General features: G+C 42.2%; 1 protein-coding gene across 1 annotated transcript; it reads left to right on the top strand.

Moving 5' to 3' along the window:
* The first annotated feature begins 24,593 nt into the window (after positions 1-24,593).
* On the top strand, positions 24,594-68,536 carry insyn1 (inhibitory synaptic factor 1). Its single transcript, XM_061068942.1, has 2 exons — positions 24,594-24,737; positions 67,712-68,536. Exons 1-2 carry the CDS (start codon positions 24,594-24,596, stop codon positions 68,534-68,536), a joined length of 969 nt encoding a protein of 322 aa, XP_060924925.1.
* The last annotated feature ends 3,553 nt before the right edge of the window (positions 68,537-72,089 follow it).

Below are 72,089 nucleotides of genomic sequence, written 5' to 3'. Positions count from 1 at the left end.
GAATGCCGCAGGGAAACTGGGGAAGGATCGTACCTGTGATGCACAATATAGGTGGATAGAACCTTGCACAATACAGCTATAATGGAACGAAGGAAGGGCCAAGGTGCCCAGGCCTCAGTTGTCAGGGAGGAGGATTTAGCATCATCTTAAGCAGTAATGATAATCCTTGCCTTCCTATCCCCGATCAAATAAGAATCTGCAATGACAGGCCCCAATCAACTTGGACCTTGGTAGCTGGAGGGGCTAATAGCATTTCATGTCCAATTAAGTTAGTTGATACCGGTGCATCTCCCTGACACAGCCTCTTGTCTGTGATAGGCAGACTCTGACGGAGAGGGAGGAGGATATTTCTGACTGGGCTGACAGACTGGGTCAAATTCAGCTCTCCACTGGGTTAAGTAATTGTGACACTTCGTCTGCCTTCCTGTGTAACTGAGCTGAGCCACAAAATACAGCGCACACAATCACAAAAAAATGAAATTGATATTTCGATTTTTTGATACAAAACAGTCATGGCGTTGATTTCATCACCACAAGTCCATTTTAAAGCCTAAATGCCAAGGTACATTCTCCACCAGGCTGAGACACGTCAGCGGAGGGGATGCCTCTTAAAATGCTTTGATAAAATGGGAGAGTTGACCGGTGAGGCGTGTGATGCAAATTAAATTCCTCTTACAGAGAATCTGATGGAAGTCAGAGAGGAACCGACCAAGCTGAACACAGACCTCACAAGCTCATCATCCCAGCCTCCGTCTCTCCGGCGTGTAGGAAGATCTACCCCCTGTAGCAGAGCAAACACAGATGTGGCAGCCTCATTTAAATACCTTGCTCAGGGGTCTGCAATCTTGTCCATGTTTCCCCAGCTGGCTAGCAAATTCTCCCGTAGAGGGCAAATTTCAGTCTTTAGATAAATTGCCTGTTGTTTCCATCCTCTGATTTGCATGGTTTCATTGTACATAAATATGCCAGCACGAGTGTGAAGACGTTCTTGATTTGTTTTTAGAGGGCATGTTAAGGTAGCAGTTTACATCAGGCTCAGCTCAGGCGTCGCTTTGCTCAGAAGAGAACCCTTGTGATCCCCAAACAACGGTGCAGTTTCCTTGTTCTGTGTAAAACAAACCTAGAGTAAAAACAGTAGGGAATAAAATAAAAATCTGTGTGCCTCTGCCAGATGGAGCCCTGTTTGGTAGATAATACCCATCGCCAAGCCCCTGAGGTACATTAGCAATGCTTATTTAAACAGCTGGGCTGAATATTCCCCCGTTTAAATCGAATGGAATAGTCACATTAGCGGGCCACACACGCTACTCCCTCCACCAATTGTTTGCTACCGCTGTAAAGATCCCTCTACATTGAGGGGAAGTTGATTAACAGCAAGTGAAGGTGACTGAGTGGTAAGGTGGCGGCAGAACAAAACAACACTGCTGGAAGCTGGAGTCAGCAGGTCAAAATATACGGAAGGCGTCCACATAACAGTTAACTTCAACTCTGATTGTACTATATGCCCCTCAAATCATCGTTGACATCTACCTTATTGTTTCACTACATTTCAGAGGGAAAGGCTGTTATTTCTCACCCTATAAAGATGGAGGCCATGATACCTCCCAGAAAGAAAAGCCAAATCAATTTGGTCACCTCCTTGTGGAAGCCTGCAGTATGGGTAATACACCCTGACATCTCCATGTTAGTTGAGGGGACATGCGCTGAAATAAAAGGCAAGTACATGTCAAATACATTTTACCTCAAAGGTGGTTTGTGGCATTTTAGGTAGTTCTTGTGGATGTATTTGCCGGCCATCCAAAACACAACAACCTACTGGACAGACTATGTCTCCGGACAGAGCTAAAACACAAAATGCCTGCATCTGTATTTGGGATATTTAGCCTTAATTATTGTACAAGAGGAGGACGTGGAGACATGTCTTTCATCTTAAATATTTGAAAGCAATATTTAATTGTAATAAGTAGTTGCAAAACACTCCAAAAATAGACAAGAAAGTTTGCAATGCCACTGCTGTTTGTCGCAACAATGCAATCTGTCATTAAGTGTTTATTTCAGTGATCCTACAAAAAAGATTCAACATATGTCTACTACAATAGAATGGAAAGCAAAACATTTGACACAACATTTTTCGGCAAAAACTATTTAAGGTTTTGCTTTGAAACATGAGTTCATGAGGCCTGACTGCACTCCCTCTCAAAGCAGCAAAATTAAATTTGTAGAAATCACTAGTTCATCCTATAGAATCTGTCGGAGGCCAACGCCTGTGTGGATGGAGTAACAAACCCAATGTGGAAAAGCACACCTCGACAGGTTAACAGATTCTATGTGCTGTACATAGATATACTATACCTCCATACAGTCTTATACAGGGCTTAGAGTATATGTGTCTCGGTGAAGCATTGATGGTTGAAAGCAGCACATCTCCATGACTGTGGCTGTCAGTCTGTCAGGTGAGCTGGGCTTTTTTCAGGTCTGATTACATTGACATTTCTCTCTGCTGCAAATTGAGTTTTCCTGGAACAATGTTATAGCTTCCTGCAGAGAACACTTTCATATATTCCCTATGCATTACTTGAAATGGATGTAATGCTGCGAGACAGGAACATTTGCTATAATTCTAATTGTATATCTGTATTGTATAATTGTACATGCATGTATTCGTTCTTGCAATGACATTTCCAGCACGAGATCTACATGCTCATGATTGCTTTGTGTGCGCACTGCAAGTTTATCACAATGTGCTGATGTATGTATGCACGTGTTTGAAAAGTTTGATGGTGGCCCTGTGGAGAGGCACATTGCTGTGGGTGAGAGAAAAACAATTAGGGAGAATAGAGAGATAAAGGTTAGATAGAACAATCCAGACAGTTTGGGTGTAGGGTGCATATTTCCATTTTTGCTTCCATTTGAGAACAGAGTGTTAACAAAGATGCCTGGTTTTGCTTTTCCTCTGAGCTCTTAGAGCTACTTGAGAAGGAACAAAAGACCAGGGGACTACATCAGTCTTTTATTCTGCAAGCTATTTTATCATTAGATAAACCAGCACATGGACAAAAGCTAGATGGACAGACGGCTAGGCAGAGAGATGGCCAAAATCAGACTGGTTCCAATGGAATCTATTTGATCAGAGGATTCACTCACGGAGATGAAATTATTCTGCAGGAGCGTTCAGTTGACCAACTGCAAGCTGTCTTGACAGAGCTGACCTTTGAGGGGAAGGAGAGTTCTCGTTGCTTATTAGCTGTGTTGCACCACTCACTTTTATTTAACCTCCCCAGGCACAGTAATGACTGTTGCACAAAAGAGCAATGTTTTGCAGGCAGTAATGAGACAAGAGTCAATGGTAAAAATGTATCTTTTGAACAAAATGTGTGAACTACTTTTTTGGTTTGGAAACTGAACAAAGAAAACGAGCTTGGATTTCTTCGTGCAGTAACTTATTTAAAGTTTATTTTATGGGGTGCAATGGTGTACAAAATGCCAGGGTGTGGTAAGAGAACAGTAACGCTTTGGACAGACCATCCTGCCCCAATGAATTATTGGGCCCCACTCCGTCCAAGTGAACAGCAGGTCACATTAGGCAAAGTAGTCTTTGGTTGAGAAAGTATGGTCATTTGCACGTTAAAAATGTTGCATTCACCACTGGTAGTCAAGGTTATGCTGTAGGTTTTCTTCCAGATCGAGGTCGCATAAACGTGTGTAGTGAATCAGGGAGCGATACGCTGTGACCAGTGAGACCTTATCAGGAAGTGAATCTGTCATGATTTCTGTTTCTGTCCTTCAAGACTAAAGGCCTTTGTATAAGTCATTTGTACAGGTACATTTACCTATGTTTAGATCTGACATGGACACATTTAATCAATCAGAATGTGTGTCATTGACAACGTCACATCTTGAAGAAGTAGTCGTAGAAGAAGAAGAACTTCCTCCTCAGTCCAGTCTGATTCTCTAAATTTATTTAATATGTTTGTCCTTAGCTTTTGCTCAGTTATTTTTGTCTTTAAAAGGATCTGATGTAGGGGACTTGAAGTTTTGATCAAGGAACAGTGTGAGAAAATGAATGAACCAAATGTGCACAGCTGGGAATGTTGACGAAAAAACTGGAACATCGTCAAGTTAAATACTACGGGGAAAAAATCACTTATGCCGGTACCAGCTGTTGTAGCAGTTCTTCAAACTGTCCGACCGACTGAAATATGTAGTTGCTGTGATACATCTTCTGAACCAGTGATACTCTCCTCTTCATTATAATTACCCAAATATCTCAACATCTATTTTATTTTTATTGATTTAGAGAAGCACAAGAACCTAGTTGCTTGATGCTGATTCCATCTGATTTTAATATCCTTACTATTTAAGTTTTTTAATTCATTTTGCTTTATGTGAATTATCGGGCGAATTCTCCTCCAAGTTAGTTTCTTTTTAAGCCGTTTGCAATTTTCATTTCCAAAAGTCAGTTTTGGGGGGGATTTAAAACCTCACTGTTAATATTGCAAAAGTGATGCATTTTAATATAGTAATAGCCTCAGTCATACTTTTAAGTCAGTTATTATCAGTTATTATCACTAAACTTCAGCTACATTCCTGGTTAAACTAGATTTGTGTAAAGTATTAGGTAGTTTAACATTGACCTTGTGGAAAATGATGATGAGAATACTTAGCAAAGTTATACCCTGGTAAAACTAAAGGGTAAACGCAATCATGGGATTTAAAAATGTCAACAAATTCTAGAATAATCTTCGAATAATGTCTCTCTAAATTAAAACTTCTAAAATAAATGTTTCAAATAATTTCAAAATTCTCTTGTGCACTAGCTAGGCAAACAATTTTCCACAGTAAAAGTACAACCCTTTGACCCCCTCCTGGACAATCCCACTCAAACACTAAAAACAGAAATATAAAACATTGATATTTAGTCGTCCTGGGTATATTCAATGATTGACAAGGAAGGTGTCAGTGAAAAATGAGTTCTCCACACTCAAATATAAACCTTGGCCGTTACATCAATAGCGTTCCACACTGATTGTGCACATTCGTCATTCCTTGTGACAGAGCTTGGATAACCTATAACCAGCTTTCAGACACATTTAACTCAGAACCAGAACTGCCTGCGCTTTAGTCAGGATAATTTTTACACGTCAATATATGGACTGATTGACTGAGGCAATAAACAACGTCAGTCCTGCAAGGTTAACCACTTTACATTGATGCAAAGTTTCCGAATTTTAGCCGCATCCCTCAGGGCTCTGTCAGTTCATGTCAGGAGGTTTGACAGCAAGAAGCTGTCTCCAGACGGACAGGAATGATATAGTCACTTCTCCTTCTCCTAGGCCCCCAGTGCTCTAATCGGCTTTGAGAAGAGAGACAGATAGAGGACATCATTGTCTGTTGCTTGGTGTTTCAGCCCTCAAGGCCTCAACTCCTGTGTACCAAGGCCAAGCATCTCTCTGGCCTCACGCATCCAGCTTGTGTGTTATGTGCCCCGGGGAGCTAGTCACTGCTGGAGCTCACCAAAGTTTGTGAAGTCATCCCAGACTCACTCCTTTCATGTCTACATGTGTCAGTGTCTCTGCAAGATCCCAGCATTGCCATCTGTAGAGGGGAACCTTCTCAACGCTGTGGTCTTTGATCACCACGAAGGTTAGCGTTTATTTTTCCTCCCATTTCACCTGTTCCGCGAGAAATTAAAGCGTTGTATTAATGCACAGTTGTTCTGTAAAAGGTCTGTTCCATTTATTGAATCTTCTGCACTGCCCACATGACTCAGACTAAGTATCTCATAAAGCTCTAACTTAAATGGTCCTCGAAAGCGTATGCAAAAGTATTGCATTAAAAATCTGTATCAGCAATTCCCCTGGCTTTTAGAATTTGCGCTGGCTTTTAGAAATGCTCAATCCCACTGTAATGAGGAGGCAAATATTTCAAGTGCCATTTTACAACTAGAAACATAAGTCTGCATCCATTATGAATTTGTGACTTGACTGAATTTTGCTCACCATTATGACTAGTGTGTCTCATATTTAGCACCGCGGGCACTAAATTGGACCCATGCGAGGTGTTGATTTTCAGCACATCACTTAAATACGATCCATCTTGTTTTTTCAATAATGCATACTTTGCCAGTTCAGCAATGCATCATCCGACAATGTAGGAGAGGTTCATTTTACTGTGAAGGACCCATAGCACTGTCTCATTATGAATAAGATGTAGTTTCATTAGTTTCACTTTGGCACCTGGGAGACTCGCAAGATTCATCTCACCTCATGTTTTGGCCCAAAGTAATAGGAGGGATGCATTTGATCAATAATGTATCATCAAGATAAATGCAGCACTCTCATTGTTTATTTCACAGCATACCAATCCTTGCACTTTTAAAGGCACTTCAGTGTTCACTTTACAAATTATGACTACATACCTGTATATGTAAGAGTCAGGAAATATTACCAACAATATAAAATTATTATAACTTCAGATCAAGGATCCTTCAAAATGTTTAGGGAGACATTTTTGCTATCGTACCAGGAGGTGGACCTTGATATTAATTAAGTCTCTGTACCTTCAGTCCAGACATTGGTCTTGGACCAGTTAGCTTGGGGTTACTTTTGCTGGTACTGTAACCAATGACATTTTCTGTTGAACATTTAGCAATGTATTTAAGGTGTTTTTTAGAAGAACATTATTTTTGGTTTCCATTTCTAGTTTGACCTATCATATTTGAGCAGGCTTTGGTTTCGCGCAGGCAATGTTGTGCATGAACGCGTTCATATTTTTTGTGAACACTTACCTGAGCGAATACGTTTCCATATGATGAACGTGAATGTGAGCAGCGTTCACTCGCTCACATTCAATTTTTTCTTAGTCATCATCCTATGGGCCATAATGTGAAATACCAGAAGTGAGTGGAAATGTGTGTGTGTGTGTGTGAGTGTGCGTGTGCGCCCCCAATCAATCGCTTAGAGCAAAGAAGAGAGTTAACATGAAGCAGCAACATGAAGAAAACTTTGTTCCTGTGTCCTCCTCCACACTGACCTGCAATCACTTTAGCTAATAAACACCAACACTCATCACAAGTTATTAGGACCCCAGCACTACATGAAGTTTATTTAGCATAAGTTTGTCATCTAAATCATAACCATCTCAATAAAAAAACTGATTATTGGAACCGTGAACTTAGCTCAAAGTTGAGAAAATGAATTATGATTTTCATTATCATTTTCATCTGTATGAACTGAGCTTTGAACAAGTTATTTTTTAAGTGTGAACTAGCACAACACTGCCTGCAGGTAAACAGTCTGTGTTGAGAACAAAAGAGACAGAACACACTGACCTAAATGCATCAGCTACCAGCTTTTGATGTATCTGCATATATATGCAGATGGCTTGGCCAGAGATTAGCCAAAATGTTGGCCCGGATATCCGCCATCTACACTGGAAGCCCCAGATTATTGGCCTTTGCACGCAGAGGCTAATAGTCAATGGGGATGATTGTACATGACTTAATTTCACTGAAAATGCTATTGCAGTTATTTGCTGTTACAATAAATCCTGTATAAGAGGACTTCACACAGACACACAATCCTGTGCAAGTGTGTGTGTGTGCAGATCTGCATGTACACTGTCTATAGATTAGTTTACGTTGGGTACCTCCGTGTGTGTGTGTGTGTGTGTGTGTGTGTGTGTGTGTGTATTTGGTTATGCAGCTACTCTACATTGTGACTCAATTCCAAGGCTGCATCTGAGCACAGGGCTGTCTTTTACTGTCACTTCTCATCACTCGCCGGTCAGTGACACAGTCGAGCAGGGAACAGCATATGAGCAGTGAGGAGATGGAGGAAGTCCTCGTGGTGAGTGACAGATTGCCATTGAGTAGCGTGCCCTGTTAGGACCCTTCTTTTTTTCATGGGTAGCCTGGCCCTCAAGAGGTATATAAAGGATGGAGCTGTCCACAGTGCACATCCACGCTTCCACACTCATGCAGATGCAAATTGACATACTTGCAAGTAGAGGTGCTGGAATACATACATGTAAATGGGGTTTGCCTTCATGCAGAGACTTACACAGAAACACATGTGCTGACTGGATGTATTCACTCTGTAATAAGTTGTATGAAGAGACGCACACACACTCACACATTTCCCTGCTATTGATATTCCTCACAGCTGTGGCTTCCATGCACTTCCAAGTCGTCACAGGCTGCCTTCAGCGACGATGTATAATGGAACTCTGGATCTCTTCATTTCTCACTTTCTCTTTTTCCTCTCAGGGAAGAATGTGAATGCATGCAGTAGTTTATGCATAATGCACACATGTATGCACATTCAGTGATAGCTACATGCACAGAAACACCATACAGGTACAAACACACCCATCGCATTTAGCGACTCACCACCACAATAAACCATCGGTAAACTGAGCAGACCTTTAGCCATAGAGGTTTGTGATTATTGCAAAGCACAGAGTATATGAAATGTATTGGCTGCTATAATAAATGGTCTCTCTTCAGGATTATTAGACACCCGAAAAACAGTTTTGAGCAAGCTGTAAGACACCGAGGATGGCGGAGAGGAAAGGCAGCAGTGCCCGTCAGAGACTCAGCCGTTAGTTAAGAAGACTGACAGCAAAGTGCAAGCGAGAACACTTCAGCCTTTCAAGTTCACAGAGTGATCCGATTTCAGATAAAGCCAACCCTCTTAAAAAATTAATGATGATAAAATAGGTAAGCATTTATGTGCGGGAGGATTTCAGTGAAGCGAGGTGATGGACAATCCTGACAAAGGAATATTGAAAGACACAAAAAAGGGCAGCTCACATCTGGCTCCTGTTTTTTTTTACTAATCTCTAAAACTGGAAGACATGAGAGTCAAAAGTTCAGCGCAACCCAATGTTACTTAACCACGATGAAAAGGAAATGATTACATCCAGGGCGATGATGTCACCACCCTCTGGGTAACTCTGCAATGCTTCAGTATGAGAATGCATGCAAGATGTAAATGTTTCTCCCTCTACTCGATAAAAGTACTACATCATTTGAAATCAAAAGAGGCAGCTGCCATGATGTGGGAGCTCTGCACAGACGTCTGCCTTTAAATTTGACTTATGAGTAAATGAGCAGACTGGCAGTGCTTTAAAGTCACTTCACCTTTTCTGAGCTAGTTTAGCTACCTTGAGAGTTTTCTGGAGAAAATAAACTTCCTCTGAAAACAAATCATGGCTACAAGATAAATTTTAAGCAGAATGGCAATAAGAGTTTCATGTGTGTTTATTTACATTTTTTTTGTGGTTTCGAGAATAATATGAATGTCGTGGCTTGCGGACACTTGAATCACACCACATGAGAAGTATGGAGACATGTTATGTTATTTTCTGTTGTTTATTAAAGTCTGAAGAAAAGGCGATAATATCTTTAGTTGTACTGAATGGGCCTGCTACACTGTTTACACATGCAGACAAACTCCAGAAGTGTTTTGTGGACTTCAACACTTCACCCCCCTCCCCAAGTGGTAAGTAGATAATGAGTGAATTATCATTTTTGGGTTAACTATCCCTTAAGTGACTTGATAACAGCGACAGGTTTGGCACTGGTTCAACATCAGCCTCTAATCAAAGCTTCCTTTTTTGGGAGATTAAATCCAAAGTGTTTTCTTGCCTATGATTTCAGAAGCCAGTTAAACTCAATACTTTAGTGTGTAGAGTAAAGAGAAGTGCACGTATGCATCGGCAGAGTCTCCACAGCCGCCCCCATGTCCTTTGCTCCTTATCATTGTCCATGTTAGTCACGCTCTCATTAGCACCGTGGATAGAGGCATTAATGTCTGCTCCATGCATTTAGATATTTTACATGTCTAATCCCATAAGACAACACACAGTGGGTACTAATCTTTTTGTCGTTCTTCGCTCTGGTTACCTGCTGAGATACTGCGTGAGAACTTTGTATGCGTGCGACATAGAGAGAGAGAGAGAGAGACAGGTTGCATGAGAGAGACTGGGTCGTGCATGGCATGAGAGCTCTTTCTCTCCCAGAGCTGCCAGCTGTGAGTTGGCCCAACGTGTGTTCAAGAAAAGTGCAGTTAAGTAAATGTAACGTGTTGCTGAGTTTGTTAAATTTTTCAAATGTGAGTAATGGACGTTGCCTCATTGTACCTTCACAAACTTAACACATACTTTTGTGGGGAAAGGATCCAGACTCACACTAGATCTGACCGTTATGTGCAAACTTATTTGACCCTTTTCATTTCAGTCATAAACCTCATCTCCTTTAAAAGACAACTCCTTACATTTAACAACAACAGAGTATCACATTTTTTTTTTCCATATGTTTTAGGAGGGAAGCACTCTGGAGTCGTAACCATTCATCTTAACCAATTCTCTATCAACAGCTGTTTCAGGGATAAAGGGATACTAAAATGTTTCACACAGATGTGTCAGCATTGTGTCCAGAACAGACTAAAACACATAAAGTTGCACCACCAAAGCATTGGTGGGTTGGACGGTGTGTTCTATTCAGAAGAGCGCAGAACCCTCAGCCAAAACCAAACAGTCCCATTAAATTCAGTCAAGCCACTCCAAATTGTAAACTCTAGATACCAGTACTCTTTATTATTTTTCATTAAGATCCATAAATTACTGAGGAAATGGTGAAAACACCATAAAACGCTCTTGGCAATGTTAAAGAAACACTGATCTCAATCTGCACCAATATGTAATGGATGCTTTCCGGACACACACCAAATCTGTCCACCAAGTTTCATAGTAATCTGTCCAGTAGGTTTCTTTCCTATTGTTCTCCTATTCTTACTTCTATTCTTCCTATTCTTACTTACAAACAAACAAACGTCACAGAGGTAAGAAATACAATTCCATGAATAAATATGTATATTCTATACATGTACTGTTTACACTGTATGCGCACAAATATGTCTGTGTCTGTGGTGTCCAGGTGTCCATTCTTTGAGCCTGTGTGTGTGTGTGTTTGTTCTATATTAAAGAAGCCCAACATGTCACCATGTGGCTCAGGATGACAAATCTCCTTTCACTATCTACAGCCATGCAGCTCTCCATTGGGTGGCCAGGGCCATGTTTCTCAGCCTCTCTTGACACACACGCAAGCGGCCTGCCTGCTAAACTACCCTTGCTCCCCAAATGGAGTTCTCATTTTCAAGGGGAACGGCTGCATGGCATAACGCACTTTGTCTTGGGAATTACTTTTTCTCTGCCCGCGTGGCTCTCCGGGATGGACATGGCTGGCTGGCTCAAGGGGAGACAGATGGAGGCCGCTGGCGGGCCTGACACATGTTGAGAGGCTGTGATGAGTCAGTGACGAGGGAGTGTGGGGGGGGGGGGGGGGGGGCGGTGCAGGGGGGCACAGCACTCCGTCTATGTGATGTGTTGATGAGAGCGGGGAGAATTGGAGGGCGGGGACCTGAAATCTGCTGTACCAGGCGTGCTGCTCTAACCTGTACAGTGAATGTGATTTGGATAGGAATAAGCTCTGTCTTAGTATTACTGGTTTGCTCAATAACATGAACACTTTTAATACTGTTTTTTTATAAAAGCATAAATATGGTGATTCTCTTTTTAGATGTAAGTAAACAAGACAAACAAACTACAGCCATGCTTTTCTGCTCTGTGAAGCTACTCGGAGTGTATTGAGCTAAATGTTTACCAGGTTTATTTTCTTGGTTAAGCATGACAGCAAAGACTATTTGCTTACAAAGTACAGCAGAGGCTGGTGGGAATGTCATTAGTTTGGTGAGATAACAAAGCACTGCAGGGATTGAAAGGTTGAGCTGATGACAGTGAGTTTAGAATTGATCCTGTGGATCATGAATGTTTGCACCAAATTCTAAATCCATCTAAGGAGGCATTAACTGTCTACCTTCTGGCTTTTAGGGATTTTCTCCATTCAGAAGGAAAGACTACTGCAACACAGTGACATTAAAAAAAACAGAGTCTACAAACCAATCAACGTCAAGCATAAGGCCAGGCAGCCCATGTAATTGGTGAAGACAGGAAGCAAGGATGTCATACCAAAGTCTTTGGTCAGTTCCCTAAACCGCAATGTGGAACCAAAATTAACCACATCAAGCGTAAACAATGTAACCTTGGTCCAAGGTATGAACTTTCAGGTGTGAAAACACCCTCGTACTCCAGTTGTTGGATAAAGACATGTATGCTTTACATGTGTTGTAGATACTGTATGAATGTACAGTATTTCTGTGTTCATCATCTGCCACTGGTTTGTCTCTGTCACTTAACCTGAGTCAATGTAACCCACTACAATTATGTCAGATTAAATATATTTTAAGGTTTTCTTATAATTCCGATGTGGACCAGAGCACAGCATCACCACAGAATCTGAGAGCAGTGTTACTCACAGGTTTATCTCACTGCAGTGAATGAGTGTGTGACAGTGCAACGTTAGAGTCCGGCAGGTTCAAACGTAGGAGTGGAGAGTCAATTAGTTAATTACACTAAACCTACCATTCTGTTATTGGACCAACAATCTAAAGTGCACAAAGAATACAATGCTGGACCACTAAGTTCTGCTTCAGTCGCCAGTCACACACACACACACTCTCTTGTCCTCCGACTGTAGCCATATTTTAGCAATATTCCTTTATAGAGCTGCATTATTTGTGTTAAAGTATGTTGTGTCAAATCTCTCTGACTCACTGTTATTTGTAAATCAGAGTAATTAGCTTGTTTACCTGATGCTGCTGGCTTCCGCCTCAAACACCAGGAATCCCATGTTTTTCCGAAGGAAGTTTGTGATTACACTGTTACCCAGTGTGTAATGTTCACAGTGGGTGCTAGTGATGTTGATCTCTTAATCAATGTGGAAAAATGTACCTGTTCTAAAATTATCATTCTCATGAAATTTGAATATGGAGAGTTCTGCAAAAATTTCGTATTACAGAAAGAGGTATTTGAGTGATAAAGCTGTAGCTACCGAGCAACCTGGGCCAACCAAAACCCTAAGAGCTAAAATAATGAAAAGCTGTTAAATGGTCAAATTGTGTAATTCAGTTCTACATAGTTCAGTCTTTTCTCATGTTTTCAGCAAACCTTCGTTTACACAGTATTTCACTCTCTACATCCAGGAATCCAAAAAAATATACATTTACATAGATGGTGAATGGGTTATGTTTACAACACAACCTATACATTTGAATATCATACAAACCCCCTTAAACCCGATCTCTCAATGCACAACCGCTTGGAAGAGCCTTTGGATGACATGTTGGAGATCATACTGCACTGCTCCACTGCTGATTAATGGAATTTGTAGCTGCCTGCACCCTTACACCACATCCTGATTCCTACTGTACAAATGGTAAATAGAGGCTGCAAGCCTTGCTGGGGTGTCTCCTGCCAGATTCCACACCATGGCACTGAGAGGGGAAACTTGGGCTGCCTTAGGCAATGAAACAAGAATGGCAGTAGGCATCAGGGCCGAGCTGAATAATTCAGCCCCTGGATCACAGTACATTTTCATATTCATATTTTCCCTGGCACATTTATCCGAGCAATCCTCCTATCCCCTGTCTGAATGTGTCTTCCTCCTCAGACCCCATAAATATCTGAATTAACTAATGACTCCTCTTGAGGAATTAAAAAAGCATCATTAGCCAGCACCTGAAGGTTGGGTCTGATGTACTGTGAAGACTTTGTCGATGCTGATTAGGAAAACAGTCTTGAGGGTTGATCTGAATCACAGCAAAGTCATATGTAATGAGGATACCAGGCGTTTATTTAATGTACATCGTTTCATTTTCCCCAACAGCTGACAGGAGGATTAAAGATGAGCTATCGCTTGTTGATTAACGGCAATCAAATTCATGTTGGCATAAAATGTAAACCTAAACAAAACATGGTACAAAGTAATTAGTCTCTAGACGATTCCAAAGACTAAGATGGAGTGATAGAGCCATACTGGACAAACAAACTTAAAGGCTGTTCTCATAAAAGTCTTAATTTACAAGAAAAGAGTTTTTGTCTCAAGACACTAAAAATGGAATTCCAAAACTCTATTATATAAATAAAGCAAGTAAATTCCTTGTGGTTGTCTCTTTGGAACAGGCTCTTACAAAATCTTTGCAAAGTCCTTAACTCAATATAGAGACTTAAAGAGACTCAATATTCATCATTTATGCAGGCAACCGAGTCATATTAATATAAACCCTGTAAAATAACACATAGCCTAAAATTATGACTTCAATCTTTCTAAATTTTCTGAGATGTTGAGAATAAAGTTGAAATATTGCCAGAATAAAGCTTTATTCTTGAAACCTCAAAATGTATTTCTTCATTATGGCCATAGTACTCATAAACAGACCGTAGATGCAAATCATTTTTACATGTTAATGTCTAGTGAGTTGCAGCTTTTACACTGACCCTTAGCAAAGTCCATTAGCTGCTGCTCGCAACTGACTCATTTACATCATGCACTCTGTACAGTCGCTCTGTACAAGTCAAAACTGCCAGACTTCATCTTAAGACTAATCAATACAAAAATCATGACATGCAGGAGACAAACTGTCCAAGTCATTTCATCTCAGCTTGCTTGATGTTGTCAACCCTGAGACAGTTTGTTTGTCAGCAGTGCAGTGCTGTTCTGAAGTCAACACACTAAATTCCAAGAAGAAATACAAATCAAACTGATTTTGACACAAGTAAGATGGCAGCAGCTCTGAAAACCCTTGCTTTTTAAATTGCTTTTAAACAAAATATCCCTCTTTAGAGTGTTGCTTTAATTAAGCTCTGGCTTGTCCAGGTGACAAATACATTAGTGATGATTTCCCTCTGCTTTTTAGTGAGGTAGTCCTGCAGGAAGGAGAACAAATTATCTACTCAAGTCTTGAAGACAGTTGAAACAAATCGAATTTGTCAAACAGGCAAACAGATGCAAAATAAAGTATGGTGAGAAAAAGGGGGGATAAGGAGGGGCAATGGGGGAGATGACCCACATTGATGCGACTCGCTATGAATTTGCAATGATGCTGCCGGGGTTGTTAGCACACGGCCGGGAAGCCAGGGGTGATGGGAGATGCACAATTGGCTATCTCAGCTAACCCCTCTGCAATTCTATTCCACTTGTTTATAGCTCTTGGCAAACAGCACACCAAAGATACTTCAGCTTCAGAGAGAAGGGCAGGGTTAAAGGGGGACGGCTACTTAGCATTTCACAAGGAGACGGAGAGGGCACCCTGAGCAACATGGACATACGAGGGAAGTGCGGACAGAACAGATGCAGATAAAACCGGGCGCTGACTGTTAAAGCCCTGTTATATGGTAATACGACTAAAAAACACTATGGGATTATCAAATGCTGTTGTGGATTAGCTTTCTTTTCTAATCTTTCTGTGAATTTGAACCTTTATGTCCGATCCCTCGCACCATTTGAGAGGATTTGTAAAAAATCTCTCCGAGTCGGCGTGAATACTGATGAGTGACAGCCCGTCATCACGTTTCCAACGCTGCGCCAGTTTGAGAGACGTCAACTGTCACGGCTCATGTACAAGGAAGAAGTCGGTTACTTTGCTTTTTGCTCAGCGGCGTGCGGGATGAAAGTTGCACTTGAAAATGAACAACTCAAACCAACACACACATGAAGAGCGTTTATCCTTGTGAGTGTGTGTGTGTGAGAGAGAAAGAGACGCTGATGATGATGTAACCCAAGCTGCTCAGCACTCTTACATGATTGGTTTTAGTGTTTTAAAATGACAGGACCCATTCAGCTCCCCCCCCACCCCCCTGATATTGTCACTGACCTACATGTGTGTTTACAGGTTTTCTTACAATATGAATGAACAAAAAATGACATTGCAATTTCTGTAAATACTGTAACCATCAAATCTGCAATGGAGGAAAATGAAACTAAGCATGTTGCTCACCGCGAAGCTTCAACAAAGCTTCCACAGTCTAATGTTTCATTCAGTTGATGAATTATTTACACAAATATAGGTTGCATAACCTTATGTTGAGGATATTTTGTTTGACCCAGAGCTTTGAATTCCACTGCTATCGGCTCATCCCTTTATCTGCCTGATCAAAGCCTGGGTTATGCTTTGACATGATGTACATTTGATGATGTACATTTTTCTTCCAACTTCCTTCACGCTGCAAGATCAAGCCATTTTGCACCGCCGCTATGAATCCAACATTTCCTCGTAGCTCATGCAGAATTGTGATCAGGGCAAAGGCGCTATCAAAACAAATCCTCTAGCCCCCCTGTGGTTGACTGTTTCTATTGTGGTAAGGGGAGGTGTCTGTTTCCTAAATTGTTGTTTTAAAATGACTGAGAAGAAGCCAGCGCAAATTGCACGTGCGCAATCTGCATCACAGAAACAGTGATTAATAAATGAACAGGTAATACATCAACCGGTGGCTGTTATTGATGGAGTAACGTTTATGCATTCAGGGGTCTCACTCCACATGGAGTTCTATCCTTAAGGCAGTGAAAAGTCATACATAATGGAAGCTGCATCATGTCTGGGCTCATTTCTATGGAAACCGCATCCTCACAGCAGGAGATAACCACACTGACCCACAATAAACCGGGTCAAACCACGACGGGCCACATCCTCGACTGTGCTGTGTCAACATCACGTTTGCTTTGACGTGTGTTTTCAAGCTGTTAGCGCTGACTTAGTCATTCAGGTTATTAGCACACTCCTGACTCATTGTTTAATTAACATCTACTCTAGATTTTCTACACTGTCAGAGAAGTTTTAAATGTTCTGGGCAGGAGATGCTGCAAACACACTTCTCACAACCTTGCAATGGAGCAGTAGCCGACAGACATTAACCTGTGGACCTGAGCAGACCTGAAAATGTATTTATTAAAAATAAGTCCTGAGAGATCAGATCCCAAGTGGTCTGGGTTAAGTTTGTGTGTTCACAATGTGTCCTGCATGTGTCTCCTGTGACAACTTGTGATTGTATTTCACTTTAGGCTTTGTATACAAATAAACACATACTTCATTTGTTTGTGTGTGTGTGTGTTGGCACAAGCGAGCAAGGGGAGTCATGAGGGACCGAATGGATAATGGAATGATATGAAGATATGAAGGATTTTTACCAGTTTAAGAAAAATCATTCGTCATTATGTGTTGACCAGTTTTGATATTGATCAGTGTTGATATTGATCAGTGTTGATATTGCTGTGGTGATCACCTCTGAATGTTAGGATCTCAGGAAACATTTGGGTTCGTTCACACCTGCACTTAGAGCTGAACACTTCCGATCAGTTCAGTCCGGACAGAAGTTAATAGCAGGTCTGAATGGGGTCTGTGATTCACTTGTTGCATTAACTATTGGCTCACACACACACACACACACATCCTCTCTCTGCTCTTTCATCACGTCACTCTCTAAAATACAGAGGTTTTGCATTGATCCCAAATAAGCAGAGAGAGGACTGACTTGAGTGATTTCAGCCGGAACCATGTTCTAAATATGATACAGGGCCACTCTTCAAAATGAGTCCACCAGCCCTCTCTCTCACTCACCGGGGCCCTGGCACAGTGCACGGTGCATATTTCCACCACTGGTGAGGAAAGTAAATGAGAAATCAATCAAACACTTGAGCGTCATTTCATTGTGTAAGAGCACTGATCCATCACAGAGTGTTATGGTCTGAGACAGCCTCTGCTCTTCTGCATGCTGCACGACTGCCGGGGAAAAAAATAATAAACACACACACAGGGCACAGACTGAAATATCAAAAGGTCAGTCGACAGGCAGGAGGAGAGACCGGTGTTGCTGTAAGACAGACTGTGGTCTCTGAGGTCTCTGTCCCTTGCTGTTTGTCTGTGTGTGAAATCAAGGGCACAACTGGAAATGGTAAACACGGCACAGTGTATGGCTGTGCATGTTTGTCGATGCCAGATGTGCCCTCAAATTCCTCGGGTTCACAAATCGTCATTCAGTCTCAGTCGTCATGAAACCAATAATTCAGCTACAGAAATATGAAGCTAGGTTTTATATGAGGAAAACAAAATGAACACCTCTTTGTGAGTGTTTATTTTATCAGTGGAAATAATTTGACTATACTTACTTTTAAATAAATGATGCACGACACGGACTGACTGCCAAGTATCTCCTATTATTTATTCATCTGTATGTGTTGAGTGTGCATTAAAAAGTGCAATTAATCCCCCTTTGATGCTGCACCATGTTACCATGTGATTTCTTCACACAGTAGCCTTCCCTTGTAACACTAAATATTTCAGTGTCTCAGTCAAACAGCAGCACCGTGTAACTTTTTCTCTGTCTGTCCATCCACCATTTTAAATCTGAGGCAGAGCAGAGCAAAATGCAATATGTCACAACTACACCGCAGTGCCACACAATGGCCAGGAGAGGAAGAGCATAATTGGATGCAGATTATCTAAAGGCTTAAAACCACAAATTAAGGCTCATCTGTCTGTTTAATTGAGAAATATCTCAAAATATTACAAAGAAATTAGTTTGTCATTTGAAGAAAGTAAACATCAGTGGACTTTCAAATGTTATATTTTATTGGCTGCGTGCATAACTTTGGGTGCAACTCTACACTACATTGAAAGGCGCATTTTTATTGTTTGGTCAGCTGATGAACATGATTTTGTTTTAAGCATGAAAGAACACAAGTAGAAGACAGAATATTTCGGTGTATGTGTGTGTGATAAGAGCTGGTGAGAGAAATATTCAAATGGTAAAAGAGCTTTTTTATGGCTCAACAGCATTTTTTATGTTTTGTGCACAGTGGCTGTAACCACAATTTTTCCCTTCATCGTAGTTACTCTTCTCTATCTTTCTATCTGTCTCAGTTTTTGATTTTTGGAGAATATGAGAAAATATTAATTTATATACACATACAACAGAACGGTATTAATCTTATTGTCCAACTATTGTCGAGACTCAATTTTAAACCTCATTTCCCAAAATGCCAGACTTTTATTTTAAGCTAACTGTTTTAAAGCATTTATATCTTAAATGTTGTTTTGGGACCCCCTTGAAAATGAGATGCATCTCAATGGGTTCATTTTTAAGAAATTATATTACAAAAATAAGTTGACCAAGACATTGTAGATTGATTTCAATAAATTCTAAAAGTTTTGCAACTCCGGTCATGTAAGAAAGAACTTCACCTTTATAAAAGTCTAAAAAAAACAATATAGATGATCTCCCTTTTGGATATAAGAGATTATGTATTTTATATCTATTATATCATATACTTTGATATATTGTTTCTATCTACAGCTCATGCTTTTTTATTATTCTTTAAATTGGCACATGGGTGAGCCAGCTCATAAATAAGCCAACATGCTCTGCAGCTCAGCACTGATGTAATCATACATACTGTATGGATGCTGTATTGACACGGGGAGAACACAGAGCCTCCGTATTGATCGCTGTTGCTCTCCTCTCCTCACTTTATTATAAAAAATAAATCCTGAGTACATCCTGTATGAACCCAGAAACTGTGGGGACCGTAGCCAAAAAAGAACAATAATAAAAAAGGACTCCTGATCTTCGCTGTATCAGATAAGCGGGAGTATGATAGCTTATTGGGAGGTAAACAATGCAAGCCGAATGGAATCTCTCCCAGGGTTTATTCTTATGGTACCAAATTACCGATATATTTTCCTCTGGATCGAAATGCTCTGCCTGCTGTTTATGCGTGTGTACTTGTTGTGTCTTTTGTGTGTGTGAGTGTGGGTCAATGCATCTATGGGCTTGTTTGTGAGCCTGTGCCCAACTAGGGGAAAAAAAAAAACATTACGTTCTATAAAATGTCTCCATAAATGGCATGGCACAATAAATCCAAGGCAGAAATATTAAGTGGAACCAATATTTAGCTGGACCCACTCCAGACGCCTAGTAAAACTCACGAGTCGAGATGACCTTAGCGTTAAAAAAATATATTTTACAGGGGGAAATAATCCAATTCCCTACCAATGAAGGCATCACTGACATGGAGCTATCTATGCGGAGCACCTGGGCCCTTTTTCTCGGAGAGGTCATTTAGTACACCTTCTCTCTTTTAGGGACAGCTCTATTAAATGTGCCATGAATATCCAAGCGAAAAAAGGGGATTTTTGCAATGTCGAGAAAAAATAGGAAACGATAGAGGGTGTTGGGGAAGGGGGGAGTGCTGCAAACTGTTGCTGTGTTCTAAGATGGGAGAGAGAGAGACTGCACAGAGACTGAAGGAACGGGAAGCTACGAAGGGAACATGCTCAAGGACACCTGTTTCAGCGAGCATGTCTGTGAGAGGCAACTTGTCTGTTCTGTGCTGCAGCAGCCGTGTGGAAATGCAGGGAACAGGCACAGGATCCCATTGCAGTTGTCAACCTCCACAAAAAGCCACCGTGTGCTTCAGGATGTGACACATCAAGAAATTGATGCAGCACTAAGATAACCCAGTGTGACTGTGTACTTAGAAAAGGATAACATGGAATATGAGGCGTCTCTTTTTTTATTTTTTTCTCTTTTTAAGAAGCCAAACTCCTTCATTTATTAATCAAAGAAAACATGCAAAAGAGAATTTATTATACGGCAGAATATTCCCCCCAATTAGCTTTACAGCATCAGCATAACATCTGTGATCCTGGTTGCAGAAACCACAGAGGACCAACCACAACCAATTCAAATTTCCTAACTTGAATCCACTCTGCATTTTTCTTTACAATTATGCTAAGGAATGCATGGAGGCTTTGGCTGCTCACTACACTTATCAGCCAAGAACCCTCTGGAAACTGGAGTACATCGCTCAAGAAGTTGTCATTATGATTATGAATTTGCTTTTACTGTTAGATTATCTCCTTCAGAAAAACTTATTGCATATGAGGGGAATCGCCTCTGATGGTGGGCTTCTGCAGGGCTGTTTCTTGTAGTGAAAAAGAAAAAAAAAAAAAAACCTGATAGTCCAGGCAAAGTAACCCATTTTGGAGCCAAAAATAGAAGTAATTGTAAAATAATTTTTTTCAGCATAGATTATTTCTATGAGGTGTCCAGAACAACATACTAAAAGTCCTAAGAAATCGTAGTTGAGGAAATATGTTTAATTCTCATCAATGTGTGCCAATAAGGCCCGGCAACAATACTACCCCAAAAAGACTATTTTTTTCCTTTACTCATATCAAAATGAAACTTTACACAATGAAAGTAGCCATGAAACGTAACATTTTTTGTATTACAAGTTTCTTTGAAAATGAATTTATGTATGTATTTGTAATACATATGAATGGTGTTTGCCTATGCAAATTAGGACATATTCAATAAGTGTGGAGCTCATGTGCTTGTCAAATTTATTTCAAAAGAAACTTGTAATACAAAAAATGTTACGTTTCATGGTTACTTTCATTGTGTAAAGTTTTATTTTGATTGGAGTAAAGGAAAAAAATAGTCTTTTTGGGGTGTATTGCTGCCAAGCCTTATTGGCACACATTGATGAGAATTAAACATATTTCCTCAACTAGGATTTCTTAGGACTTTTAGTATGTTGTTCTGTACACCTCATAGAAATGATCTATGCTGAAAAAAAATTATTTTACAATTAGTCGGTCGTAAAACGCTACTTTGCCTGGACTATGATGAAGAGGACGGAGGAGAGGAAAAAAGTCATGCCGGCCCTCCCTCCCTAGTTCTGTCCCTCAGTCAGATGAGGTCATCAAGCACCAACCTTGCTTTGTATATTAATGATGTAACAAGCCGAGGGGAATTTTGGACACCTTGCCTGGCGGGCGGAGGAAGACTTCATCCTGATTTAAGAGAGTGATAAACACCCCCGATAGAACTGTGACAAAGGCGAGATATGGGCAAGTGTGAGGGGGAGATAGTGAGGGAGTGTAGAGAGGAGAGGAGGCAGAGAGAGGAGGGACTGTGTGTGCGATCTCCACTGTGCCTTTAAAGCGCCAGGCCCCTCCTCCGCAGAGCCGAGGAGCAGAGCAGTGGAGTGGTGCTGGCAGGAACCTGAGCCCCACGATAAACTCTGGCATCAGCTTCCCTTCATCCGGCAGTCAGCGAGGACACAGCGAGGGGCGCAGGGGCAGGGAGACAGGGACGGAGGAAGGGAGAGACACAGAGAGAGAGAGTGACAGAGCAAGAGGGGTGGAGAGAGAGAGAGAGAGGCAGAGAGAGAGGCTGTCATTGGAATCCCACAGCTCCATCCTCCCTCTCTTGCCTCCTGAAGCAGGCGACGGCTGACCGGGATGACGGCTGGCTCCTCCTCGGCAGCTCACTGAGACCTGAGTGATGGTAGCGGCCGCGGCGGCGTCCCAGTCCCAGGCAGGAGCTCTCCTCCTCCTCCTCCTCACCGCCCGGGCTCTTAGTCATCCTCAGCCTCCTCGCTGCTGCTGCCTCCTCCTCAGAGTGCCGTCAGGGCCATTCATCGCTCCCATCTCATGCCTCCTCCTGCCTTCTTCTTCTCCTCTTCCTCCTCCTCCTCCTCCTTCTCCTAATTCTGCTCCTCCTCTGATGAGCCACAGCCTCAGAGTGAAGTCACCCTGCTGATAGAAGCTTCTCCCTCTTGTCAAGAGAGTAAGTAGGGGAGGGGACAGGCAGAAGTGTGTGTGTGTGTGTGTGTGTGTGTGTGTGTGTGTGGGTGACAGTGAGAGGAAGGAAGAGAGTGTGTGTGTGTTTGTTTGTGTGTGTGTGTGTCAAAGAGAGAAACTGTGAGAGACAGATAGAGACAGGAGAGAAAGAGAGGACAGCAAGGTGGCGAGAAGCAGAGATGTCAGTGTGTGTGTATGTGTGTGTGTGTGTCTTTTTGTGTGTGTGTGAGGGACTGCCAAGCAGGTTGTGTGTAGCATGGATGATCCCGCTGTGCGTGGACAGTGAGCTCTGGGCATAGCAACAGCCAAGTGATGCACAGGAAAGGTGAGTAGGTGTGTGTGTAAGTGTGTGTAAGTGTGAGTCTGTATATGTGTGGATGTGTCAACGCAGTTCATTCCTGCCCATCTCTCCGAGTCTCCCTCACTCTTTTTCGTGTGCAGCTGTGAAGTAGAGGAAGAAAGAGGGGAGGAATGAGCAAAAAAGAGAGAGGAGGATGAGACATGACAGAATAAGTGATTGCTTTCCTTCCCATCTGTCCAGGTGCCATGTGTGATTGGCCAGCGCGCCCCGTGGCAGTGGCATCGCCCCGGATTTGGCGAGAAGATCTCCCCCCCGCCTGTTCTCTGGGGCTCCTCTGGGAAGCTTTCATGGGATTTATTTGGTCCTGCTGGATGGCACGGAGCTCGCTGCCTCTCTGAGAAGAGTCCAGGGAGAAAAACACACACACTACACGGATAAGAAGTAAAATAATTATCCAATCACAGCACAAGGAGGCAGAGCGGGTTCCCTTAGCAACAACTGAAGGAGAGAAGAGAATCCTTTTTTTCCCCCCTCTTTCTGCTCCCTTGGCTTTTGGGGCACACCCCTGTGGACTGCTCGGGGGTCAGGACTCGGCACGTGCTGTTGCATAAGACGAGCTGCCACCCGAAATTCCAGAGGAAGGTGCTCGTTCGCCCTTCCACCCCCCCCCCCTCTTTTTGTAACTGTGTCTCTTCGACACCATGATTGTTTTGTTATCCCCTCCGCAAATTCTCATCACAAGTCACGTTCCGCTGGCTTAGAAATCAATTCATTCTGATCCCACGCCACCTGGAATAAGCCCTGCTTTGGGGAGATATTGGACGCTCGGTGCAAAAAAGAAAAAAGAAGAAAAAAAAGTCCACACCTACCTTTCTCGCTTTCATGGGCGAAGGAAACGAAGGACAAACCGATTCAGTCGTAATTTGCAAAGAAAAAATTGATGTTTTGCAAAGTTTGTTTTGAAGTGAGTTTCTACCGAGAATCGTTTTTTAAATTTTTCCCGAGGAGGAAAAGTCAAGCTGCACAGAGGGATACATCTCCCCCCCCCCCCCCCCCCCAAAAAAAAATGATCTGTCCTTTCTCTCTTTAAAGACAGTAGCCCTCACTGAGGGACTATATTAAGACGGCAAATCGTGTCCCTGCTGGCCACCAATAATGTAGAACAGGATAATTTGGAAAATTGAGCCACTGCTGGGAGTTCTATTTTTTTTTTCTATCTACGCCGGATAGCTTGTTAGCCTGCCATTATGTCACTGCGTTTCACGAGTCAAAAAGATTGTGCAGGACAAGTGGCAGAGGGAAGAAGTCTCCTCTCTGTATAGACGTTTTGAAATAGCTCCTCCTCGAGAAACAATTTCAAACGTACACAATGACACACGAGACGAGAGTTGGCTCAATGTGATTATGTAAGAGTTTTCATACCAGCTTTAGCCCCTGTGTATTTTTGCCTCTTCCTTTTCCATGGATTTACAGCGTTGGACTTTTCCCATGCTTTTTTTCTCCTCTTTCCCGGAAGCGTCGACCAGAGGGCATGGATGTCAGAGCGTGACCCTGCGCCGAGTGTGCGGGCGAGCCAAGGTGCTTCGGCTGCCCAGGTGCTTTTAAGATGTTGAGGTCTCCCTGCGCGTCCGGGGCCCCTGTTCGGATCAGTAGCACTGAGGCTCCCCGTAGCCAAAGACATGGACCCCGACTCGGCTCCCCCACGCCCTCAGCCTGTTGGCCACTGGCCCCACGTCGCCCTGTAAAGGATGTCCCTCAGCAGAGCTCCGGCCCGGGACACCTCTGAGACCCCCAGCCCGAGAGAACGCATCCGCAGCCACATGAAGATGGTGATCGACCAGCTGGACGGCATTCTCAAAGAGCTCAAGGATGTGGCCAAGGAACTCCGGGAGGTGAGGTTCAAAAACTCTGCTCACACAGATCAGGCTTACGGTGGTGGGGGGGGGGGGATTTAGCGAGGAGCAGGGGGAGAAGAAGGGAGACAATGTGTGGGGGTGCCAGGTGGGTGTGCTTCTCCAGTAGGCTGCATTTAACTAGGTGTGAAATTCCTTTTTTTTCGTAGCATGGAGATTCTGATTAAGATTTGGAAGTGATGAGATCTCAATATTTCAGTTTTTTGTGGTACAAGGAGGATATTGTTTCTTACAACCGCAGTGAGGCCGTCAACCTTTTTTTGTGAGAAAACATTTGCTGATCGGGGCAATTACAAATGTCCTTCACGTGCTCGGTGGTGTCTTGTGGGAGGTACAGTAGATTTGAAGAGCAGCTCGAAAGCAGCAAAGCCGGGTTGAAAGGAAACAGAGGCATGCTTAGATAAGATACAAGACTTAGTGCTGCGGTAGTTATATAAGCATTTTGTTAAGGATCAGCTGGATTCCTACTGGATTTTTTGTAACTGCCATGGTTACACTGATGTGTGTGTATGTGTGAGTGAGTGAGTGTGTGTATGTGTGAGTGAGTGTGTGTGTGTGTGTGTGTGTGTGTGTGTGCATGTGTGTGTGTGTGTGTGTGCATGTGTGTGTACAGTTTGAACAATGATCAGCAAAGACAGATATTGCATGTGTGAATGGGTTCTTACATGCATCTGCAAGTATATGGACAAATTAATTATGAGTGTGATGGCTGACATTCAGAGCACATCTGTTCACATGTGTGTGTGTGTGTGTGTGTGTGTGTGTGTGTGTGTGTGTGTGTTAACACAAAATGGCCTTCATCATCTCTCACTGAGATCCTCCCTCTGCAGCGTCTTCAGAGCCGTGAGCTCCTCTGGCAAAGCTCCTCCAAAGAAAGAGCCGATAGGGCGACAGAGACAAATGAAACCTGAGCAAACAGGTGTGTCCCGACCCATCCCACTTCTTCCAAGCGCATCACGTTATTAGCCTCCCACCTGCCTCCGATCAGGGATGCAGAGGGAGGGTGCAAATAGGCGAATGTTTCCGAATGTGTTGAGGAAGTGAAAAACACCGATGCTGGTGCATGTGATGACTGGAAGCAAGGAGGGAGGGTTTGGAATGGCCACGGCGAAGCTGCCACTCCATCACTGCACAGGGACCCCCCCCCCATCTCGTCTCCCTGGATCCCAGCTCAGTCCCAGTCAACCCTGCTCTACTTTATGTACTTGCACAGTTGGAGGTGCAAGGCCACAGCTAACGGCGCACCTTCCCTCTGGTGAGCAGGAAAAGTCGGCCTGCGTGCGGGAGTGATTGATGATTATGGGACAACTGCAAGTGGAATAATGTTGGCCGGGGCTATTTATAAACAAAAAGCACGGGCGGTGCCTCTGCCAGCTGCACAGTGGCTCAAATCTCGTTTTTTTTTTTATTGGGAAAGCACAATCCCACATATTGAAATGGCTAAGGAATCACATTAGCTGCACTGGCAGCAATAATGCTGGTATCAATATCCTGCAATTAGGTGACCTGTGAGACTGCAGACTGTATCAAGGGGGGATGAAGAAACAGAATCAGTGTTGCGCCATCAGATGCACGGGAGCCTAATGTTCCATAAAATCTCTCATTCTTGGCCACATGAAAGGAGCGTCGTAATAGATAACAACTGTCACATAAATAAATGATGAATTGCCATGTGCATGTGGTGAAATAAATATCTCAGTTGTGGAGCAGTAATGACTGATTATCACCCACATGGTCTTGGGGGAGCTGGAGACGCTGCAGTGCTCCGAGTTGTTAAAGCTGAAACCACGGAGTCCGTAGCTGGACAGAAATTAAGACGTTGCCGGTGTGTTGCTATTCTTACTTCACACAGTGCTGCTCTCACAGCTCAAGATCACACACACCTACAGTGTCCTTGTTCAGCACTTGCACAGAGCCGGTTGAGTCAAAAGCTGGATCCAAAGAGAGAATCAAACCCCACATGGCATCAAACGTGCGCACACCGCAGTGTTCATTTGGACTAATTGATTCCCTCCGCATGAGTTGAAATGTGATGTTTCAGGAGGTTTTCTAATCAACTTTGAGCTGTGTGATCTTCGCTGTGTTATGCAGCAGCCATTAAAAAAAAAAGCATGTTCTCCAGATTTTCTTTTTTTCAGGCCATTAGTGCAAGGGCTGATGTCTTTATATTTTCAATGAAGATTCACAAAGTAGTTTTTCTTTTCACCATTTCTTAAGAAGTAAATATTAAAACAAGACCAAATGGGACTTTGTGTTTCTTCAGCACAATGTTATACTTGATAATTGATATCAACAAGCACTTCTACACAAATGATAAACATAGGGATTAAAATGTGGGTATTAAAATGGAACATATCCTTTCAAAAAGACCTTTACCTCTACTGATTCCACCCTTATCCTAATAAAGGTATATTCTCTCAGAAAAGAAAAAAAGAAAAGGGTCATCCATGTCTCTTACTTTCTTGCCTGCCAGAATTCATCATCCTCACTGCTAAATATTCCTTCCCTAGAGGAGCGCCTCAACTCTCTGTTAAATAATGGCGAAAACAAATAGGTTCACCCTTTTCACCAGAGAGTTTGAAGCACTGCAAGCAACACTGAGTGCAGTTAATCCAACACTGCGGTGAACCTACCATTAAACTTTAACCACATGGAAATGGAGATCGTTTCCCGGTTGGTCGGCACATGGTTTCTAAACTGTTAAAGACATTGAGTCACATTGCAACAATGTTACATTTAAAAATGTCCTGCTTTTAAGTGTACTTCTATGGAGATTTTAGCAAATGCAAATTAAACAGTCCGTAATTTTGGGGCCAACTGACTGAAGAAGCAGTAATTAATGTTGAATTATAAAGTAAACTTGCACTTAAGGATGTTACGCCTGTGCTATTTTCAATCAACACACTGCAGTTTTAATCCTTCAACTCCTCAGTTTTGTAATGTCCGTTTTGGACTTTACCTGAGCTATAATCATACTGGACAATATATGTTAATACTATTTAGTTTAAGATGAGTTGATGTCTATCATCAGCCGTTTCTGCATTTGCTCTCAGTACAGACTTGGCAACTTGTGTCAAGTGGGCACCTACGTCCAAGCTGCCACATAAAACGTCTTAATCTTTCATAAAACAGGATTTGTGGAGATCATTAAAGTGAACCATGTACTGTAACCGTGTTGTCAGCCCATGTTGTAGCGCAGTCGTAAAGCAGTAACTGTCTTTTACATGTCAAAGAAAAATGTCACAGAGAACACATGTAGATCATTCCCTTTCAAAATCCCATTACAGTCAAACGCAGCCTGTCTTACTTGCGAATCCCATTACGGGCGTCACGGCAGGTAAAATGAAAAGGATCTCAAGGAAGGACATCGGAAGGTAATATTCTGATAAACTACTTCCATTTGTAATAATAACACTGGCAGGAGTGGCAACTCTAGAGGAAATAATTCATTTTGGTATCATGTCAACCTTGGACTTTGGAGGATAAGCAGAGGGAGACAAAAATGACACCGCAATACGAATAACAAGACATTTTCTGATGCAGAGTTTTTCCTTTTACTTAAACTGAATTACACTGGGAAAAAAGGGCAACTAAGGAAATGAAAGTGTGGGAGTGCACCCATGTTGAATATTAGAGACATACAGACTGGTAAATTGAAAGAATTTAATGAAGTGCCGAAGATAAAAAATGAGACGGGGGGGAGAAGAGGCAGAAACATGGGCTTGGGGGGGGGGGGAAGGGGCTTGGCAGTGAGCCGCACATCCTTATATGGAACCAAACAGGAATGATGGACCGTTATTATGTGAATGTAGTTATTATGCAGAATCATACAATGAGCCGAGAATGCCGTGTGTCTGCACTCGCCTCAGGACAAATGAACACAGGGAGGCAATCAGGACTTGTAGACTTAAACCTCCAAATGAGAGGAGTGAATATAAGCTGGACAAAGAGCAATTATCAATAACGGAGTGCAGCTCTTCCAGGACCTCGGCCTCCATCAGTCAGCTTGTCACAGTTGTCTGCACATCCTCGTGCATATGCTGGAGACTTGCTTACTGTTTTCGACTCAGCCCCAGGCCAGCAGATGAGAGGCAGCAGGAAAACACTGGTGTCAGGTGAAAAGCGCGTCCTCCACATGTCAGCTTTTTAGGAATGAAGTACTGAGTAATAGCTTTATTAATGACACAGGCCACCGTGCAGTTTTAGTGTTATATAATAGGTTTTTGAAAGTGCGTCATGAATGCTTTTGATCTACGGAAAATCTCAGTCATCGGGTTTTCACCTGTGAGTAGGAGCAGCACAACTACTGCATCATCTCTCACCCTCGAGCTCGGCTTGTTTATTGGAAACGAGTCCGATGTGGCCCAACTGGGTGGTCTGTTCAGGATCTATTCATCTCCCAGTAATGCGGCCACATTATTCCATTGGCCTGGCTCTCATATCAAGGCATTTGTGCTCAAATGGAGTCTGTCCAAGAAAAACTGTGATGTTAATGATCTGATCAGGAATGCCATCACGCGCTGTTCGTTCATATCTGAGGTTCTCTTCAGTACTGCATTGTTAAAGCCTGGTGCTGGTGTGTAAGGGGATGTGTCCAAAACTCTCGCCCCATATCAGCCAGTAATCCAGCCAGTGGTGTCTCATGATCGAGGCTGAAATCAGTTGTGACAAATCCACATAGAACGAGGAGGGGGGGCTCTCGACTGAAGCTACCCAGCTCAGCACTGAACCAAATCTGTTCCAAACCCAGAGGCAGCCCATGGGAGACCGAAACCAAAATCAAAAGGCTATTTTTCTCCTGCAGGGGCCACATCCTCTCCTCACTCCGTCCCCCCCCCCCCCCCCCCCCCTCCTGCTGCTGCTGCTGCTGAGCAGGACAGGGAGCGGAGAAGTGCCAAGCAAAGATGGGTGCTATCGCTATCACTTTCTCTCAGGAAGCAGGGAAATATAAACACTGATAAACACATGCAATAGTAGATCCTATTAATATGGGAAATTATAAGTACGTGAGTATTTAAGTGCATTACAATAATATTTGGAAATTTGCTGATACCAGTAAGGAAATTGGGTCAGTGCAGACGCACGTCACAATATTTAAGTAATTTTAAACTTTATTATATATCCAAATTCATTATATGGATAAAATTTTCATCACACATTAAAAGTTTGGATAAAGATGTGGATACCATTGACAAGAAGTGCACATGTGCAAAAAGTTGGAATAATGCATCCGTAAATTAAAATCCATTTCAATCTTACTATTTGTGGTACTTTCTGTTTGTCTAGATGAGCAGCTGCAATTTCAATTTCAGAAACAAAGCTGATCCTGGTGGATAAATTCCCACAAAGCAGTTTAGCAGCAGGTGTGGTGTGTTCACTGCCCAGTTGACCACAGCCCAGTCATCTCAACTGGAGCATTCAATTTCTTCAGATTAAGGCATTGGCTTTAGCCCAGCCTCCAACCACGTGGAAATGCAAACCTGCTGTCCTTGCAGGGCAGCAAAGCCTCAGTGAGCAAAGCTGAAGGCAAGTACCCTTCAAACCTGACGTACCTGGGCCAAAGGGTTTCTTCTTTATAAAAGTAATTTGGAGGAAACGACAAGTACCCGCCTACTTTGTCTGTCAATTTGCTCCTCCTTGCCTGACCTCTTTTGTGTGTGGAAATTAAATTCCTAAATTAAACTTGGTCACGTGCCCTTAGCAGAGCTCTCTTTGCTCAGGAAAACAACCAGAACAAGGCACCTGAAGCTGTATCTACTCCTCACTGAATACCAAACACCCGGCCATCTCCACACCTGTGCTGCTGCCTTGAGCTGAGCTCCACGCAAATGTGTTCTCGGAACGAATCAGGGTCTCACTTTTTCTCGGGACTGATGAGACACTGCTGCGAGATTTGAAGCCCAATGTCACGCCTTCTTCAGCTTGAACTGATTTTAAAGGGACCCAGCTACAGCCACGCTCATGTTTGAGATACAAAATCCATCATAGTGACCCCACTGACTAGATAACACAACAGATACCCTGATACAAATGGCACTGCTTTGATGAAGGGCAGGGATATCAAACACTCTGTGCATTGCTTGGACTACCTTGCAACTGCAGTTAGAATGTACCGTATAATTCCTCAATGCCCATGTGAAAGAGAATGCAGAATTGAGGACAGACTGAAAGGAGAGCAGAATCGAGGACGGAGGGAGTCGCGGTACACAACGGGTTAAGTGTTAGCTGCATCTAACCTTGAGAGCTGTGCAGAGAATAAAACTGCACCATGGAAAGCATTCCCCTGAGTCTCTTTTACCTAGCTCTGCTGTGGAGCTCCAGCTTCTTTAAGATGCAGGCCCAGCATATTGACTAGCCCATCATGCCTGTAAGACCCACTGGATTAGCCGGCCCTTTGAGCTGCGCCTCCCTCTGCGAACCCTGCACTCAGCATAGACTGTAATGAGGGCTTTAGGTTAGACCTCTGCTGAGGTAAACACTCCAAAAATTGCGCTCGTCATGCTCATTGATTTTTATCAACTAAAACTCCTACTGTGGGCTAGTTACAGATAAAGCAGGGGTTGTTTTTTTTTCTTCCACAATGCATGTTTGTACTTTGTGATTCAGCCACTAACCCTTTTGCGTGTCCCTCGGCAATGATAGAGCTGAATAGGATGAAAAGGGGTCTTAAAGGCAGAGCAAAGAAAAACAGAGACTGTATGCTAGAGAGACACAGACAGGGACTTAGAGAAAGAAAGAGATGAAAGGTGGATGGAAATAATGGTTTCTTCTGGTGCATAGAGTTGCGACAGCCTGAGTGGAACAGCTTATAGATCAATTGTTGCAATTGCGCTGGTTCGTGGGCGTGTTCAGGATTGTTTTGGCCTGTCTGTGTGCTGTGAATAAAACCAGTAGGCCGTAATGAATGGTGTGAAAAAATGGCATCCATGGAAGTGCACCAAGCTGCCTCCAAGAATAGCTACATTATCATATTGTGTCAAAGCATACTGTTAGCAGAGGGACAGCTTGCTCTCCATTAGGCCGTCAGACCGACTGTCTCCTTCACCACGTGGGGACACTACTTCTTTTGCCAAGTGTGCAGATGCATGTATGGCATACCGAAAAATACCTGCGGATGAAGTCATCAGAATCTGAAGAGATGCTATATTTTTGTAGCGTGTGAAAGTTGTCAGAGCAGCATGGGCCAACCCACTTAGCAGCGTAGCAGCGTAATCCGGCTACATCTCAGGAACTGTGTTATACTGACGGATCATCACAAGCCTTTTTTTTTTTTGTCCCTCCTTTTATTTTTAGCAGGAGTCTGTGATGCATCATAAATCAACCCAGTTTCAAATGTGATTGTTCAGACTTAACCAGCAGACGCCGCTCAACTGCAATAAGTGTAGCCGAAACACTGCACATGTCACATGTCCATCCTTATATGGAACGAGAAGAAGGTGAGATAGCACGAGGGGATCGGCAAGTGGTTTCTTGAGTATCTGTGATATTTGAACCGTGGAAAAATGATGATGCATCTGGTTGTTTGTTCTGTACGAGTGTGACGAGTACATTTATAACAGTGTGACTCACTTCTCTGGGTCTGATAACGGCATAGCATCCGTGATGGTGAATATCGCAGGGGAACGTAGAAAAGAGACGAGACAAAAGAAGCCTAATTAAAAATGTGTTGAATGTCAAAACAAGTATAGATTATGCATAAATACACAGTGCCTTTGTGATGATGTGATTTCAGAGTTGTATTGTCAGCTCAGTTTCATGCTCTCACTTGATTTTATCATGTTAATGAATAATAGACTGAGGTTTGGCTCAGTAGCTCGTATTAGGACCAGAAAGGATATCAAAATCAGTTTGTGGTATTTTGTGTAGTGGAAATGCGTATTCTAAGTTCTTTATTGTTAAATGCACTGTGTGTCATTGGCCACTTTAATGGCTATGACAACATGGAAACCACGATTTAAACTATTGACCCTATTCAGAGATAAGACAACTTTTCGATTATGATGTGGCTGATATAATATTTCATTCATAACGGAGCAAAGCCTGATTATGACTACAACTCCTTTATAGTTTTTAATTTTTCAAGGCACGAGTCATTAAGCTAATGCTGTGTAGGTGGAAAAATGGTGCGAAAACTCCAACAGGACGTTACAATGCCATTTGAATGTATACAAGTCTACATACTGTGGTATACTCAACATGTCTTAATTCCATTATAACTTATTCATAGTATGATCTTAATCAGGAAACGCTGTTTACATGGGATATGCAGACTTATTGGCTAAATTGTTGGAGTGCAATGAACTGTAATAAAGAAGATGCCAAAATATTTCATAAACTATCATGGGAGGAAGGGGCATGTAGACGCTTTGAGTAACATACAGCCTGACAACTTCAATTAATTGCCGCTTGCAGTTTGACACATTTTAAGTCTGTATCATTCATTGAGATCCTAGTGTTAAATTCATGCGAGAGGAAGTGTCACTGAAGTATATCTATGTTGTTGATGTGTTTTAGAAAAAAACACTGAATGACGCCTCCTGTTCCAAAGCGCGATTGTATTATCTCAAAACGATTCTATAAGGGAAGATGGATCTTAACATTTGCATAGATTCTGGTCATTTATCACCAAGTTTATTCTCTTGGCATCATTTGTTTGTGTGGTGGCAAAACAACACGCACAGAGGACAGATTAAGGACACGGCACTCTATGGAAAACTCATTTTCTTAGGGTCTATAACATTTGGTTGCTTTATTGATTTATCTTCAGAGTGCAGAGTGTAAAACTGCAAATTAAAAATCTCCAAATGGTAAAACCTTTTCTAAAGATCTCAGCTGTGTGTTTAAGCAATGTACAATCAGACACGTCAATGAAGTGTCTTTGGAGATTTGGGGTTGTATTTATTGATAGAGCTAGGATTTGGATAATTACATCTTCATATTTTTGACAACCTTTCTTGGCAATGACCAGAGTTTGACTTTCACAAAATAATTTCTCTCTTGCTCTGACAGTTGAGCACAAAGAAAGCTGTCTCACTTTGTTTTGTTTGGCTGAATTTGACCAAGGAAAACTGTTCTGCCAAGGCAACAGCACATTGCTCTTTCTTGAGGGATATTTTGTCCTGAATTAAGCTTGTGCTTACCCTCTGATTGTGCAGAGGTTCCCACAAAACTCATGAATAAAATGGTTGGTTTAGACTTTGGTTTGTGAAATGGAAAAAATGGTTTGATGTAACCTAGACTAACTTTTTGGGGTTATAATGTACAGCCCGGGAGCATGCAGGGCCAAAGACCATGACCTATATGTATCAAATGAATGCATGTAAGTTGGTAAAATGGTGAAGTTTAACTCGTGTGGCTGATGATCATAACAGCATTTCTGAATGAAACTGTAAATGACATTTGAGAGTTTTGGAAGAATAGACACATCCGCCAAAAATATTGCATATATTGCATTAATATATCTCGCAGGTAATGGGTTAATGCAGAGGTAATACACCTCGGCATTTGAGCAACAGAGCGCCAAAAATGCCAAAACATAAATTTCTCTTACTGGGATTTGTTATTAATCCGCCCAATTAATGCCAACGAGACAGAGATCCATTTAACATTTAAATGTCATTAATTACTTCACTTTGTGAGGAGCCTGTCTGTCTGAATATCTAAGCAGGGTGTCTGAGCTTGGCCCAGGGTGTCATAACTAATCCGCATTGTCGACCTGAGTGGGACCTGTCTTAATAGATGAGTCAGATTTGATTCATTTTTATGGTTTTTGTCACTTATCTCACAAATTAACATTCAAATTTCACAATGGGTGAGACGAGAATAAATCTACCAACATTAAGCAATTCAAATTGTTTTGGAATGGATATCATCGCAGTAATGTGACTCAATGTGTATTGTAGAACTGGTGCGGGAGACAGTATTAACCATAAAAAAAGGACAAAGAAAATAGATTTTACAGATTGGTATCAGATAACTGTGCTAAATTGATGAATCAGAAAAGCCTCCTGTTCACTTAGCCTCTTTGCATGCTGGCAGTTTGGTGACTAAACAGCAACGAGGAGATTTTGGCCAAACATTGTACTTTCCAATATTTCTGTGGTTTTCTTTGCTTTGCAATCGTTTATATCAAGTGCACTTTTTTGTTCCATCACTTTGGCTCAGTGTCTATAGGCTTTTTCTTGTTAACTGGACTATTGGTGTTAAGTTTCGTTGGGGATGCTTTCCAAGGAAAAGGTGTCATGGATAATGTGTGTGCCAGCATGTGCTGGTGGAGCAGGTAGTGGGGCTGCAGGTGAATAAGCTGGCCATGATTAAAACGAGTTATATTTCAAGTATGAATTCAGCTCATTTCTGAAAGAAGAATCCCTTTTGTTCCGCTTATAACAAGTGGCCTTTGTTATGATGATATGTGTATTCATCTTTCACTGCAGTCTTTGTGATTTTCTAGTAAGGGCAGCAGCTGTAATATCTTGGTCGTTTTACATGTTAAACCACAAAATTAAACCGTGCTGAGTGCCTTCGAAGACGGCCCTCCTTGAATCTGGAATCTCTCTCTCTCTCTCTCTTCACTGTCGTTGCCTTGCACTGGCAGCTCACACTGGCAGCTCGCACTCTGCCAGTGGCACGGCATGGACGGCTGCCGCCACTATCACTGTCAATAACGTGACAATGCAGCATCTAACAGGGGCAAGGCAAGATGAAAGAGGCACAGCGGAGAGAAGGGGTAATTATTCGCACAGCTAAGAGCAGCCGGGGAAAGAACATGTCAACAAACTGCTTAAGTGATTAATATTTTTCCTCATCAGCGCAGTCACCTGTGCAGTTGCCAGTTCATGGGCAAGAAGATGAAGGCTGAGGTTTGGACACTTATGCAAAGTAGACGACACAGCGAGTTCTATGCGGGTGAAAAGTATAATTAGACTTTTTGGTCTTCTGTCATTCTCAAGGATATTAAGTCGGGATGGGACTGCAGGTTGATGTGGGCTGTGGCCGGTTGTGTGCTGCAGGTGCAGATTAGAGAGGAAAATCCTGATTATGATTATGCAAAAAGCAGTTTCGGGAAAAAAAGAATTAATTTACTGATGAATTCACTGATGAACGTGCATTAGTAAACTCCCAAGGTTAATAACCTTCTGGAATGTCTTCTCTGTTTCCAACATTGTGCTGCACCAAGCATATCCGTATAAACAGTGCACATTCACATTTCAAGATAATATTTCCATTTTTAATATCCCCCTGCCATCCGGAGCAGGGTGCACATGATATTGCTTTCATCTTGTCTTAAATATTAGATACCTTTTTAGACGCTGCTGTTTGTAGTGTCACACAGACACACTAACTCAGGGCTGCTTAGTTTGTTGAGCTCCAGTGAGCACAAATGTCAAGGATCACAGGTGTCAGGCCCGTGAGAGGCTGTTTCCGCCGTCACATGGTGGAATGATCATTGAAAGAATGAGCTGATCGAGTGTCTCAAAATTCTGACAGGCCTCGAAGTATCATTAGCAGCTTCATATAACCAGATTCTGTACGATGTTGCAGCTGTTTGATAAGAGAAACTTAAATCCATGCCATATAAGCAAAGAAACTGTGAGTTACATATGGGCACATGATCACAAAAATGTGAACGTGTGAAAGTGTCAACAGGACATCTGATCGATAGACATCTGATTAGATCATTTGCATTCAAGGGATTTTAACAAAACAAACAAGGTAAATACTGAGACTACTTAATATAAAGTCAATCTACAAAACATTTACTTTAAAGGAATTAATAAATACAAACCGGGTCTTATAAAGAAAGGCATAATGATATAAGTTAATATGTGAATTTAATTCAATCACAGTGGCAACAGATTATTGGTTTGTGAATCAACTGAAATGATGTTAATGATCAGTTACCGGTTTAAATTGTTTATCCAAGCAAAAGTGTCAAAAATGTAATGGGTCCAATTTATTTCTTCTTGTCTTACGATATAATGAACTGATGTTTGACTGATGATCCGAAACTGATTGTGGTGATGTGGTGTTTTATTTGAAACGGTATCATCCACAAAATAACAAGAACCACCAATGAATCTTTAAATAAATCACCAGCCGTAAAAACAAAAGGACTTGTGGTTTAAATCAGAAATAACGGAACAAAGGGTAATCAAAGGGGCAATAATTCAACCTCTAATTATAACAATACCAAGAGGTCAACTGCTTGATTAATTTTATTAATTTGAAGATAATGATCAACACAAAAAAGCTATTTCAGTGACAGATCCCATTGATTTTAGCGGTGGACAACTCAACCCTGTCCACTGAAGCTTGCCGCCCAGTATATTCAATACACTCCGCATTCCTAATCGCCAACCATGGTCGTTTCTGCGGAATCCATTACACAAGACGTCCTCGTGTTGGTCCATACTGACTCATATTTACTGCAGCAAATATTACACATGCAAACAGTTGATGTGCATGCTGTGTGTGGTAAGAAAAGAATGAAAAAGATGAAGAGTCAGAGAAGTGAAGCCTCTCTTTTGTCCTCAATTCAACTATGACTCACAGTTGTGTGTCTCACAGTGAGTGAGCACAGCTTGTTCAGTGGAAATTAGATTGTTGGTAGAGATACTAAGAAGGATTTTTTATTTGTGAAGGGATAAGAAGTGGACAGATTTTGTAATCAGTTACTAAAACAAGCTATAATGAACAGTGTTTACAATGTTTAATCATCTGTGTATGATAATATTTATGATTTTAAAGGTCAATGAATATAGTGTGGTGAATAACACAATGTGTTTTGCACTGTGAAGAAATGAGTGATCCAATGTATTTGTGACGAAGACCATGAGGTAAACTGTGACTGCAACGACTCCCAACAAGCTAAACTCTCTGGCACAACCACATCAATCATACCAGCCAAGTCTGCAGCTCGAGGTTTATCACCATTGCTGTGTGCCTGTGTGATCTGCCAAAAAGGCAAACTATTTAACTAATTGACCCAATGTTTAGAGCGTGTCCTTGCTGGGCTTTACAGCCACTGACATTGATTTAGACGAAGGAGGGGACGAGAGCTGAAGCAGCGCGAGGCTGCGATGGTGACGACCTCCACACCGCCGATCTCAAGGTCATAGCTGGAATTATAACTCCTAGAATCAGCTGTTCGTGTTGGCTAAGAGGGCAGCGTGATGGAGTGGGTTGCCCGTGCACACTCAGGACTTTCGGCCAGGTGAGGGTGAAGACACACAGGTCATCCATTGTTGGGTTTTGAGTGGGGAGATTTTTGTCAGCACAAAACATGTATGACAAGGGTATAAGCACAAGAGGGCATCTGATGCCCGTCTCAGTCTGTGTGGGTGTCTGCGTGTGTGTGGGGGAAATATTTCGAGGCCGGGAATCCAGAGATGATGGAGAGAAAGAGAAGATGGAGGCATTGTGAGAAAGGAGGAGCCAGAGAAAGAAAAGAGAGAGAAGGCTTATCTCTTGGCCTGCAGACAACAGTTCTTTTTCCAGAGCTGGAGCAGCGCGCCCAGGGCCGGGAGGGGGAGTGTTGTTCCTCTTCGCGGTGCATGAGCCAGAGGGTCAACAGTTCACTCCATAATTCCGCGAATGAAAGTCAGTATGAGATTCACAACAATGAAAATGAAACAAAAAACGGATCCAGCTATTCAAGCCCTGTCAATCCTGCGTCTGTACTGGGAGCTGACGAGAGCGATTGTTGGCTGCAGCATATTTGAAAGGGAAATATTTCACCCATCTGTGCCTTTATGCTGTTGTTTTTTTTTCTTTCTCAGAACTAATTAGGTTTTAGGTGATGTTAGAATTTCACAAGTCCTTTGCTCTGAACAAACATCAGCTCCTTTGTTTTGCAGAGTCCTCGTGACAACCAAACACGGCTTTGGTCTCCATTTAGTCAATGACTAGTGCTATAATCTAAATGTAGGTGATAATAAATCGACTGCGAGAAGCTAAATTTGTTGTGGCAAACACCTTTTTAAAAAGGAGTGTATGTTTTTAGTGCAGCTTCAATTCTAAATCATAAAGACAGGCAAGAAAAACAAGGGCAAAGCATAGAACAACAAAAAACAGAAAATGCCTTTAAAGTCAGAAACACCAAAAGCCTCCTGCTTCCTTCAGATGATATCAGGTATTTTCAGTTTACAGAGAATATTATATAATAGAGCCTGCTGTGGCGAAATCATTCAGAAATGTAATCTAATGTAACATCAGTTCGGAGGAGAAAAAGATTTTTATGTGATGGAGGGCTAAAGGTTCATCATAGGATGAGGACCCAATTTTCCAGAAAGTAAAAGAACTAAATTAGTATTCAAATTGGATTTTGATTTAAAACTACAAGACTATTTTTAAAGGGCACATTTTGGGAGGTGGGGCATTTAATCCAATGTTAATGTATTTACATGGGGAAAAAAAACAATTTTTATTATTCTGTATTAAGAATATCCACTGAGATACTGGATTATAGCAGAAAAACACACAAAGCTGCTGTATATATACAAATAAAAAGAAAGGATAGACTTTGAATCAGATCATATTCTGTCTGTCTGTTTTGTGACAAAAACATCATAATATTTGTGAGTGTCTAAACATAACTAAATACCTATTAACGCACAATAGCTCATTGTGTATGTTGTTGAATCTATAGCATGTTAGAAAGTAACACAGTAAGAGTAAATCATAGCAATGACATAAACCAACTGAAAAGGTCTTTGAATACAGAGGTTGGAATTAGATTAACAAACTTAATTTTCTAATTTGACAATTCATCAATATTTAGATCTATTTTACAATATTATCACTGACAGTATTTTTTTTTAAGTCGAATTCCTTAATAATGAAAACACATACCTTGAAAATAACTTAATTAAATAAAAATGTATTCAGAATTAGATCATTACAGGACAACATGACCATGTAGCAGTCCAAGTGATTAAAGGGAACTTTTGGCATTTTTGTGAGTAAAAGAAAAAATTTTCCTCAATTTTCTATGTTAGTGAAAACCTCCTCTTTCTACTCATCACACGTCTTTCCTAAATCAGTATTGTTTCTTTCAACTTGGGAGAAAGTCCCACAATTCTTTGTATCCGCAGCTAAGTTGCAGTTATGATGCCCCACTTTGATTCTTCCAAAAAAGGCATGGAGACTTTTCAGAGCTTTGTTTCATAGTCAATGCTGTCCCTATTGATTTTTCTTTTATAATTTCAGACAATGTGCTGAATAGAAACTCAATAAGTAAAGATACAACTCTTTTTACATCTAGTGCTACTTTTTAGTCATCGAAGCACATGAAAATAAATGAGCTACAGAGCTGTGCAAAGAAGTCTAGTTTGAAAACCTTTTCTTCGTGCTCTGGTTTGACACAGGGTGCTGACATCGTGACCTTTGCACAAAATAGAGCAAATGTAAATCCCACACAAAGCTCTCAAACTGCCTGTAGCAACACAACAAGGTGCTTGGAGGCATACATGTGAAGGCTCACACATGTAAACATCTGTCTCTGGTGAGCTGATCTCCAGTTCAAAGCTATAGATGTAGACCGGTGTGAACGCACCCAAGAGGCTCTCAGGAGTCTGACAGGCGATCAGTCTGACCACAGTCGGAGGTGGTCTGGGACACGTGTGGTCTCATTGAATAGCTGTGAACACAAATATGTCCTGGCCCATATATGGACCACCACCTACTCAGTTGACATTCTCTGATCTGCAACAGAAAATATGTTTACACTATTACCTATATAATGATTAATAGGGAGGCACCACCACAATATGACCATTGCACATATTGATCTACTATTTATTTATATTTCACTATATAAGAATAAATTATTTCATAGGACGACTACACACAACACATCAAATCTTTCAGCCCCTTCTGTTCCTCCATACTCTGTTTCTCACACACACACACACTCAAACACAATGGGCTGATTTGAACAGTCAGACTGACATGAACAAATGAACAGATATGACGAACAGTACTTTTCACTGGAGAATATATTACCAGGTGTGAACAGACGTACGTAGAGCTGTCCACCTCTGATCGGATCACCCATGACAGACGGTGATGTCAGGTCTGAACACGGCCTCTCACTACCCCCGCTCCTCAGCTTGACCAGATGCAGCCCATCTGGACACCCGGAGGAGAGTGACATCATGTGCCCTATTTTACACCTAGCCTGACACAAGTGCTTTTGCTACTGTCAGACCTGAATGCACCTGCACCCATTTGATTGCCCGTGGGCGTGTTGGTCTTACAATGAGGTGTGGTCAGGCGCATTGTGCAGAGTGAAAATATGACCTCAGCAGAAAAGTGCTCTCTATCTTTCTTGGAAAATCCGCCCTTTGCAAAACACCAAAGTGCAATCAGCACGGAGTGAATTGGAGATGGCACTCTGATTGGTTGATGGCATGTGACGCCCAAACCACACCCATGGTTAATTAAAGGCAGGGTTGGTGAGTTGCTTCGGAAAAACTTCTTATCATAATTCTTCAAATTCTCTTCGCATCCAGAAAGTCATCAATATATAAAATGTCTGGAAAAAAAGAGCGACCTGGTCCCTCGCAGGACTGTAATAAACCAAATGAAATGATTGGCTGACGCAACTCTCTGTCACTAACCGACCTGCCAGCACAATCCCTGCCCATGCTCACGCCGCGCATGACCAGAGTCTCCACAAGCCGTAGAGGCAGGGAGACATAGACCGCTGAAGCAGGGACAATAGCCAGAAGATAGCGAGTGACAGTTCACGTCTCAGCCCCTCCCATCACGGCTGAGGGGAGGTGGTGGAATGTTCTGGTTGGTTATTGTGGCCTGCTCTTGCATTTGTTTGTCTCCTGAAGAGGCGGTGGACTAGTGGCAGAAACTTGGACTACTGGCAGAAAAAGGTCTCTGGTTCGATGCTGGTTTGACTCCACGGTTCGACTCCATGAAGTTTCAACAAAAACTTACCTGGATGGAATAACAACAAAAAGACGAACCTGGATCTGTCCAAAAAATCAAAAGACTATTCGCCCTTCCCTGTCTAGTGCCCCTGAGCAAGGCACCTTACTCCCCCAACATCTGCTCCCCGGGCGCCGTACATGGCTGCCCACTGCTCTGTGTGTCCTGCACCAGATGGGATAAAAGCAGAGGACAAATTGTGCACGTTTGTGCATGTGTGTGGGATAAATAAAAAATGTATGTATGTATCTGAATTACCAACCCTAGCTTTAAAAGATGGTTTATTTCTTTAGAACTGTTGCTGGTTAACTGGCAAAAATGGATTTGGACACACCTGAGATGCACTAGCACCATGTGCTTATTGATCATTAAGCAGGGCCCCATTACACTCCTCTGGTATGTCTAATTACATAGACATAACATGGGCAGTTATGTAACTGTCCATAAGCCAAATTCTGCAGAGAGGTGGCGGGGGCTTGATGCCCTGAAACTCATTTGGACAGTCCCTGCCTGAATGACAGATTGATAAGTGTTGACTGTGGCCCCTGCTCGCCGCACGGGGCTCAGAGGAGGTTAGGAAGCGGTGAGAACAGCTCAGGAAACATTTAGTTGCTGGATTCGAATCTGGCTTTAACTGTCGGTGGTCAGGCAATTAGAGAAACACAGTGCAAAAACACAGCCTCATGCTGTTCTCAACCTACTCCTGCCTGCCTGCCTCAGAACTATATGTATGAGTGTGAGCTCAGGAAGACGGCAGCAGGAGCAAACCACAAGCTATGACTTCATTTAGATGCAGGTTGTCTTCATGGATACACTTAGTGTTTCACATCACCAGTGTGGTTTATTACTATTCTGTATCATATCAATAGTTATTATTGGAAGTTTTTTTTGTCCGTATGGTTGAATTACCTACTTCTCTTACCATTTTTTTGCACAAACCTTGAGATCCTAAGGCCAATAGGTTGCAGTCTAAACAATGAATGAGTGACTTTCAATGCACTTAAACCCAGAAAAAGGGGGGTAAGAATGATCAATAAATATTACTTCACAAATATGTATTTTTCTTCTTTTGTGTTTACAGCATTGAGCCTAGTTAAGGCAGAGGGTTATTGATCTCTGACTTGAGGACACTAGTGAATATCCCTGGGGAATAACAAACTTTGTTGCAGTTTGTTTCAACTTTGGTGAACATGTTGTGTATGAAAAACACTGTTGTATCTCTGGCTTTGCACACTGAGATCTGATGCAACCAAGCCTTAAATCCCGGAACAAACAACAAAAAAAAGAAATAAATAATGCTTGAGCGCTGCTATGTCAACAGTTTAGCATTACAATGAGGTGTGCAGAGCATACCAGCACATTATTTCAGAAAGACTGGCTTCAAATGCCCCCGATACTAAAACCTCTGATCCATGAAGATGCTTCATTTGGATTTTATTTTCTACTCGTGTACATCTCTCAATATCTGGGAGTGGCGAGTCAAACAATGTCAGATAATTACAGCCTGATCATAAAAAAAAAAGAAAAGGGACAGACAGAAAACAAACAATTGTAGGTTGCCTCGGGTATCATTTCTTTGAGGGGCACTGAGCCATTAAAAGCGAACACAAGCAACAAAGAAGGCAGGAAAAAGGAAAACAGCATCGTCACTCAGCACACACACAAACTTCTTATCCTCCTTTCACACCACAGGGTCAGAATAACTGTCACTTTCGTTTCATGCCTCTGAACTGCTGGAGAAAATGTTGGACTTGGGGGAGGTGCTGCACACTCACAATATTGAGGACAATATAGGAAAAAAACAATCTGTCATAGCAGTTTAATGCATTTGATGACAGGTGAACCACAGCAAGCTCTTAACTGTTAAACTTCATTTAAGAGCAGCGAAGAATTCTGACGACAAACCCGCAGTAAACTTCTCTGACAGCCAGTGGCTGTATTTTCCTTCCATTTTATACTTTATTGGATTTACTTCCTTTATCTGCTATTGCAGTATTTAGTGTTGATGATTTCCAATGAGAGAGGGAAAAAAATAGGCCATCGGATTCTCTTAATTCACTGCACACACTCTGCCCCTGTCATTTCATTAATAGATGCGCACTCTTTCTTTTTCCCTCTCTCCTGCTCCCAACAAAGCTATTCATTTATTGCCACTTTCATTACTCGGAGCAGAACGGTGAGTTTTTGACATCAGTGCCGGGTATCTGGCGGCTAATGAATTGGGTGGACCGCACTGATTGCCTGTGCATCAGCCTTTGCTATCTGAGGACCCTGATATGGTGTGTTCAGAGTGACGAAAGAGATACAAGGGACTAAAAGCCACTACCACATTTACATATTACATACAGGCCACATTAGTCTTTTATATTACCAATTCATTCCTTCATTACCGGCCAACTCTATACATTAGCTCTCTTGAAGATCATGGTTGTTAACATATTTATTCTTAACACTGAAAGGCAATATGGATTTTAGGGACGGAAGCAGATATAAGGAAGAAATAGATTTTGGATAGAGATATATCGGCTGAAATATGTATTTTTTTAAAATGGCAATGAATCCCTCCGAAAAAAAAGAAATGTAATTGAGGCTTAACATTTTACAGGTAAACCATGAGCTCCTTAAATTAAAAGAAAAGACAACAAAAAACAAATATCCATCCAATATCTTCACTGCTGATGCTGTGACGGTCAGCTGACACTGACTGGGAGCTGGAGCCAATCCCAGCTGGAGACGGGGTACACCCTGGACAGGTCACCAGCGTATCACAGAGACAAACAAGCATTCACATCAATTTAGAGTCACAGGCAGATGATGCAAGTGAGGCCCTGGCAGAAACAGAATCCGAACCAAGAACCATCTCGCTTTGAGGCCACAGAGCAAACCACTGCACAGACGCCTTTTTTATTCTGTAAAACAAATTTTCCAATTGGCACTTATTCATTCGTCAAATAAACTGAGATAACAATACGTCTGAAAAGCTCATTTTTACCCATTGTCCCTCCATTTCCAGGTGATGCAACTTAAGAGAATAAGTATTTATTATTTTTCTGAGGTGGATCTCAGCATTACAGTGGCAGGGCAGTGCTGGTGTAAGTGTGTGCCTAAAGCACCCTGTCAGCAGCACAGAGGCCTGTCATTAGAAGCACCCAATCACGGCCAAAAGCACGCGTGTTACTCAAGTGTTAGAATTGTGGCCAGAGGCAAAAAAGGAGAAAGACAACCCACACGAACACCGGCCCTCCAGCAGCAAACAGGAGGAGTTCAGGTCTGGTCAGGTGTGTTCTCTCTGAGCTGGAGGGGTGAGTCCAGCTCCTTCTTGTTGGGTTAAATTTAGAACAGTGTCCTTAGCTGCAGATAGAATACTAATCAGGCCAGTGCGAAAGACGGAGCTGCAAGAGACTCCACTACTGTATCCCTCCTCTGTTTCTACTGCATTAAAGCTTTCAGGCTTTGAGGACACCGTACTCCTGAAGTAAGCCCAATGACGAGACTGTAACCCAGAGATATATACCAACTACCTCTCACACTGTTATATGAAACACTCAATGCATTACAGGAACACATTGAAGTCACTTAGCGCTTATTTTCACTGCTGGACCATCCAAATAAAGTGTGATATATTAAATGAATATTTCATGTGCAGTTTGATGGGAACTGTCAGAGACGCCACAAATATGACCTGTTATTTATTGCCCGTGCTCACATCCTCTGATCCATCCTCCATTTTGCATTAGAGCGAATGAATACTTTTGTCATTTGTTTGACGGTATAAATTATTGAGTAGGTACAGTATATATTCGCATACATAATTTAGGAGTTTGAGTTGTAGAAGGGAAAATCAGCGTTTTAGGTTTCTCAATCGATCATATTTCAGATGAAAGGTTGTGCTACGACAACACTGCTGATGTGCACCATTTCCCTACATCATAAAACAAATTCTACTTGTGGTCTAATGGTTGCCGTGGCATTGAAACAACTTGTCAGTCAAATATTACATATTACATGGATAATTCATGCAACCTCAAGTGCTGGCACAGGAAGCTTTCCTAGCTTTTCATGGAACAACGTGTCCGTTGTTTCTGACCAACATTTGTGGCTGCAACCAACCACCACCTTGCTCTCTCTCTCTTGCTCTCTCTCCTTCTCGCTCTTTTTCTTCTCTAGAAATGAGAGCACATGCCAAATGAAACCACTAAGCAGAGCAGCACTGAAATAAGAAATAGCTGTAACCAGGACACACTGGGTGAATATTTAGAGCAATATACATATTTCAGCATGCCGTTTAATGTCATTCCAGGTCAAAGCGGATCACGTCTGTCGCTGCACTGATTTCACTGCTGGTTGGAGGGCACGCTAATGTAAAAGTACAGTAGTGGAGTGCCAAGTAAGCACTCGTGATGATGTGGGTTGTTTCTCAGAGACGGGGAATGAGCTCCCTGTATCTTTCTTTCTCTTTATCATGCTCTCTCCTTGAACTCCCCTGAGTGAATAGAGACACGCCACTCGGGGGGATCTGAAGTCAGGGGGCCGGGGAGACGGTACCCACGTGTCAGCAGTAGACTCGCTTTGGCCTTGTGAGAGAAAGAGAGAGAGAGAGAGAGAGAGAGAGAGAAAGAGAGAGAGAGAGAGAGAGAAGGGTTGTGAAGGTTAGAATTAGGGCGAGACGAGGGAGCTAAAGACGGAGATTCAGGGTGCTTCATCATCTCCACTGACAACTGCACACAGAGGGAAGCAGAGTACATGTCCACTTACAATCTGCAGCTTTATCCAGCCGGCTGCCAGCTCGCGGTCACCTCGCAGACGTCTGGCCAAGACCATCTATAAACCCAGAACAGCTGGCCACTTTCCAGCTTGAACGACTGTGCTTTTAATTGCGTCCTGGGGGGGTGGGGTGCGTTTTTTTCCCTCTGCATATACATTCTGATCATTACAGCCCTGCCTCTCGGGATCATTGTTTAAAAGTATGACGGCCACCGCTCGGCTTAAAGCTGCTGTCGTCAGGATGTCAGACAAAACATTAAACGGATTTTTAAAACAAATACACGTATAAAAATAGCTTTTTTTTGTACTTTAATATCCTCGACCCACCTAAAAAAACACACCTATACAGAGAATGCACCAGCATCTCCACATTAGTACAACAAAACTAATGTACCTGTCTCCTGAGAAGATGAAATTGCTGTTGCCCTGAACACAACATAATCATCTAGGATTTATGCTTCAAGCTTGTATCAGGATTAATTGCACATGGAGTGAGGAGGGTCGGGAGAGCATCTCATAGAATTGGATTTCACCATGTCATCATGCAATTGCATTAAAGGAGAAATGCATTCCTTGTACTCCTCCCCCTCATCCCAGCTAACTCCACACAGCCGCCGCTTCACCATGCAGAGATACAGCACGGCGTCACGTATTAGCTGGTCCGTCAGCATGGCGTGCAGAGTGGAGTACTTGTCTGGCGTTTACGTTGAAATAGCTACGCGAGCCAACATATGATGAGACTAACGCCACAGGATTATCCCGAGGCTTTGAAGTTCTCTGTTCGCGCACTGGTTACTCGTGCCTAAACACTTAAGTCACAAGGTGAAACTTGACAGGAATTAAAAGTGGAGGTCTAACGTTTTTAATGGGTTGTGAAAAGTGAATACTCCACATTCTCACAAACAGAATCAAGGTGAAAGCTTTGTGAAAAAATGTGGTTATAGTGTCTGTGATGTTACTCGTGTAGGATCCTGAGGAGATGTTACAAAGGTTTTTGTGATGAATGCCAGTCTTGTCATTCACCAGACACTTAGGCCAGAAAATAAGCTGGTCCTCAATGTCATCTCATATGTTTCTATAGCATAAAGAACCTCCACACTGGATTAATCCTTCTCCTATGACGCTGACTCCTTTAACAAATTCTTTGAAATACTCCTCAGTGTCTCAGTGTGAATAATTATTTTCACCCTATTTTGATAAATTGCCTAATTCTTTTAGTTACCCTCATTTAGTGTCACATAATTAAAGTTTCAAGTCTTCAATGAAAGACTGATGTCCAGTGTGATGGAGCCAGAAGAGATTTAGTGCATCTCCAGGGCATGGTTATGGTACTAAAGCTAACAATGAACTATGTCTTAACACAGTTTATAAGACAAATAAAGTATTACTCAGAAATAATCACAGCTTTGCAACCTTAGCGGGAAGATGTGGATTTCTCATAAGCATGTAGGTATATACATATTAGCAGCTGTGTACAGTATAATGTGTCAGCATGTCTTGTTGGCCAGTGGTGACTTTGAAGACCTAAGTGAGATGTAAAAGAAGCAGTTTTAGAAGAACGACGATGTTCACCATGTTGCACTGCACTTTTGGTGTTAAGGGTTGAGGAAGCAGAACCTCTAGATTGCTTTCACCATGCAAGTCCTCCAAACATGATGAGAAACTCATCACCCTCCAGGACAACACGTAACAGTGTTTTCTGATTCGATGTCCCTGTTGACCGGATGACATAGTTTGTACCTCCTCTCCAAAACAAATAAAAAGATTTGTGATCAGACATGGCCGTGTTTTAGTATTGGTCAGGCTTAGGCACTAAAGGATTTGGGTAGGGTTAAGGAAAGCCACGGGCTTAGGTTGAAAAAAGCATTTTGTGCTGGTCAAAAATCCTGTTAGTATGAGTTCACGACAATCTCTGAGTCCATCGGCGATTCAGCTCCTTGGCGGCAACGGCCAATAATAATAATTATTATATGCAGACAGCCGGTAAAGGATCTGTCTTCCGTTCCCCATACACTATTTATAATCTGACTTGTTTCTTTAATATTATTTCCTTTTTACCTTTGGGCAACAAAAACCTGCTCAAGCCATATTCAGGAAACATCAGCTGTCCCTCCCCCAACAACCTTGATCTGGACCCTATGAAGACTCTGAAGTCAATACCATTGTCGGCTGACTTCTTTGCTATATTACTATAGTTGCTTGTGTGCTTGAATGTAAACATATTTCATTATGTGACACTTGGGTAAATGAAACCAGGTCATTTTTCTTGGGAGGGCAGTCTCATGCTATGATATGCTCTCTGTCATTCTCTCTCTACTGGAACAGCAGTGTGGGTTAAAGGTTCAAACAATACAGCTTTTTTTTTAAACGGCTGGGACCTCTTCATAAACTTGCAGTTTACTTGCAGAATAGAAGACCAACTGTATGTGTACAGGTCAAGACATATGTTGACATCGCCTGTGAAAGACATTCGTCAAATTTTAGCTAGTGCCACAACAGCAGGCTGCCATTATGCAAGGAGAGGTCAAGTCATTATATAGGGGACGGAGAGTGTGAAGATAAAACACTGGAGCTAGAAGACTGCCACATTCATAAGCTCAGAAAAAGGGAGGGGTTGACAGTAAACCCTGTAAATCCATTTGGTTTTTCAGACATGGAAGGAGAACGGAACTGACAATAGCTTGAGGGGCCAGTGCTCCATGGAGTGAATACCAGAGCGGAGGAGAGGAAAAATAAATAAAGAATGTGTCACCTAGTGGGAGGAGGCACCAAGGCAGGATCTGTCAGAACTCTGCTGCTGTCTGCAGATTAGATCTGGGGCTATTTAAAGAGGGAGAGCACGCCAAAGCCCCCGACGCCAGTGTCCACACTGCACCCCCGCCACCACACTCGCATCAATTGGCAGCCATCACGTCGTGACAAAAAAATATGAAGCATTAATTGATGGCACACAAAGAGGGTGGGGAGACCAGGGCTTTTGATCCTCTGCCGTGACTGACTCGATCCCGTCGCACGTTCTCTGCATCTGTGCAGATTCGTCCCGTAAAAAGCCAAGGTCACCCAGGAGGGAATTTGCCTGATGATGTCAGAGATACAGTCAGAGCTGCGGTACACATCTTGAAGGGTTATTGTCAGCCTACGAATTAAACTCCACAAGCTGCCATCACAATAATCACCGGTTTCCCATTTGGATCAAAGTAGCATGAGCCAGCCCGGCAGTCAGGCTGATATGGCGTGTGGCGTATTCGTATCACTTGAGTGTGTGTATGGGAGTTTGTTTTTATTTGAGTGGGGGGAAAAAAGTGCAAGTGATTGATGCATGTGTTTGCGTGGGTGTATGAGTATCTGCCAAAAGGAACGAGATTGGCTGTGTGCATGGGAGTGTGTGTGTGCACATACTGTAGTTTTGGGGGTACCTATTCTGGATGTGTGTTCTTGCTAGACTCCAGGGAGTTTTCTGTCCTCCCACAGTAGATTGATTGGACTGAAAGCTGTTGGCAAGGCCCTGCTATGTGTTGAGTCATATCACTCCGGCTGTCAGCGATCCTTCTCCTCTTAAATTAAGTAAAATTTACCTAATCATGTTTGCCTCCAAAACAAGAGCCATGGATGATGAAGCAGTGTGCGCTACCGAACTGCGAGGCCTAAATTACCTCGTGATAGGTTCTCCCTTCCCCACTCCCTCTCACTCTCTTCTCCCTGCAGCAGACGGACTCTCTGCTACAGAAGTGAGTCACTCTCATCCAGCCAGTTATCTCTCCATCCAGCCCTCATATTTCACCACTCCTATCGGTGTCATCATATAAAGTTAAAGAGAGGGAGAAATCCTCAAAGTTGTCCAAACAGTGGCCAAATGAGGACTTGCAATTGTAGAATGGTGCGGCATTTACTCATGGACGCAGATTCCATGGTTTATTAATAGCCCCTTTTTCAAATGTTTTCCAGGAACCTTGTAGAAGGGTGTGTGAAAAGCAAGGAGTTTGCATCAGAAGGTGCCTCGGCGAAACCCACTGGTTATTGCATCATGCAGACTTGCAAACAGGCGCTATAGTAGGCCTGGAGGAGGCGTTTGGCTGGCAGGCTCAGCATATAGAGGAGAGGTCACAGAGAAACGCAGAGGGAAGACAAAGAAGCGAGGGAAGACCAGTTGCAGGATTCTCACTAATGTTCCCCACAGATGGCTCGATGGAGCGTCCGCACTATACCACTACCTGCTAATTACACACCGCGCCTGACTTCACACTTTCTCTTTCCGACCGATGCCAACTGAAAAGATGAATATGCCTTACGTGGAACAATACATCTCCATTCTTCACGCCTTCCAATTTGTGTCAACAGCACAGTACAATGGGCCCACTATTTATGGACTGGCAATTTAAAAGCATGAAAGCAAGAGATGACGAGAGAAGCGAAAAGGATGGAAAATTGCCTCTCCTGTCCTTCACCTTCACTGTACATCGCTTATTTGTCTGTGGTAATTGGGCATTTTAATGTTCCTTGAGAACGCAGGTAGTGAACCCCAGTGCTTTATGTGTTTCTCTCTCACAAGTTAGCAGTGCAAACGCTGGCAGATGGGAGGAAAGCTGATGGATGGATGGATTTCTTATTTACACTAACTATACAGTATGAAAACCTCACGATCCAGATTCATCCATACTGAAATTGGGCTTATTCTCTTGTCTTTGTTTGGACATTTGAAAATGCAAGTGCTCTGAGTAAAGCACTTAATTATTTGAATGCACATTGAAGAGGAGACAGGAGACGGCATGTCTTCATCTCTTAATCATCTGGACAGTCACAACCCCTTCTTCTACAGTGGAAGAAGAATGATCAAAAAATGAGTCCAGTAAACAGCAAGAACATATTAATAGTGCAGGAAAATACTGCCCTAGCTAAACCATTTTCCCCCCTCACTTTGGTGAGATTTGTTTACCAGCTCCTCTTGCCGGGAGGGCTTGTGTGAGTGAGCTAGTGCTTCTCCACGCACCACCATGCTTCCCTGCCAACTCTGCGACCTATAATTATCAAGAGACACTCACACACACACTCACACACACATTACAACACAAATCAAGAGAATTGTTTGGGAGGAAAATATGCTGTGGTATCGCTCTGAGGGGAACATATATGTATTCTCTGCACATTCCAGGCACATAATCAATATGTTTTGGATTTTATGAGTAATATTTGAATATGTTATTAAAGGAGCTGATCCATGCACATTGGCTGATTAGTCTCACAATGAAAGGGTTGGTAAGAGCAAGATGAGCGAGAGAGCGAGAGCGTTTGTTGCAGTGTCTTAATGGAGAGCCACATGTGCGCATCTGGATTTCGATGACGCTACTGCTGCATTCACTGGCTTGATTTTATTTGAAAAGTTCAGTCTCTACCTGCGAGGATACAACCTTGGATTGATGCACAAATAAATACAGGAGAATTTGGGTTTGGATGCAGAGAGAACATGTATTACTGACGCAGGGTTTTGCAGTCCTTGCTTCAGTTTAATGTCATTTTAATATGGTTCTTATAGTGTTGAAAAAATATAGGTTAGAACAATATGTGTGTTCCTAGAGCAATGGTTTTTATAGCTGTGAAAATATATTCACTGTGGACTTTATCAAAATTCAGCAAATGCCTGACTAGCTTGCAAGTGCACATCTGTGCTCCGTGTCGGGTCTCTCAGTATCATTCCCTCGCTGGGGAACGCTTGTTCGATAACATAATACGGATGATGAGGATTCAGCCTCCTCCCTTCAGATGACACACTAATTGCTTTATTGATAACTGATAGCGCACTGCTGGTTGACATCTGACATATCACATCATCACAAATTCTGCTCTATTCAACCTGGAATACAAAGATTAGATCACGGGCAGTCCTCTCACTATCTGCCCCCGCCAGACGCCGCCGGGGTAAGTTTTTAACCTCACACCTAGGTGAGTCTTTCTACCTCATAGCTCATCTCACTATTTACCCGAACACAGCCGAGCTAAAAATAGGATAAGAGTTTAGATGATGACAAAGAAGGTCATTGTCGGCCGCGCTATCTCCGCAAGGTCTGGCAAGGAGCCGGCTGATTGTTCATTTCTATTGTTAGCAGCGGCAGACTGTTAGGAAGATGTTATCCACACATTACAGTGAAATGTGTTGACATCTGTCACCCTGGTGATTGATCGCCCGGAGGCAAATCTTCAATTTGCTAGATTTTGGTTGCTGTTTTTACGAGCTGCAAAGTGTGGGTGGGTGGACAGGAGAACGTCTATAAATAGAGAGGCTGGTGAGGGAGTGATGGAGGCAGGTATGTGCGGCAGCCAGATGGTGCCTCGTGGGGAATGTCTCCCAGTGATTTTGTTTGCAAATAGGTCTCTGTAAAGTCGCCGGCTCCTCTCCTCCAACTTGCCTGCTGCGGCGTAGCTTTAGGAACTGCCATATCTGATAAAGGTGCCGCAGACTCAGAGGTGTCCTGCCGCTTGGCAAAGGAGAGAGAGTGAAAGTGACGCACTCTGACAGGTTTTGTCACTCTCTGAGGCGACCGCCCTACAGATTGTCACAGATAGAAATGGCAGAACCCTGGAAGCAATGACAAATTGTTTTGAGAGAAAGAAGCAGGAGAGCGAGTCATGCCAATATCTGTGACCTACTTCAGCGCAACGGTGGGGAAAGAGGGGAGAAAGCCATCACTCCAGATATTTGTTTTCACTTCCAATTGTCGTACGTGTGGGTGTCGTGACCCTTTCGTAAATGGGGTTCTCCCTGGAGACAGATGTGACTAAACTTAACTACCTGTACAATACATTACATATTGTAGGATGCATTTTCTGTTGCTAAATACTCACATGGAAGTGGATAATCTTCCCTCCTGATGATTTGATTATCTTAGATATTTACAGTTTTATGCACGTGCACATGAACAATTGTACTATAAAAAAAAAAGATGTCAAGACGCTCGTTATGTCATTAAGAGAACAATCCTTGATCTGCTCCGCTGAGCAAGCGCAAGAACGACACTGTGAACACAGTAACAGAAGCCAGGGTGATTTCACGGAGATATGGGCACATTTTCTGGTTCGTAACTGCTAGCACTGCACCAAATAAAGCTCATTTGGGTGTACAAACTCAAACAAACATTTTATGAGTACACAAATTCAATCTCCAATTATCTTTTAATAGAGAGGCTAAAGGTTTTTTTTATCTGTTGAAGTCTTCACTACAACAGTTCTCTTGTTCTCCCTCTACCACGGCACAAAGATATATGGATCACATCTTATATAGTTTATATTTCCTGAAGAGGGGCGTCTTCATGAGGCACTATCTTTGTTTTTTGTTGTATTTCTGGAATTGTCAAGTACGAGTTAAAAAGTCGATAACACCTCGGTATATAATGCGTCACTGCAAATAATACCCTATCACAGTGCATCCATTACCACGTCAAGGTAAAATAAGAGAGCTTATTTTAAACAGCACACACCTCCAGACAGTGAGTCATCATCACAGGCCTGAGGGTGAAAAAGCTTTGTTTGAAGAGAGGTCAGAAAACCTGTTGGAGCTAACACTGTGGCCACAAGAAAGAGCTTAGTGCAACAACAGTGTGAAAAGAGGCTTCTAAGAATAAACACCTCATCGAGCCGTGGAAGTATAATGGTATTACTAAATTATGCCAAGTCCAACTCATATTACGTAACTGTATGAACAGGCATCAAACTGTTAAATAGTGGAACAACAGAGATCTCGAGGTTTGGACACTGAAGGTCATTATCACTTTCAGTAAATAATAAATTGAAACATTTTTCTTGGTACACACTGTATTATCTGGCTTACGAGCAGCTGAGAATTGTTTGAACACCACAAACCTTCCTGCTGAAACAGATGCATCTCTTCACTGCACCAATTTCTGCGGAATAATAGAGTAATAATACACCATGTGACTAAGCGTGCATCATTTCAAGTTTATTCCAGGTGAGCAGAATGGAGGGGGACTGACTGTATCTGTCCACACAAGTCTATTTCTGTCCATATATCAAGTCTTTGACACACAGCACATCATCCTGTACTGACGTGGTTTCTTAGCTAATGAGGAATAATGCTGCTGCAAACGTTTGGCAGGCTGATAATCTCAACAGAGAAACAAAGACAAAGACGACGGACCAGAAATTAAGTATCTGTAAATGAATTCCTGAGGTTTACTGCCACCACCATAAATCAGCAGGACAAAAAAGTTGCATTAATGTTTTTTCCTACACTGAGCCTGAATGTTTTTGCTTCATGGTAGATCCAGCTATATTTGGTGGGTAATGATATATGGGTTCACACAATAAAAGAAAATGGGAGCACACTCCCATTAAGATAAGCACTGCAGGCCAAGGAAACCTAGAAATGCCAGTGGCATATTGATTGCATGCCCTGTATTAATAGTGGGGTTAGCCTCTGCTCTCTGCGCCCGGACATTTCATCCGAATCCGTGGCCTGAGAACAATGAGTAGCGATGAAAAGTAACCCTGAGTTTAGCCAAAATGAAAAAAGGTACAACTGCTGTGAAGCTGAATAAGACAGATGTAGTGCCGTGGAATGCAAAGCACAGCAAAGTCGAGAGTGCAATTTTTTGTTTTAAGCTATTTCAGCCAATGTTCAAGGTCTAATGGTGTAAGTCAGTGCCTGTTTAACTTAAAAAAGCCGTGTTGCTATCGTTGTCTGATAAAGGAAAAACAATAATGATCGTTTCTAATAAAGAGAGTGTTATATGAGGGGGGGTGTTATGATATTATGAGATGATTATTTCCAATGACTAAGTTCAAACTCGTGGGTAAAGATAGATGATTAATAATAGAGGGAAATTTATTGTTTTTCCGATGCATCGTGATGTGGACGATTCTGCATCGATGCAGAGACAGAACATAATCAATGAATGATTTAAACTATGTTCATTTTAACACTTTATAATATTTTTTATATGGAAATAAAATTAATCATGCACAGAAATAACATTATTTGATGCATCTAGATGCATAATCATTTAAAAATGGAATCGTAGCCCTGAATCGGAATCCAACTAGCATCATTAACTATAAATATGCTAATGCAGGAAGCAATCAGCCCGTTGTTACCGTCCGTTTCTAGTATAAGTCAGAACAGGAATTCTCTCTTGTTTTCGTTCATTTACATTTGAGTGCAGGATTTAATGTTTCTGCTGTTCTCACTTTGATGGCGGATATGTTTTACTTCATCAGGGTGTATGACATCTTGGTGTGAACATGCACAGATGCTGCACAGTCAGCCCAGTGCTCCTGAAGAAAAGTGTTACAGTCAGGCACAGCAGCTGACACTTGAATGAAAATTGGGATATGCTCAAATAATTCATAATTCCGATGTGGTAAATAGAGCAGAGATGCAGATGTTGCTTGAATAGTTAATAATTTTGGTAAATTGTCATGGAAAGTGAACTGGAGTAATAACTATAACACTGTAATCCACACTATGTATATACATATGATTTTAAACCAAAATACAAAACATAACAAAACACTAAAACTAAAAGCCCTCGTTGTTCAAAACACCGAAAACATCCTCAGTCTATGTTTTCCTGACAAGTGACCTTTTGAGGTTGTGTGAAGGTTAAAGTTGCAAAGGTAAAAGTAGAGTTATACCATTACAAAAGGTCTAAGGAAGCAGTTTGGGAAGGAGAGTTGACAAAGTATGACTCTGATATGCAGCTCTGCTCCATATGTCATAATGCATAACATATCAGTATTATGAATTACGCAAGCATGTCCCGCCTCAGATTCCAATGCTATGATTCCACTGTGTCACACTACCGTTGGTGCAACAGCACTGAGCTCACTGTGTAGCAACTGCAGTTGTTCACACACACAACAGAATATCTGTAACTTTTAAGGTCCTAAACTTTTGCAAGATTAAGCCATGAGGGCGGTAGAACAAGAAACACTAATATACATTTTTGGAATGGCCATATTAGTTGTTGTAGGTGCCACAGACAAATGACCTATTTTGTTGCTTAGAAATGGGGACTTGTTATGCAAAACCCAGCGCCGTTGGGGCCTTTTGAGATACTAAATTCTTAAGGAAAAGAAGATTTAACTAACTTTTACTGACTTCAGGGTTTTACTCTTGTGTTCAGAGCAGCCAGAGTTTTCTTGCAGTTAACAACTTGCAGCTCAGGGGACTATGCCTTAAAGTACATCTTGCACTATATGTAGAAATTGCTGTTGCTGCTGCTTGCTCAAGAAAAACAGTAATAGTAGTAATTATAGTGTAAAGCTGTAAATGACCTAGACTAAACTTGTCTCAATAAGAAAATCTGTAATGTTATAAACAGAGCAAAAAACATCATCTGCATTTGCGTGTGTCGAAAACTGCTTTCAAATATGCACTCAGTCAGTTGCCCCAGACATTTTTCTAGAACTTTTCCCACTAGCACCCTGGTTAAATGTCAGCAAAATATCAGGGGGAGCCCATATGAGAATCGAGTAAGAAAATTCACAGTGACTGGACGTGTGTATGACTACTTACATGTGACGGTGGCAAAACTCACAAGAAGAAAATTACAATTAAAATATATCAGGGGAGCCACACACGTGGAAGACATTGAATAAGCGTCAATATGGAAAAACGAGTTTCGAGAGCTTTCGAAGCTAAGGTCCGACGCTGGTGTTGATATACTGTAAACAAAACCATGCAATGTAGGTAGCAAACATGTCATGTCCCTCCTCCTGCATGTTCTACCCTGACACCACCCCTTGCCTGGATTTTGTCAAACTGTTCCTGTTGTTGTGAATATGTCTGATCCAAACACTCTCCTTCTTCATGTGTGAAGGGCACGTTTGGGAAAATGTCCAGACCCAGTCTCCCTACATTTCAAGAACTAAAATGCTTTCAATGTTGCAGGAACTGTGACCCATTGACTTAAGTCTACACTTATCAGCATCTGAAGACAGAAGGCTGAGTTATTAACACAAAGCTAAACAGAAGGGTTGCCCAGTTTTGCACATCAATATATCAGATCCTCCACAAATAACCTGTATATTTGCCTTCACAACCAATAGAGGTGATAAACCTGTCAAGGAAATAGTGAGAGCATGTTCTCTTGTGTTAAAAATGGTTTGCCTTTGGGGTAGATTTGGCAACTTGCCGTTTTATTCAAGCTTTTTTGGGGGGAGTGTAAATCGATTACACACGCTAAATTGTGTAATACCATCCAGTAGTGCTGCATGAAAACTGTCATTAGGCAGTAGCATCTATCCCCTGCCCAGGAAGACAGAACGTGATAGGAGCCATAAAACAAATCTGGACAGAGGGATTTTTAATTAGAAAAGGAGAGCAGGTGCTTCTTCTGCATGGTAACCAGGCATGAATCGTTTCTCACACAAACCTAAATAGAAATCGTTTGGCTGAAGGGGATGGCTACCGCAAAAATATTTTGTTCAGTGGGTTGTTTTCAGTTTTCATCCTTACTTATAATAATCATTGTTAGCTGTGCGTACCTGTGTATGTGTGACAATGTGATTCTGGACTACCATTCATACCTGCCGTGTAAGGCCGTACAGGGGATTTGATCGTAAGCTGGCACATGGAAGTATATCAGTTCACAACAGGCATTAGGGTTTTCAAAAGACCAAAGGCATAATGATTTTTAATTGGTGGAAGGTAGCAATGCACGTCTTGTGCCAGGTCTGCCGGATATTAAAAGCAGAAGAAATGAAAACAATACAGACTGGGTCTATTGCTTGGTACATTTGACACACTTGTATCATCTCTCTGAAAAGACGTCATGGACAAAGCTGACTAACACGGTTTGAATGGATAGTACTCCTATCATACCGAGGAAGTCAGCTGAGCAGGCAGTTTGGCTCAGGACACATTCAGGCACTGCTTAAAGGAATGTGGCCCAGACAACCTCCGAACGTGTTCTCAGTGATCAGATCTCGACGAGTCCTCAATGTGTCTCGGATTCATTCATACCTGTACTTATAGAGCTGTCCATTTGTTATCGGATCAGACAAGATACATCTGGTCGGATCAGGGCCATTTATTGTAGGCTATAATCTGCACAGAATATGTTCGTCATTCATACAAGAGAGGGACAAAGCTGACAATGACGCCCTATAAAGCTATGCACAATGAATGACTAATATGAAGACATACACGTACATCTTTTTGTGCATGCGTCACTACAGTTACATGAGCCCACATAGAGGGTAACAGTGACCACCCTGTTTTAGAATGGCTCTGGTTCTTGAAGTACATTTCCCATGAAACTCCTTATAAAAAGAGGTCTAAGCCTGAAACCAGGACGACCAGAAGCGAGATTAATCATCCTCAACATTGCGAAAAAACATATTTTTCCTGAAATGCAGTTGATATCACACAAACGTGTGACTTCTACAGGGACATTTAATATTGTTTCACGATCTCGTAGCTTGTTGTAAATCTACATTGGATAGTTACAATATTATGGCTCATAATAATAAGAGAGATTTGTACTTCTGGAAACAGTATTTGAAGCACATATTGTTTTCACTTCAGTTTTTACCATTAACTGAAGTAGCACTACGATGTAGTTGGCCTCTACAGGGTTAATAAAGAACCAAGGATCCAAAGGACAGGCCCCAACTTAACACCAAGAGTTGCAATTAGACATCTGTTGTACAACAATGCGTATTTTTAGTCTCGCTTACCTTTTAGTTTGCCTTACTGCACGTAGCAACAGACATAAACTGGTGTGATGCTTTAGAAAATAAATTGTTACCACATTATGCTGTGATATTTTTATGTACTAACACACAGCAGTTTCTAGTATCCATTTATTTATGTGAGCCATTTTTACTGTGACAAATCTACTTTAACGACAGTAAAAACCTTAATACGTTTTAGTTTTTTTGTGTGTGTTTGTTTTTGAAGGGCAGACTTACTGCTTATCTACCTACTGTTTCAGCCTGTGTAGATAAACTGGCAATGCGTATGTGATGTGTCAGAGTGAGGGATTTACTGCTGGATTGGGCTGACCCAGTTCCTGTAGAGTTGTGTTCTCCCAGCCAGAGAGATTCTCTCCTATTTCCAGCACAGGTCACACACGTTTGCTGCGCTCTGACAAACTACAATCACTTTACACCTTCACTGGCCCCCTACACCAAGACGTGTTGTTAATGAAAACTCTACTACTGAGTCATTAAAACCGGTCAGTGTGGCCTGGCTGCGCTCACATGCACACCTTTTTTTGCCTTGAATGTGAACAGCGTGACCTGGGAGTACTCGGGCCTAATCCCAGTGCTATCTCAGGGAAGCAGACAGACTGAGGAGCCCTGTAGCGTGGCACTACCATCTTTTCTGCTCATTACCAACCCTAGGCTCCTTAACACAGATAGAAGCAATGAAGGAGAACCTCAATAAATGATCAGTGTGCTCTGCCAGCACCAATGCACGCTGCATCTGCTGCCTTCCTGTTGCTGTTCCCATATTATCCCCTTTATGGTTGCACAACCGATAACCCTCTCCAGGATATTAGTATAAACCTACAGTTGGAGAATGAATCTGTCCAGTCTAATGACTTCAATTTGGCTAAAGAAGTGGTTGATTTCGTGGGCCTTAAGGACTTGAGAAGCCCACCTCGTCCAAAGCCCCAGAGGGATATACGAAGCCCATTATGTGTCGGAGTTTGAAATGATGCTTCTGATTAGTGAGTTGTCAGGGGTTTTTGGCCCTCTGCACATCACAGCGTTGTTTAGCACTTTAAGACCTCCATAAAGATGACTTCTTTTTTTTTTTTAGAGAGAAAAGATGAAAAAGCAGGAGGCATGTGCCTAATGAAGTCTCGGGCTTATAGCCCCTCTCATGACAGGATAATTACACCAAATGCCTCCAGCGAACACTTCAAAAAGATACTTCATCCCTGTGCCAACACCAAGCTATGCATCTCACCAATCAAGATGGCCTGACCTAAATCCAGAGTCCTCCTGGCTTGTGATAATGCCCGCCCACAGACTCACTGGACCTCTCTCTGCGGAGTCAACTGCATTAGAATACACTCAATATACCAGTGCAATAAACACACAGGAATTACTCTTGCTGACTTTGCTGCAAAAACATATTGACAAGTTAGTCTCATAGTATGTAACAGGATGTCACATGCAGTGTTAATGAAGAGAGAGAAAGATACAGTAGGAGTGTGAACTCTACAAGCATGTAAACATGCAAACACATCAATACTTAAGCTGCCTCATTCAAGCAGTGAATCGTTTCTGCAACACAGGATGCTAACTAGCCAGAGATGATGATCGACCATCAGTGGTGCAATAGTCCAGTGACGCAGGCTTCAAATGTACTAAGAATGTATAAATACATTATTCATGTTACAGATAACACATATTCTGCCTAAGTTTCTATTATTTGATGCTTTGGGAGACTGAATATATATTTTTGGTGTTGTTTATACACAACCTTGTCAAGATTGCAGGGAAACATGTGTCTGATTTTGTGCGCCTCACTCAGGGCACCAGCCTTCTGCTCAACAAATCTCCCCAGAGCTCTGACATCATATGGCCCGAGCTTTCAGGGCAACAGTGCTTTGCAGATATGGAACAGTCTGCAGGATGTTCACATACAGCTGGGTTATATTACGCACATATCCAAAAAGACAAAGTGTTCCCAAATTGCGTTTTCATCCCATTGTGAATAGGATCCCAGGAGGAAACTGCAGACTGGACATTTTTCTAGTGAATCCACTAATTATGTTCTTTCAGAGGAAGTCGGGGATGATACATTTGCTTCTGGGGGATAAGATAAACCATATCACCACAATGTGAGTGACTTGGATGCTCCCCTCCTCACATCTCGAGGAGAATTAAGCAGAGGGGAAATAAGCATGTAAGGAGGAAGTACAAAGCTGCAGGAGCTAACTGCATTAAAACAATATTTGCGAAAAAGCATGCAAAGCCATTCTGATAATTGCTGAGCCTTCCTAACTGGCACACAACGCTCACAGTGCTAGAAGTGCTGCACAGGGGCAGGCTGGAAATCTATTGTGACATGTTGAGAAAGAAATAACCCTTAGATGTGTTTAAATGGCTCTGCTGAACACGTTTCAGATTTTTACCATGAAGAAAAAAAGAGAAGCAAAGCCATGCTAGATGCTGGATGCTGCATAATTAACAAACCCGCTCTGCAAACATCTCTCAGTCTACTCTGAAAATGACTCCTGGAAGAACCGGTGGCACAGGAACAGATGGAGAGAGGCCACTTGAACACGGCTTAATGAGGCAATCCACTGAAAATTCACTCAAACAGTGTGTATTTCAAATGAATCCAGTGAGGGTGTTATGTCTTATTTATTTTTGTTAACTAACACCTGATTTTTTTTTACACATGTACAAACTGCATGTCTACAGATGCCACGTTGCAGAGCGGTTTTCATTTTCAGATAAATAATAGAATATGTAAAACAGCTTTGACTTGCAAAACATGATAGCCTTTCCATTAGGACGATTAGAAACGTCATGTTCTAAAGCATATATATGATTTATAAATCCCCATCTGTTTAGTAGAGTTTACAAAATATTTTTCACACAGAGAGAAATCAATACACATCAAAACAAGCTTTTCACATTAAACATCTGTTGAAAGATCAACACAGTGATTAGAGCATGTGGTAAATATACCCCTGCTCATCAGACGCAATTTTACACCCAGATTTTCACATTCACCAATTTTGACCTCAATCTGCATTTTTCAACAACACATTAAACATCCGTAGTGGAATAACTTATTCCTCTACTAATGTTCCAGTATATTTTCAATTAGCATTAACAGAGGACAGGCGCTCACTTTGGGGAAAAGAAACTGGCACGGCCCCCACTCACAATAAATAAATCATGAATCCAGGTGGAGCTGAATATTAGAGAGAAGGACTCTTGTAATGATAGTGGACTGTACTAAATCTATTTCCCAAATCACCACTCCGCCTGAGAAGAGGCTCTTCGGAGAGTTTCGACATTACTGACCACCACGCTGTCCTAGATTATCCTTGCCTGTCTTTTCCATCACTGTACCCTTCTGTCACAGACGAGTCTCCAAGTGCCCTCTTTCACTCTGACCCTCAATTACCTAGCCCAATCATCTCAGACAGGTGTTGAGGTACAGTAATAAACCCTCGCCTGATGCTGCACAGGCAGCCTGTCTTTTAAAGCACCTATAAGAACTCTGAAATGACTGGACCGGGAGGTTGATCAGGTGCTGTCACCTACAGTTGACTCGTGGCTGCCGGCTGATAGTGTGCAGTGAAGAAGATAAAAATGGTAATTTCATCAGTGATTGGTCTACATGGATTATATAAATACAATCAAGTGTGTGTGCTCAGCAACCCTGCATCTACAACGGATGGGCCACATTGTCGCTGCCAATGCTAATCAATGTTGTTAATATTTTAATTTTGTTCAGCTACATGAGGCATGTATTGCACTTCTGTGAGTCCTGAGAGAGGGATCCCTCACATGTGGCTCTCTGAGGTTTCAACGTTATTCTTTCCTCTGTTAATATGTTTCTTGTCGGTAGTTTTTTCCGGACTGTGGTTGAGGGTAAAGGACAGAGGATGTCGCACCTTGTTAAGCCCTATGGGACAAAATTGAAGTTTGTGAATATAGGCTCTAAAAAATTTATTGAAGTGGAAATCTTGTCCAAACTTTTTAGGATATGACATTACTTTGTTTTTTTAAATGACTTGTCACCATAAGATGGAAAAAAAAAATGTATTTCCTATCCGAAGGTGGTTATGATTTCATCAGTGTTTAATTGTTTGTCTATTTAGCAGTATAGCACAAACACGACTGTACGGATTACCACTAAACTTGGTGGAAGGATGTGCTATTAGTCAGGGACGAACCCAATTTTTTCTAGATAAAAGATATTATCTGCAGTATTCAGGGACTGATGTCCATGAGAGTGTGAAATTCGTTGCAGCTTGCTTGAATTTAAGGAGACTGTTGGGCTTTGGTGGAGGTTTGTGTTCTACGGAGTACCATTCTAGTCTTTATTTGTTAAAGCAACAGTTGGAAGTTAAGTGCAAATAAGGCTGTCTGAGACAGTGTCTTCTTTTAAGTGTCAGGAAAAACTGATTTTTGGAAACATTTTGGAAACTATTATTATTTCCATTATTCTGTAAAAAACTTTCTTCTGAGTTTTAACTTTCTGTTTTCTAGTTGTGCAGCACTTTTTCCTTTGTGTTGAAACACGGTCTATGAAGTTATTCATTATTATTATTTGTATTATTATTTTTATTATCATCCTCAATGTTTCTGCCTTACAGTGACAATATTAAAAAACATTGCTTTGAAAAAATCCACATAGGTTCCCGTAGCTTCAATTTGCCGTTAAGAAAATGAGTGAAGTTGTCAGCAGAGACACTGAGATCAAATTAAAGACTTGAGTCAAACTCAAATCCCCAGCACTTATATGCACACTTACACTATACATTACAGCTTAACTTGGTTGCAAATGGAGTCTTTTCAGTCACAAGGATGTGCCATCACTGCATCATAAACTTCGTAGAGTGATGGCGCCATAAAGTCCATGGGGGATACACAGCCGACTCCAGAGGTTTATCACATCTTCAAGCTGCATATCCTGAATTTTACATTTGAGGCAATCAAAACTAAGGAGATGTCAAAATAAGGGCTGCATATCCGACATGTAACTATGTGCTTTGTCCACCCACTCAAGTGTTTAGAATGATTCTGACTGATGCGACTAGTGGGAACAGGATAACTGAGTGTTGACAGAGTAAATTAGAGTTACTTGTTCATTATAGCATGAGTAATTGTGTTTACTCCCAAAATGTTTGTTTATTTGAATACTCACACATGGCATCTGCGACAGGAAAATCTCTAATAGGTCTATCTTTTTTACCAAGGTACATATATGGTGCGGTTGCACTGCAAAAGTCTCATAATTACTTTACCCTCTAATTTAGATTCTTGCTAATTCTCATAATGTGTTTTCTGTTCCAAACACATCATGCATATTGTCCTGATGTGTTCATTCATCCTATGAGCTAAAGCAATCTGCTCCCCCAGTTCACTCCGGAGCTCCCTCATCGCACATCCCCGGACTGGAAGAAAAAGCAGAGGCTAGTGTTCATTGTTGCTTCATTGAGCATGTGCTGCATTGTGACCTATAAAGATTCAGCAGACCCTCCGAGCCGAGACAGATATCAAGTTAAATTAGCCCACATACTGCAGGCAGGGGTCAGACCAGCAGACGTTGGGCGCTGTTACTGTTAACACTCAGGAATGCATCTTTAACTGGGAAATAAGAGATGATGATGAACCGCTGCAGAGAAACAGCAATGTTTGGGTGATCAGAAAACTCTATATTTGCATTTCCTCTTACCCTTCTTTTAACATATCACAGTTCAGCGTCTTGTGAAACACATTTAACTCGTTGATTAAATCAAGTCCCTCGTCCCAAGTTGTGTAAACAAGTAAACAAAGCCACTCCGTCTCCTGTGGGCCTGAGAAACATCTTACATTAACAAGTCTGTGAGTTAAAAGTCTGCAAATCACAATACAAACAGGTTAAGTAATTCCAGTATTAGAGCACTCACACGGCCCAACTCCCTCTGGGCATTCGGCCAATAGGGAGGCACGGTCCAAGTACTCACAAGGTGTACGACGCCACAACTGACAGGATCTGCAGAGAGGCTCATTGACAGATGAGCCAATGCTATGCATGCCGACGTACAAAGCCTGATTTGAATGCAATTGTTTGTACTTAACAGCACAAAACATCACTGTTTAAAGCTGAGGACTGAGAGGCTGCATATGTTAAATGAAGTGAGAAAGAAAAGAAGGAGCATCTAATCATCCTTCACACTCTTTTTTAAGGTGAAGGTTTATTGTATCTTACATTTGTTGCTCCTAATACAAGACAGCGTTGTAATGTTTTATTCAATGAGTTAGCGAGCAAGTTTACGTTAGATTCAGACCATAATCTGGGGATATTTGCATAAGATCATTGAGCTCATGAATGTCAGCTGCCACGTTTGCATTGCAGATCACTGGGGCTTTTCAGCGAGCGCAGCGGCGTACCCCCTCCTCCTCTATCAGCGGGTTCGGAGTTTTACCCTCTTCAGACACATAATTTCTCTTTTTTAAAGTAGGACAAAGAAATGAAAAAAATGTAATTCTACATGCAGGGATAAGACATTGTGGTGTTGATACAACCGAGCTCATTGGTACTCATAAAAGGCAGAAGCAAGCCAGCGCTGCATATAATTATAGAGGCAGAAAAAAAAAAACTAAAGAATCTTTCTAAGAATCTCAAGGTACAACCACAGTTGCTCTGCTATTCAGCTGCAATTATGTTGCAGACCCATATATATACAATAAATATATAAACTTTTGGGGAGTTCGAACCCACCTGGCTTCTTTGTTGAATGGTAATGGGAAAAGTTACAAGCTACAGTACATACGTGCTGAGTGTTTCCATTTTACAATAGCGTGTTGTTGAGAGCAGAACCTGCTGATTGAAGATACTAAAATGTCGAGTATAGAGGGCATGAGCTTTAAGTCTTCACAGCAAACCAGTGTGATTCCAGCTGAAGTGTTTTCTATTCACCAGACACTCCACACTGTAGGTTGTATTTGAGGGAACAATAAATGAAGTGAGTGAGTGAACATTTGACTTCATTTTGTTAGATACTGACATTACAATAGCACTGGAATTAAAAAATGCATAAGCGCGGAACCATCAAGAGGAACTGCGGTTTAGTGTTCGTACCATGAAGCTATATGTCTGCGTGGGCTCATCTCATTCATCCTGGTGCTGTCGCTATACAAGGCCAACATCAAGACAAAGTGAATCAGCCACTGGACTGTGTGTGCGAGCAGCTTTCACCGCTCATCTAAGAGGCTTCTTCAATTCTTCTTCATGCTGTTTTCTCCCCCTCTCTCTCCGAGCTAAAGAAGCCTCTTTAATGAGTTGCGACACGTCTTCAATGCTACAACCTCATTTCAGTGCAAGTTTAATTTTGTCTTTAATGCAGCATAAAGCTATTTTACAACACCTGTCCACGGGAGGCCGTGGCAGAAGTAAAGACCATTTTAAAAACACGAACAAACAATTAAAGATTTATTGTTGAAACGAAGTGTAAGGACAAGCTGTAAAGGCAAACACAGATCTATTAGCAGCAGGGAATAAATCTTTCTTTTTGTTCAACCTGCCTTTTCGGGGGCTGGGGGGTGTAATCAGTGGGATATAAAGCATCTGGAAATTTCCTGCAATAAAATATTGTGTAAACTGTAAGAGATATCAATATCGAAGTGGGTTTAAATGCTTTTGGTAAAGTTTATTTTAGAGGTTTGTCATTGAATTAAGTCTATGCATGTCCTGTATCTGTTCAAATGAAGATCAGCAATATTATTTGTAATATAATTATGAACCCCCTGTGTACTTTATACTACGTTACACAAGTAATGGAGCTGTGGTGCTAAAAGCCCTGTGATGATGTCACCACGTGAAAATAATGCATCAGAGCAGGGTATAGGAAATCCATTTAGACGTGGAGACCGTCATGGGATCAGCCCGGTCATGACGCCTGTCAACATGTTGACATGCTGACGATGATGAGTACTCGCCAGTCTTTACTACATACTCACAAGTACTTGTCAGATCAAACATATCTTAGAACTTGACCTTCAATTTTAGCTCAACTACACACCTGTAAAGTTTTGTGTCGCTCCAAGGGTTGTGATTTATTGCAGTGACAAGGTCTGTCCACAGACAGACAGACACGGACTGACACCTGGCTACTGGTGCTGAAGACTGCCTCTGTGGTAGCTTCCATTAAACTAGTGCAGTGCAGCACACACACATACATTCCTTAGTGAGGAAACTCGTGGTTATGATGTGTTCCCTAAGCCCTTACCCTACCTTTAATCATTAAGTAAATGCCTAGCCCTAATCCTTACCCTGAACACCACTCTGGGCGCATTTATGTGTATGTTTGTGCACATACATACATACACACATGTGCAAATACACACACACACACATTCACAGACTCCCAAAGAGTAATACGGTGAAAACATTATCGGCCCGACTGCAACAGTGGGTTGTAGTTTATCAGATACTTTAGTTTGGACAGATGCCACTAACATATGTAAAAAATATATGAATCTGAATTAAAAACCAAAAATTAGCTTTTATACAATATCTCATGAGCTCTCTCTTGTCTTCTCTGTTTCAGGTGGTGGGTCAGATCGATAAACTTACGTCCGACTTTGACTTTGACCTGGAGCCAGATGACTGGACGGTGGCCACGGCCAGCAGCACGTCCAGCAGTGAGCGAGGCTTGGGAGAGGCCTTCAGGCTCGACTTCCTCAATTCAGATGTGCTTTCTGATAGCTGGGAGTTTTGCAGCTACCTGGAGGCTGCCGGAGGAGTCGCACGCAGACCCGGTGAGCAACCAGGGGATCTACGACCGGAGCTGGGCCGTGGGACCATCCCCACCCAGACACAGACCCCGACCCCACCCCCCACCACTGCCTCCGTGTACTCCCAGATGAATGGCGGGCTGCCCATACCCAACGGGCCCCGCATCATTACTCCGGACTCCTCCAGCGAGGAGGCCAGCAGCTCCACGCACAGCCACAAGACTTCTCGTACCTCCGGCACAAGAGAACGAGTGCGTTTCAGTGACAAAATTCTGTACCACGCTTTGTGCTGCGACGACGACGAAGAGGAGGAGGAGGAGCAAGACGGGTTAGAGGAGGACAAGAGTGGCTGTGCGACACCAGAGAGCGATGCTGAGCCCGGTCCCCTGGCCAGCTCAATGGCCCCCAAACGTTCTTCCTCTGAGCACTCACTCCACCATAACTTTCTGGACCCTTCCTACGTCTCCTCACCAGTGAAGGGGATGGCAGGAGCTCACACACTACCCAGGAAAAGTCTCTTAAACCCCGGCTGCCGCAAAAAACTGTTACGAAATAGCAGCACACAAACTGTCTCTGACAAGAGCACCCAAACTGTACTGCCCTATGTTCCAGCCAAACAGAAAACAAAGGACCACTGAGAAAGCCCCGATTTTATCTTAAATCTCATGAAGAGGACTGTGCATTATTTAATATTAAATACATAGCTCATAGATTAATACACAAATTAATTAATTACTAAATAAATAAATGATATATGGGAAAACACTCGACTACCTAAAGTCATTCTGAGGCTCAGGGAAAACAATGAAATGAAGTTAAAGCAGATGATTTTGATGAAAGTTATTGTCGGACCAAACGTTCATAGGTTAAAAGACTGGATTCCAGGCAGAAATTACAAAAGCAATCATAACTAATAGTTCAAAATTGGGATTGGCGTATGAAGAGGTCCCTCTCCTTCCTCATTCCAGTCACAATAAATTAGCAAAATATGCCTGTTCCCATAATGTGGAAACAAAACACTGCACATTCTGTACTCTGAATCTGTATAAATGTCTTTTTTTCCATGTCCACGTTTTTTAAAATGTCAAGGGGATCATTGCTTTCAGCAGGTAAATGTATGGAGATGCACATGTCAACCCTCTTTCCTCTTTTTGATGTCGACAAACAACTTTGAGTGAAGAGCCAGAAAACAACTCTATTTACCTGCCCTTGGTTTTATAAATCATCTCAATGCGATCGCTTCTTGGTTTGCGGCAGGTGCTAGAACACACGAGTGGCAGGCAGAGAAAATAGATACACAAAGTAATTTGAAGAAATGCGGTACACAAAAGTGACATTTCCTATTTTCTTTCTTTCCCCTCCTCCCTCCTCCCTCCTCCGTGCCAGCCATTGACGTCATAAGGCTTAGGATCTCAGCTAAATGGCAGTCCACTAAAAGATTGTTAAAGGTTTTGTCTGTCCGTGCAATCGCCCAGCGGGGAAGTGAACTCGATGGAGCAGCATTTTATTCACAGGGCTAAAGCCAATAGCCGTTCCTGATCAATATGTTAGAGGGAGGTTGCAGTGAGAGGTCTCTCTGCTGAGCGTGCATGCCACTCTCCTGGGATCTGCGAACAAAAACTCACAGTCAGACCTATTTACTGACACTGAGTGGAACAAAAATTAGAACTGGGCCCCTAAAGAACTGACATTTCAATAAATGTGCGTCCAGGAGCGAGAGCATATGGTGGAAAGAGTGTTTCTGTTCAAAGATTTTTCTTCTATTTTTCTTTTTTTTAACCAAGCAATAATGTTCCCTGGGGGACAGCTTTGTGAGCCTTCTCCCCTGGTGCACTCACCCCTACTCTCCCAATGTTGTGTTTTCAGTTTGAAAAGTAAAATGCAGTATAGTCTCAAAGAGGAGAAGTGACTCCTGTGAAGCTGACCTTTGTGCCTCTGATCACCTAAATTGGGCTTAACCTTTCGTGGTGTGGAGAAACGGTCAAGGCATCTTATTCATTCACACAGAAAGACGCTCGTTTTGACTTAATGTTTGACTTTTTGTCAAATTTGCTAGGTGAATTAGAGTTTTTAGTAATGAAGATAGTTGATCATACTGTCTGAATTATTATTTGCAGTACATTATATCAGAGAAGTCAAATTGTCATTCAAATATTTAAACCAAACTCACATAAATCAGATTACAGTCAGTAATTAATGTTCTCAAATAATCTACAACAGGTCAAAGCAATACATTTTAATTCAACTATAAAGTATAAATCAAATGATCGTTCTTCTGTAAACCAGTGTGGATATTCGCCTACAGCAGAATAAAGTTAAACACTTTTTAGATGATTCAAATCTCACAGAAACACACAAAATAGTATGGGTTTTACAATTTTTACAAGATTACATAACAAAACCAAAAATTGTGTTTGGGTCTTTTTGGTCTTACCATCAACTCCTGAGTGAGGAACATGTAGAATACAAAATGGGTAATCAATTATAGGTGTTGCTAAAAGTTTTTATTTTTGTCAAGCGATATGCGTTTTAAAATGTGTTATTATCAATAGGGATTCAAATTGCTATGGAAGCAAAATGCAGTATCAAGGTAGTAGCATGGACGTAGCCTCAGTCATGTCTTGGAATGTGCCCAGTCCTCTACAACTGTCCACTGCAACGCTTCAAATTATTAGGTGGTCCAGAGAAGCTAATCCATTAACAGCTTTTGTTTGCGTGTTCATGTATAACAGTTGCTTAGTGTACTATCTAGGGGAATTACAGCTGTGTGTTTAGGCAGCATCAAGCCTCAAGAGCCCGAAGTAAGGGAAGCCGAGTGAGCACTTCTCCACAGCAGGCAGCTTGGTAGAAGCCAAACAAGCATCAATTAGCCTGGAGCTGCTGTGCAACATATGCATATACCAGAAATAATATGGTGAATTTATGTTTTGTTATTTCTGCTGGTTTTGTAACATTTTCCTTTGTGTTGTTCCCGGCTCGGTTAATCCCAAGTACCTGTGAAGAAAGAGCCACTGAAGAGAGATCAATGGCTCACTCCCCAAAGCATCGGCTGCCATTTCCCTGCAAGATTGGGGACCAACAGGTCATCACACCCATTAACATAAACAAACAAAGCTATGCTGCCAAACAGGAAAATCATCAAGCACAGACAAACAAACTAAGCCCTTATTGTGATGCCTAGACACCCGCCAGACATTTCAATATGAGAGGTTGTTTTTCTCACTTCCTTTTCCATTCGAAAGATTTCATAAATCACATCTGCAATGAAATCAGCTCTTCGTATATACCGCAGTTTTGCACCGGTGCAGGATACATTATCATCGGGGTCAGATTTTATGTATTTGGACAAAACATTAGCAATGTTGTGGCAGGACAAGGAAAGGCAGAGACGCAGGTACTGCTTACTGTTGTTTAATCAGTAGTCAGGAAGAACAGGCACATGTTCCCCATACGGGAAGTATATATAGCTACAGACTTTACATTTCCCATCGACCCACTGGGTGAGAGGACACACCCATGAGTGCACGCCACACAGCCCCCCCCCGAACACCCAGAGGGAAAAATACAAAATGGGACAAAAGTCAGTACCTCTCAGGGGGTTTAACGAGGCGACCATAACGGCTACGCCGATCCCCGTCCGCAAACGCAGGGGTGAAACAAGCAGAAGGGACATCATTTACAACAGACACAGGATCAGGAGGCACAACTGGAGAAAAAAACACAGGGGTCTTAGAAGGGGGGCGACCACGACGGGGAACCCGGGCCGGTAGCACCTCTTCGCCGGCCAACAGATGAGCTGGCTTAAGTCTGTCTAACGAAACACGCTCCCTGCGCCCGCCCATGTCCAGAATGAAACTTTTAGAACCCGCCTCTAACACCCTAAACGGGCCGTCATACGGGGGCTGGAGGGGAAACCGGTGAGCATCGTGACGCACGAAAACAAACCGAGCGGTCGCGAGATCCGTTGGCACGAAAGACCGAGGAGAAAAATGATGCACGGGCACCGGTGCACAAGCGGACTGTGACGCAGGACGCGGAAAGGGGGCCGAGCTGTGAGGCAGAAACTCCCCTGGGATGCGGAGCGGCTGACCGAGCACCAACTCTGCAGGCGAGGCATCCAGGTCAGCCTTAGGAGCCGAGCGCAACCCGAGCATCACCCACGGCAACCGATCCAACCAGTTTGCATCTGAG

Source organism: Limanda limanda, chromosome 3, assembly GCF_963576545.1.
Source record: "Limanda limanda chromosome 3, fLimLim1.1, whole genome shotgun sequence".
NCBI classification, from domain to species: Eukaryota; Metazoa; Chordata; class Actinopteri; order Pleuronectiformes; family Pleuronectidae; genus Limanda; species Limanda limanda.
Note: the sequence above shows the minus strand (reverse complement) of the source record. Positions and strands in the feature narration are given on the sequence as shown.

Coding starts and splice junctions, on each gene's coding strand:
- insyn1 (XM_061068942.1), top strand. CDS start 24,594: ATGTCCCTCAGCAGAGCTCCGGCCCGGGACACCTCTGAGACCCCCAGC. Junction 24,738..67,711: donor TGGCCAAGGAACTCCGGGAG/GTGAGGTTCAAA, acceptor TCTCTGTTTCAG/GTGGTGGGTCAGATCGATAA.